This window comes from Malania oleifera, chromosome 9, assembly GCF_029873635.1.
Source record: "Malania oleifera isolate guangnan ecotype guangnan chromosome 9, ASM2987363v1, whole genome shotgun sequence".
Classification (NCBI taxonomy): domain Eukaryota; kingdom Viridiplantae; phylum Streptophyta; class Magnoliopsida; order Santalales; family Ximeniaceae; genus Malania; species Malania oleifera.
Window position 1 is genome coordinate 61,187,477 of NC_080425.1, and position 72,089 is coordinate 61,259,565.

The window sequence follows — 72,089 nt, forward strand, 5'->3', positions numbered from 1 at the left end:
TTCTTAACATGTGCAGTTTTATGAGAATAATTTTCCCTATCATGGTGACTATGTGCAAAATTAGCAGTCCAACATTGGCTACACTCAATTTTCCAATTGTTAGGATTATGTGTCTACTTCTTCTAATGTTGGTTCTTCTCATTCGTTTTTGAGTTCACCATGCTTGCCTTGACTGACTCTTCGCACTATCCTTAGATCCTTCCCTTGATCCTTAGGTTCCTTTTCATGTGGAATCCCTCTCGGATTCTACAGCTCTAGACTCACCTCTTCCCGCACCTTTGTCTTTGGTTCCTCATGTGACCACTTCCAACCACCCAATGATTACTATAGGTAAAGTATATTCAAACCACGGTTATATCATGCTATGACTGTCTTGTCTTCTTCTCAGTCTTTTCAAGCACTTCTTGCTCTCAAAGAGCCTAGGGGTTTTTAGTTTGCTGCAAAACACCCTGAATGTCTCTCGACTATGGATAATGAAATTCAAGCTTTGAATAAAAATGATATGTGGTTTCTTGTACCTTGTCCTCAAAATCATAATGTGGTTGGATGTCGTAGGATTTTCAAAACCAAACTTCGCTCTAATGGGTCTATTGAGCACCATAAGGCTCGTCCTGTCACTCAAGGATTTTCTTATTATAGATTCATGGTCTTGATTTTGATGACACTTTCAGCCCCGTTGTGCACCCTACTACGGTTAGAATTATTTTGTCCTTGGTCGTTACTTCTGGATGGCGTTTACATTAGTTAGATATTAAAAATGCCTTTCTCCATGGTTTTCTCAATGAAGAAGTGTACATGGAACAACCATCGGGCTACACGGATCCACAATTCCTTTGACATATGTGTCGCCTGAAGCGTGCTCTTTATGGCTTAAAACAAGCCCCTCGAGCTTGGTAGCTCTTTTCTACTTAAACTTGGATTTATTTCCAGTCAGGCAGATTCCTCATCGTTTGTCTATCACTCCTCACTTGGAAATGTTTATCTACTTCTTTATATTGATGAGATGGTCATAACTGGAAGTAATCCTTCTACGGTTCAAGCCCTTCTTACTTGGTTTTCCAAGGTATTCTCCATGAAGGATTTGGGTGATCTTCATTATTTTCTCAGTGTTGAAGTTCAATCTAATAAGAAAGGTTTGTTTCTCAATCAAAAAAAATATGCTCTTGGTCTTTTGCAGTGTGCTTCAATGATTGATGTAAAGCCTATTTCTACACCTTTTGTTGTCGAACAACACCTCTCAGTCGAAGGAAAGTTGTTCTCCAACCCTACTATTTTTAATTCTCTTGCCAGTGCTCTTCAGTACTTGACCATAACTAGGCCTGATCTGTCCTTTAGTGTGAATTCTATTTGCCAATTCATGCACACTCCCACCGAGGACCACTTTTGCACCCTCAAACGTAATTTGCATTATGTAAAAGGCACTCCTCACCATGGACTTTAACTCCATAAATAGGCTAGTCGTAATCTTCTTGCCTACTCTAATGCGGACTAGGCTGGATGTCTTGATATGCGCCACTCCACTACGGGCTATGCTATCTTTTTTGGCGCCAATTTAGCCTTTTGATCCTCTAAGAAACAAAGCACTGTCTGTCGTTCAAGTGCCGAAGCAGAATATCACTCCTTAGCTGTTGCAACTGCGAATATTGCCTAGATTACTCAATTGCTTTAGGACCTTCATGCTACACTCTCAGTGCCACTCAAAATTCTTTGTGACAATCAAATTTCAATTTTTATGGTAGTTAATCCGGTTACTCACCCCCGGTAAAAACATATTGCGATCGAATACCCTTTTGTTCATGAACTTGTTGCTAATGGCACTTTGAAAATTGATTTTGTCCCCTCACATTTGCAGCTTGCCGATTTATTGACCAAAGGTGTCACCAAGCCTTAGTTTTTAATCTTTCGAAGCAAGCTCAGCGTTATTTCTTCTATGACGCTCACCTTGCAAGGGGGTGATAAGGTAGAATCAAAGACATCTTGGCCAAAAATACAGTACATATACAAAACTTACATAAACTAAAACAATACTACGCTCCAAAGTCCCTCTAGAAATCTAGGACCGGTTTCCTATAGGACCTGAAACAAAAGTTGTATATTGGGGTGAGATACTTCTTAGTAAGGTAGATCATATTACATCAGTGTGTGACAACATGAGCTAATTTTAGTAGAAGTAGTTAAACTAAAACATTATCAATCCTATAATATAGGAGATATATATAATTCCCGGAATAGATAATTCAGCATCATTACAAACGAGAATTCCTGAGGTTAGGGTAGGGTATATGCCCATACATTGTACAATCCCTCCGCTTAGTACTTAACCCTATGACTTTGCCCATTTTTATTTTAAAATCATGTATATGTATATAGAACTCATCCCAGCTTTGATACATCATAACTAAGTCATCTAGTGCCCCCATGGCAAGGGTTGTGCGATAATAGAGCTCTGATCTAGGCCTGTTCGTGCAGACATTGTCAAGCATCATGTTCTCTCCAATCTGATTTGGCCATCACCACTCTGGCCCTTAAGTCGACCAGTGGCCCTTCGCACCAATCGACTATCTCGATACCCACACCAAAGAAACTGTCGTGTGGTTGCACTGTACCTTATATTCTAGCAACGGTACCACGCTTACTGATAATAACGAGCTTTTTAAGGCTCTCTGATAATAAGCTTATCTAAAGCTTTATTAGTAACAAGCTTTCTAAGGCGGTTCCAACATCATATATACAATTTATAATAAAAACATATTAACCTGTTTCATTCCATAAAGCATCTAAGCAATTCTAGTATTTTTCACAAATTCATTCATACATTCATTCTGTGGTATAAACCGGCACACACACTCTTAGTTTAACCCTTGCATACATAGCGCTAGATATCTAACCGACATGCCTTTTTCTATATTTCCTGATAATGATTTGGAACTCCAGTTCCCATATTTCATAAACATGCTTTTCATTTCAATACATTCCTATTTCATATCATATGCCACATTCATTTGGTTAAGTATACAATACATAGTAAAATGGTTCGTAAAATATCATTTAAACTGCAAACAAGGGTTTCAAGCATCTCCTACTTTAAGTCCAATGCAAACAAGGAGTTTTGAGAAGTTTGGAATCATACACCAAAACCCTAGTTTTTATCAAAACCGTAAAATCGTAAAAACGACCATTTTATTCCGTAGAATTTTCCAAATGAGCAGTCATAATGTACATATAAACATAAGTTACAGTTCTATCAGTTTAGCTTTCTAAATTAACTGATGTAAACAAATCCCCTTACCTATTTCCCGAAACGGATGAAAACCCGAAACCCTAGCTTTTTGAATCGGCCGAACAATGAGATCCAAGAGTTGAGAGAAGGGAAGGAGAACCGAGGAGCATTAGCGGAGAGTTCCTGCGGCTAGAGAGTAAAATAAAATTGAATCTTAAATTTTAGAGAGAGAGAGAGAGAGAGAGAGAGAGAGAGAGAGAGAGAGAGAGAGAGAGAGAGAGAGAGAGAGAGAGAGAAAGAGCTCCTCCAAGATATTTATATAAATATCTAAAAATATCTCCTCCAATATATATATATATATATATATATATATATCTAAAAATATCTCCTCCAATATATTTATTATTATTATTTTTTATTTTTTTTGGGTTACTAGAATGTCTCTGCATAAGAACCAAACATGAGAGTTGGTGGAACTTCTAGAGAGGAAGAGAGCGATAGGATGCAAATGAGTGTATAAGAAGAAAGAAGCAGTATTAGAAGAAGATGGAGAAAAATTAAAGGCTTGCCTAGTAGCAAAGGGTTACTTACAGAGGAAAGGGGTTGAATATGATGAGATCTTCTCCCCTACGGTCAGACACACTTCCATTAGGGCAATATTGGGTTTGATAGCACATTTTGATATGCATTTGGAGCAAATGAATTTAAAGATAGTTTTTCCTCATGGTGATTAGGATAAGTTGATTTACACGATACAATTAGAAGAGTTCAGTCAGCCTGTATAGGAACACTTGGTCTGTAAATTAAGCAAATCACTTTATGGGTTGAAGCAGTATCCAAGCCAGTAGTACAAGTGATTTGACTCTTATATGATCCAAATTGGCTACAAGAGATGTGAGTATGATTGTTGTGTTTATGTGAAAAGCCTTAATGATGATTCTTTTTTTTTTTCTATTACTTTATGTCGATGATATGTTGATTGTTGCAAAGAGTATGTGTGAGGTCAACAAGTTGAAAACTTTGTTGAGCAAAGAAATTGACATGAAGGATTTGGATACGACCAAGAAGATTTTTGGGATGGAGATTCGCAGGGATAGAGCTTCCAAGAGATTATGGTTATCTTAGCGTAGCTATGTTGAGAGGGTGTTGGAGAGGTTCGGTATGGATAATGCAAAACTAGTGAGTACTCCTTTGGAGAATCATTTTAGATTGTCTACCGCCTAGTGCCCAAAGATAGATAATAAAGTTCAATACATATCAAAGGTTCTATATGCTAGTGCAGTGGGGTGCTTGATGTATGTTATCGTTTGTACAAGACCGTATTTGGCACAAGTCGTTTGTGTGGTGAGCAAGTTTCTATCAAATTCGGGACAACAACATTGGGATGTAGTCAAGTGAATTTTTAGATACTTGAGGGGTTCTACAGACTATAGCATCATCTTTAGTAGACAACAGGTTGATCCTTTAGTTGTGGGATATGTGGATGCAGACTATGTAGGGGACTTGGATGACAAAAAGTCTACCATAGGGTATGTATTCACTCTTGTGGGGGGGGGGGGGGTGGGGGGGGCTTATTTGTTAACGGTCCATGGTTCAGTATTTAGTTGCACTATCTACTACTGAGTCAGAGTATATGGTAGTGGCTGAGGCTGCCAAGGAAGCTTTGTGGTTTACAGGCTTGGTCAAGGAGTTGGGTATTCAACAAGGTGGAGTTCATTTGCATTATGATAGTCAGAGTGTCATTTATATGGCAAAGAATTAGGTGTATCATGTGAAGACCAAGAACATAGATGTGAGGTTTCATAGGATCAGGGAATTGGTTTCTTTGAGAAAGTTCACACTTCTGAGAATGTAGCAAACATGTTGACAAAGTTTGTTACCACAAATAAGTTCAAACACTGCTTAGAATTGATTAACGTCTCCAGATGCTAAATGGGAGGCATTCCAACATATTGTCCCAGGTGGAGTACCAAGTTATGTTTTCTTATTCTCTTAAAGGGTGAATATTTGCCAAGGTGGAGATTGTTATAGCATGTGGCTAATATCGAGTGGGACACATGTACATAGAAAGCAAGTTGAAGAACAAGGAAGTTAGCATGAAGAAAATTTGTTGATGGTTTTCATGGGTACATCGATGGTGTTGGGAATGTGGCTCTTATTTTGAGTGGATACATGTACCGGGAAAGCATAATGAAGTATTGAACAAAGCATAGTGAAAGAAAATTTCATTATGCCTTAAACCGCCAATGGTTTCGTTGTAACCATCAACAGTTTGGTTGTAACCATCGATGGTTTGGTTTGACGCAAACATGGAAATTCAAATCGAAGATCGGTAAATTGGGAGAATTTGGGGGGATTTTCCATCGAGACTTGATCTAAAGCCTCTTGTGCGCGTAGGGCTGGTATAAAATACATATTATTGTAACCTTAATTGTAAGCATGAACAATCATATAGTGAAAATCGGTTGTTGCTCCCGTGGACGTAGGAAAAATTACCGAACCATGTAAATCTTGTGTCTCTTGTCCATCATTCTTCAATTATTGCATGTGTGATTGTGATTCATGCTTGCTTGATTCGTATATTCATTATTGTGTGTTTGCATCGATTTTTTCGAATCAATCCGAGTGTTCCAGATTGGTCTAAGATGTGTGTGCTTCCTCTGCATGTTCAACTCTAACAATTGGTATCATAGTCGTTGGTTCGCAATGGCTAGGATCTCTTCGACAAAGTTCGATGTTGGTAAGTTTGATGGAACAGGGAGATTCAGTGTAACGACCCATGAATAATGATATTTAAAATAATAAGAGGGAGGGAAATGGGAATAGAAATAGAAGGAGGTAGTAGACTTTGTCGACGAATGCGACATTGCATTTTGAATATGATAACCCAAGGAATTTTCTCATGGCCTTGTCGACAAACACAGGGGATTTATCGACGAGGGTACAAAAGGGTCTCGTCGACGAGGGCATATTTCGTCAATGAGAAAATACCGAGAGAATGTGTTGGGTGATCCTGAATTTCGTCTACGAAGGGGAGAGTTCGTCAGCGAATTTCCTATTAGACTCGTCGACGAGATGACGTGGCTTGTCAACGAAGGCCGCAGTATAAATAGCCCTAAACTTGGTTTAATCGCAGAAATTTGACGGAAAACTTCCCCTCTCTCTCTCCTACGGTCATTCCCTCTTCTTTCTTCGATTTCAGCCCCGTCAGACATTAGATCAACAATCTGAGGCCACCACGGCGCTCCTGGCGGAGTTCTCTTCAAGTTTGTTGGGGCGGATCATTGGTGGGATAGAGTTGAATTTCTTCCTAGAATCAGGGTAAGGCCTTTTATTCAGTTTTGGCCTTCTGGCAGTTGTAGGAAATGATGGAGACAAAAAAATAATGATATTCTGTTCTGGAGAATGTTGTTTTCAGGGTGTTGAATAGGAAGCCCTACGGGTGTTGGACCAGTATACCATAGGGGCTTTTCTAGTAGTCAGGTAAGGGGAACATGCTATGTTAGGAAACCTCATTATGATTTCAATACAAAATATAGGTTGTTATCAAATTATATATATATTTATAGTTTCCAGAACCTGATAATATTAATATTTATTTGTGTGGCTTGAGTTGATAACAGAACAGTACTATACATATAAAATTTGTGAATACCATGTTTATAGTTATTAACAGAAATACCATGATATTTGCATGATATAAAATGGCAAATTTTTCAGTGAACAATATACTCAGAAACATGTATTTTCAGTAATTATAGAATAACATGTTTATCAGTACCATAACGCCCCAATATACAGATATTCAGACAGCAGTTCAATTATATAGAAAATAGGTTTTCAGTCAGTTTATTTAGAATTTCAGATAAACTCTATAGGGTTATGGTTATTTTAAAAACCACAGTAAAAAAATAGTATGTTACAGATATCAGTTACCTATATAGTATCAGACCCTGATGGATCAGACAGCAAGGCACGGTACCATAACTACAAATATTCAGTTTAGAGTGCAACCTCTTTACTCAGATAGTAAGTGGTATGAGGTCGATTGTGCCCATGTCGAGACAGGCTCTCCATCAGATATGGACTGAGGGGGCCGATCAGACTGTCGAAGTTCAGTTGACTTACCCTGGTAAGCCAGCTAGGATAGGTGTAACGACCTGCTATTTAAATGAGGTTTTTTTTTTTTTTTCTATACTATGACATTTAACATGCTCTAATACCATACTGGATTAAACCCAATCATCAACCTGAGCAGCGAGAAGTAGAGATCAAATAAACATAATCATATGTAATTATATACAATACCAGTGTGCTAAAATGTTTCCCAAAATATACATATATGATTGTTTCCCAAATATCCTCACTGGTGAGGGCTATACAAAAATACTCCCAAAAATATACTCACTATCAACTGACAGGGCAGTACTAAGGCCCCTCTATCTGCGAGCTTGATCTACTCGCATACCTAAATCACCTAAAAAATGTTAAAGTAATTGGGATGAGCCAATGCTCAGTAAGACGAAATATGCTATTGCTAGTGTGTGGCAAATGAGTTATAATACTATAAAAATCTGTTGCTATAAAAATCATGTATAACTGAACCTGTAAATACAGTACAAGTAATAGAAACCACCCCCATTTTCATGTTGCTTAACATATCTGCATTTAAATTTTCTACTCAAAATACTTCTAATATAAATAAGTATACCTTTTGTCTCTGTAAATCTGTACATACATAATAATAACTGAAAACTTCCATGTGGATAACTGTGTGTTATGATTTAACCCCTCATGACAGGGTTGTGTGGCCCGTAGGCGGGGTCTACCCTGGCTAGCCGACCAGGATAAACCACTATACTCCCTCAGTCAAATTGACCACTCCTTAACCCATATCTGATGGGGAGCCTGCCCACATCTGGGCACGATCGACCTACTACCTCGTATTATCTAAATAGGTGGTTGCACTCTGAACTGAAATTTCTATAGCTACGGTACCGTACTCTATAACTGTATGGTCCAACAGGGTTTGATACTATATAATACATCTCTATACAAAACTATCTGATTTACCATGATTATGAAATAACTGTATTTACCATGACAATGAAATAAACTGTAACTGTGTCAACTGTGTTTCTAAACTGAACTGTAATCTGTAAGTCATGGTACTAGAAACTGTACAATCATGGTATCGAAAATTACATAATCATGGTACTAAAAACTATATAATCATGGTATTCTGCAATTACTATAAAACATAACCACTGGCTGTTTATTCTGTAAAATATATCCCGAAAATACTGTAAAACATGTTTCTTTACTCAAGCCACACAGTAATTTTAAGCATATTATACATAAATGATAAACTGTATAAATTTCTATCGTAAATAATCATCTGATAAAAACGTATAGTTTATACAGGAACGTAGTAAAATTGCCTCGCATAGCATATTTCCCTTACCTATTTCTTACTAAAAATCCCTTACTGTAATGGGTCCAACACTCGCAAGGTTCTTCACTTAACACCCTGAAAACCATAAATCTTAGAACAAAAAATTATTATTTTTATGTCTATTACATTTCTTACAACTGCTAAAAACCCAAATTCCAAATAAAAGACCTTACCTTGGATTTGGGATGAATTCCAACTTCGTCCCACTGATGATCCGCTCTGACAGACTTGAAGAGAACTCCGCCAGGAACGTCGTGGTGGCCTCAGATCATCGATCTGGCTACTGATGGGGCCGAAATCGAAGAGAGGAGAGGGGGAGGCCGTTGGAGAGAGAGAAGAGACTGCAGAAAATTGTTGTGATTAAAATCAGTTTAGGACTATTTATACTGCGGGCTTCGTCAACGAGGCATGTCATCTCGTTGACGAGTCCTTAAGTAATTTCGTCGACGAACCTTACCCTTCATCGATGAAATTCAGAGTAGCCCAAATTCTTCTCTCGGTATTTTCTCGTCGACGAGTCGTAGCTTCGTCGACGAGGTCCCCTTATGCACTCGTCGACAAACTCCCTGTGTTCGTCGACGAGATCCTGTGGAAACTCTTTTGGGTTATTCCATCCAAATGCAATGTTGTCGACGAAGTCGGCTGCCTCCTTCTGTCACTGTTTCCATTTCTCTCCCTCGTTATTATTTACACACTATTATTCTTTCGGTCACTACAATAGGTCCTGCCTTTGAGTCACACAACCCTGTCATGAGGGGTTAAATCATGACATACAGCCATCCAAGGAAATTTTCTTAGATATTATAAGTAGAAGTAGATTTCCACAAATAGTAGTAGTATTATGAAAAGTAAGTTTGTATAATTTTAATATATGTTACTTATACCAGTTTTTACAGTTCCAGTTATTTATGATATTATTTTTAAAACAGATTATTTATATAGAAATATAACTCAGTAGCCACACACTAGTAATAGCATGTTTCGTCTTACTGAGCGTTGGCTTATCCAAGTGTTGAATTATTTTTCAGGTGAACCAGGTAGGCGAATGGAGCAGGCTCGCAGGTAGAGGAGCTGTTGTACTGCCCTTTTTTAGAGTGAGTATTATTTTTGGGTGGCATGTTTTGGTAAACCCTTGGTATCTGTAAGGGTAGTTTTTGAGAGAATAATGATGTTTGTATATGGTAGGATGATTTGACACACTGGTATTGTATTATGTGTGGATTTATTTTATATGATTGAATTTCTACTATTTTGGTTAATGATTTGGTATTATAATAGGGGAAAAGATTTTATTTTATTAGCAGGTCGTTTCAATTTGGTATTCTAGAGTATAGGAAATGATTTGAGGTTTGTTCTGTGGTCTACGTATAGGATTTACCGTGGTGATTTTTATGTTTTTCCTAGGGTGATGATTTTAGGAAAATCATAGTAAACTATCGTCGGGTCGTGTGTCTAGGTTGCAGAACTAGATTTTGAGTTAAGATTGGGAAGAGTAGTTAATTATAAATATAGGATTTGAGTAGAATGAAATAGGTAGGGTCTGTACAGAAGATAAGGTTCTTAAGTGTTTTCTTGTCTTTTCAGGATAGATCTAGGAAGTAGTAGTACGAATGCTAGGAGGGATGGAGCAGGACCTTCTAGTATGGGAGGTGCCGATACTGATGTCGTTATGCGCAGCGTCACCCAGTAGGTGATGGCTGAGATGGCCAGGAGCTCTGGGGAGCGTGCCTGTTCGATTGAGCATTTTACGTGGATGAAGCCCCTATCTTTTGCTCGAGGAGATGACCCGATTGTAGCTGAGAATTGGGCCCAGGATATCGAAGAGACGCTGGCTGTGCTTCCATGTACGGATGAATAGAAGGTGGTATTTGTAGCGTTTAAACTGACAGAGGAGGTGAAGCACTGGTGGAGATCAGCGCGATTGATAGATGAGCAGAGGCCGGTTCCAGTGCCAGTGACTTGGGATCAATTCAAGGAGCTGTTCTTCAAGTGATATTTTCCTTCTATCGTTTGGAGCTTGAAGGAAGCAGAGTTTCTGCATCTGGTACAAGGGCAGATGACCGTATCCTAGTACGCAGTTCAGTTTATCGAGTTGTCACATTTTGCTCCACATCTAGCACCTGATGAAGAGAAAAAGGCCAAGAAGTTTAAAGAGGGATTGAAGTAGAACTTATTTGAGCAGGTGATTGGCTTTAGAGCTTAGACATTTACGGAGGTTGTAGACAGAACTGTGATCATTGAGAGTGGCATTCAGATGGGTTTAGCAGCTCAGAGTCAGAGGAAAAGGCCGGTGCCTCAGGGTTACCAGGCTGGCTCTAGTAGGGGTCCATGGAGAGGAGGTCGTGATAGAAGAGATCAGAGGCAGATGACAGGACCTCGGGAGTACCAGGGTATACAAAACTTTTCAGTGTGCTAGACATGTGGGAGACATCATTCGGGAGAGTGTTTGGCAGGGAGAGGTATATGTTATCATTATGGAAGACCCGACCACATGGCACGTGCATGCCCAGGACTGCAGGACCAGGTTCCAACTCCTAAGCCCTATCGTGGAGGACATCAGGCAACTCAGGGAGGATATCAGGTGCCTCGTGGAGGCTAGCAGAGAAACGTAGCCCCAGTGCGAGTTTACACTCTAACGCCGAGTGATGCTGAGGCTACTATGGATGTGGTGACAAGTACATTTACTATTTTATCATATCTAGTTATTATTCTATTTGACTCAGGTGCCACTCATTCCTTTGTCTATGCATCTTACATTAAATTATCTGGAAGTGAGACTCAATTGTTAGATATAGCATTGTCAGTAGCTACACCATCAGGGTCAGTAATGAGATGTTAAAAGGTACTTAGAAGCCATCCAAAGAAATTCAGGGGAGAGTGTTACCAGCGGATTTGATTGTAATGGATATGTGTGGGTTTAATGTAATACTGGGTATAAACTGGTTGACTACTAATCACGCCAGCATTGATTGTTGTTAGAAAGAAGTAATCTTCAGACTCCTTAGTGAGTAGGAATTCAGATTCGTTGGTTCACGAGTACGTACTCCGCCGCAGCTGGTGTCAGTTATACAGGCAAGCAGGTTACTCCGGGACAAAAATCAGGGATTTGTGGCTTTTATAAAGGAAGCATTAGAAAATGAATTGAAACTCGACAATACCTCAGTCGTGCGAGAATTTTCAGATGTTTTTCCAGAGGAACTACCAGGATTGCCTCCCGAACGCGAAGTGGATTTTCCTATAGATTTGCCTCCAGGGACAGCGACAATCTCTAAGGTTCCCTACCGTATGGCTCCAGCTGAATTAAGAGAATTAAAGGAGTAGTTGCAGGACTTGTTGAGCAAGGGGTTTATATAACCAAGTGTGTGGCCATAGGGAGCTCCAGTATTGTTTGTAAAGAAGAAAGATGGGTCTTTGAGGATGTGTATTGAATATAGAGAAATTAACAAGGCTACTATCAAGAATAAATATCCTCTACCCCGTATCGACGATCTGTTTTATTAGCTCCAGGGTACACAAATGTATTCTAAGATTGACCTTAGATCAGGGTATCATCAGGTGAGAGTAAAGGCAGAGGACGTAGTAAAGACAACTTTCAAGACCAGGTACGGGTACTATGAATTTCTTGTTATGCCTTTTGGTTTGATGAATGCCCTGGCTGTTTTCATAGACTTGACGAATAAGGTCTTTCACCAGTATCTCGATCAATTTGTGGTGGTTTTTATTGATGATATACTGGTATATTCGAAGAATTTCAAGAATCATGAGGTGCATTTAAGGCAAGTACTGCAGACACTTTGTAGAGACCCAACCCCGTATAAGCTGGGTTCGTCAACGAAGGGGTTGCATTCGTCGACGAAGTCCTTCAGAGCCTCATCGACGAAATTTAGAGACTCGTTGATGAGCAAATACCAAGCGGGTCAGAGAAATATTTAGAACTTGGACTTGGCGACGAAGGGATGGCCTCGTCGACGAGCCATATGGCGGATTCATCAACGAAGACGCCGCCTCGTCGATGAGTTGGAGTTAGTCATAGGCCCTATAAATATCCATTTTGGTTGCTTAGAAGCTAAGTTTCTTCCCAAAGCTCTCTCTCTCTCTCTCTAACCAGTAGAAACTCTCTCTCTCTCTCTCTCTCTCTCTCTAAACTAGCGGAAACTCTCTCTCTCTCTAAGATTCTTTGCTATTCGTTGTCCGTTTCTAAAAATGGAAGTTTCGGCAGGGATCAGAAGAAGAAGTTCTACAACTTTAGCAGATCTAATCATTATTTTGAGGATTTTTGGGTTTTCCCAAAAATCGAGGTAAGGATCTAATCTCAATTTTGATTGGATATTTGGATAGTAGTCGAAATTATAGTAAGGTTATGTTCTATGGTTTTAGGTTTTCAGGATCTCGGGTTTTCAGTTTGGATCGATTTCATACGAAGTTTCATTTCGAGTTTAAGGTAAGGGGAAATTGATTACAACAGTTATTTTTGAAAAACTAAACTGCTAAAAAGCTATTTTGTATTTATATGTATGATTTAACTGCTTATTTGCTAAATTCTACAGAGTAGAAATGCTGGTTTTACGATTTTACAATGTTTGGTAAAAACGAGGATTTTGTCGTATGATCTCCAAATCTTACGAAAATCACTTAATTGCATATATATATATATATATATATTGTAATAGGAGATGCTTGAATCCTTTACCTTTTCTTTTAAATGATATTTACTAGATTTATATCATTTAGAGAATTGTTTTTTGGACTAAACTCGTGTGATATATGTTGAAATGGAAATACATGAATTTTCTATACTATTGATATAGATTATGTGAACGGAGTTCCAATTTGTTATACTGAGTATGTGGAAAATAGAGGCCGGTGATGCACCAAGCTGTATTAGTAAACGAAAAGGGGTAAACTGAGTGGATAGGCACTGATTTGAACCCAATGTGATTATCTGAAATTGTGAAAATACTGGAATAGCACAGGTTACTATATTTTGCTATAAATTATTTATATGATACTGGAACCACAACTTGTGACCAAAAGAAGTTGAAAGAAACTTTAGTAAAAGGGGTTGAAAGATACTCCAGTTTGGGGGTTGAAATAAACTCCTAGGGCTAGGTACCGATGCTGGCAATACAGTGCAACCATACATGAGAAATCAGTATGGGTACGTTAGATGGTCAACCTGCGAGGAGTTAGTAAGCTGCTGGTAAAAATAAACCAGGGGTAGTCGGACTATAAAAGATGCTCGACTCTGTCTGCACGAACAGGACACTATCAAAGGCAATCAGTGCACAACCCGTGCCACGGGGTAAACAGGCAAATTTTCATATCAAGCTGGAGGTGTTCTAATAATCATATGCATGATTTAAATACTAGAATATGCAAATAAATTTTATATATTGCAGTATTGTAAAGAAATGTTTTACATATACAAACATGGGTTTTATTCAAATGTGCATATGTGGTCACACACTGTTGTCACTTTCTTCCTTACTGAGAGGTGTCTCACCCCATTATTCAACCTTTGTTTTCAGGTCCATCAGGACGTCGGTCTTAGTTGATTAAAGGACTTGGAGAATTGTTTTTGGGTTGTAGCATATGTAAGTAGTTTATGTGTATATTGAACTTAGTTGGAATATCCTTTTGGGGTTGTATTAAAAGAATATGTTCTAAGTCTGTATAAATGTATTTGAGGATACAACAGTAAACTCTATTATATGTATATTAGAAATCCCGATGAATGTTTATGTTTTTCCGCAACATTTACATTAATGTCATGTATGAGTTACACCTGACCCTGTTTAGGGCGGGTTGTCTATGCATCTTTAATAGATACAGGTATTTTGTATGAGTGAGTGACACCTAGGTCCGTACAAAGAGTCGGGTCGCTACACACTTAGAGAGGAAAAGCTTTACGCCAAGCTTAGTAAGTGTGAGTTCTGGCTTGAGCAAGTTGCATTTTTAGGCCATGTGATCTCAGGAGATGTTATATCAGTGGATCCTAGCAAGATTGATGCAGTGGTGAATTGGGCCAAGCCGAGGAATGTGTAGGAACTCAGGAGTTTATTGGGGCTCGCAGGTTATTACCGTCGATTCATTGAAGGGTTTTTAGCTTTATCAGGACCTCTCACATGTTTGACTAGGAAAATTGCCATATTTGTGTGGGATGAAGAATGCGAGTAGAGTTTCTAGGAATTAAAGCAGCGGCTCGTCACTGCACCAGTTCTAAGGATTCCTTTTGGAGGTGATGATTATGTTATCTACAGTGACGCGTCTTTGAAAGGGCTTGATTGTGTACTGATGTAGCATGGTAGGGTGGTAGCATATGCATCCAGATAGTTAAAAGAATATGAAAAGAACTACCCTATTCACGATCTAGAATTGGCTGCGGTTGTACATGCACTAAAGATATGGAGACATTACCTATATGGTGAGAAGTGTAATATATTTTCTGATCACAAGAGCCTAAAGTATTTCTTTACATGGAAAGAGTTGAATATGCGCCAGAGAAGGTGGTTAGAACTCATCAAGGATTACAATTGTACCATTAGTTATCACCCAGGTAAAGCAAATATGGTGGCTGATGCTTTAAACTGTAAATCAGAGGGTACAATGCAGTTAGCAGTAGCAATTCAGCACCTGATTCAAATGGACTTGGAAAGGCTTGGTGTAGAGTTAGTGGAAGATGATCCTCAGACGTTTATTGCCAGTCTGGTTGTACAGCCTACATTGTATGAAAGGATTAAAGCTACTCAAGGAAATTATCCTGAATTAGTGGAGGTGCTAGCCAGAGCTCAGGATGGTCAGGGAGAGGAATTCAACATTTCCAATGATAGAGCTTTAAGATTTTGTACCAGATTGTGTGTGCCTGCAAATGACAGTATCAGGAGGACGATTCTAGAAGAGGCACACAAATCTCTATACACTGTTCATCCTGGCAGTACGAAAATGTATAGGGATCTGCGGGAGTATTTCTAGTGGAGTGGCATGAAGAGGGAAATAACATAATTTGTGTAGTAGTGTTTGACGTGCCAACAAGTTAAAGATGAGTACTAGAGGCCGGCTGGTCAGTTGCACCCACTTTTTATTCCCGAGTGAAAATGGGACCACATATCCATGGACTTTGTTACTGGGCTACTGCCGGCGCCGCGTGGTCAGAATGCCATTTAGGTGATTGTTGATAGCCTGATGAAGACAACTCATTTTTTGCCTATTAAAGTTAGCTACCCTATGAGTAGATTAACAGAGATTTACATTCAGGAGATTGTTCAACCCCATGGAGTGCCGGTATCCATAGTCTTAGACTGTGATCTACGTTTTATATCGCGGTTCTTGAGGAGCTTGCAGGAGGCACTGGGGACTCAGCTAGCATTTAGCGCCACTTTCCATCCTCAGATAGACATCCAGACATAGAGAATGATTCAGATACTTGAGGATATGTTGCGAGCGAGTGTACTGAATTTTGGGGGTAGCTAGACTCAATTTTTACCGCTAGTTGAATTTGTTTATAATAACAGTTATCAGTCTAACATCGACATGACACCATATGAGGCATTATACGATAGAAGATGTCGATCCCCTCTTTTCTCGGATGAAGTCAGCAAGAGGTGAGTTGTGGGTCTAGAGATGGTTCAGCAGGCATGTGATAAAGTTCGACTCATTCGAGATAGAATCAGCGCAACACAGAGTTGACAAAAGAGCTACGCGGATACTCGCCGTCGAGAATTGGAATTTGAAGTGGGTGATCATGTATTTCTAGAAATAGTACCATTGAAAGGGATCATGAGGTTTGGGAAGAAGGGTAAATTGAGTCCTAAGTTCATTGGCCCCTTTGAGATACTTGAGAGAATTGGGTCAGTGGTTTATCGGCTAGCTTTACCGCCATCTCTATTCAGGATTCACGACGTGTTTCATGTCTCTATGTTAAGGAAATACGTCCCAGAACCTTCCCATATCATTAACTATGCAAAATTGGAACTCAGTGGTGATCTAGCATACAAAGAAGCTCCAGTGCGGATCCTAGATAGAAAAGAGTAGGTATTGCGTAGCAAAAGGATTCCGTTAGTGAAAATCTTGTGGATGAATCACGCGGTAGAAGAAGCCTCGTGGGAGCTTGAAGATGAGATCAGACAGAGATATTCTCACTTATTTAGTGAACACAACGGTGATGTATAAATTAGAGTAGTAGTAATTTTATTTTGTTTTGTATAATGTAATTGTGATGTGGAGTATATGATAGGTAGTGTTTTGGTTTTGGGAGATTTTTCTTTTTATAGTTGTAATCTCCTAGAACTACCCATGTAACCACGGTATTCCTTCTCTATAAGTGAGGATAGGTAATAAAATAAGTAGACCGTTTTGCCTTTTAAGAAAGAGGAATCATATGAATAGTAAATTTCGAGGACGAAATTTTATAAGGAGGGAAGAATGTAACGACCCGAAGAATAATGATATTTTTAAAATAATAAGAGGGAGGGAAATGGGAACAGAAACAGAAGGAGGCAGCAGACTTCATCAACGAACGCGACATTGCATTTTGAATATGATAACCCAAGGAATTTTCTCATGGCCTTGTCGATGAACACAGAGGATTCGTCGACGAGGGTACAAAAGGGTTTCGTCGATGAGGGCATATTTCGTCGATGAGAAAATACAGAGAGAATGTTTTGGGCGATCCTGAATTTTGTCGACGAAGGGGAGAGTTTGTCAACGAATTTCCTATTAGACTCGTCGACGAGATGACGTGGCTCATCAACGAAGGCCACAGTATAAATAGCCCTAAACTTGGTTTAATCGCAGAAAACTTCCCCTCTCTCTCTCTCCTACTGTCCTTCCCTCTTCTTTCTTCGATTTTGGCCTCGTCAGACGCCGGATCAACGATCTGAGGCCACCACAACGCTCCTGGAAGAGTTCTCTTCAAGTTTGCTGGGGCGGATCGTTGGTGGGATCGAGTTGAATTTCTTCCCAAAATCAGGGTAAGACCTTTTATTCAGTTTTGGCCTTCTAACAGTTGTAGGAAATGATGGAGACAAAGGAATAATGATATTCTGTTATGGCGAATGTTGTTTTTAAGGTGTTGAATAGGAAGCCCTGCGGGTGTTGGACCAGTATACCATAAGGGTTTTTCTAGTAGTTAGGTAAGGGGAACATGCTATGTTAGGAAACCTCATTATGATTTCAGTACAAAATATAGGTTGTTATCAAATTACTATTTAGATTTTATATATATATATATATATATATATATTTATAGTTTCCAGAACCTGATAATATTAATATTTATTTGTGTGGCTTGAGTTGATAACAGAACAGTATACTTATAGAATTTGTGAATACCATGTTTATAGTTATTAACAGAAATACCATGATATTTGCATGATATAGAATGACGAATTTTTCAGTGAACAGGATACTCAGAAATATACATTTTCAGTAATTCTAGAATAACATGTTTATCAGTACCATAACGCCCCAATATACAGATATTCAGACAGCAGTTTAGTTATACAGAAAATAGATTTTCAGTCAGTTTATTTAGAATTTCAAATAAACTCTACGAGATTTTGGTTATTTTAGAAACCACAGTAAAAAAAAACAGTATGTTACAGATATCAGTTACCTATATAGTATCAAGCCCTGATGGATCAGACAACAGAGTATGGTACCGTAGCTATAGATATTCAGTTCAGAGTGCAACCACTTTACTGAGATAGTAAGGCGTATGAGATCGATCGTGCCCACGTTAGGATAGGCTCTCCATCAGATATGGATTGAGGCGGCCGATCAGACTGTTGGAGTTCAGTTGACTTACCCTAGTAGGCCAGCCATGATAGGTCCCACCTTCGGGCCGCACAACCCTGTCATGAAGGGTTAAATCATGACAAACCATCTATCGAAATTTTCTCAGATATTATAAGTATAAGTAGATTTTCACAAATAGTAGTAGTATTATGAAAAGTAAGTTTGTATAATTTTAATATATATTACTTATACCAATTTTTACAATTCCAGTTATTCATGGTATTATTTTTAAAACAGATTATTCATACAGAAATATAATTCAGTAGCCATACACTAGTAATAACATATTTCATCTTACTGAGCGTTGACTCATTCCAGTGTTGAATTATTTTTCAGGTAAACCAGGTAGGTGAGCAGAGCAGGCGAGCAGGTAAAGGGGCTGTTGTATTGCCCTTTTTGAGAGTGAGTATTATTTTTGGGTGACATGTGTTGGTAAACCTTTGGTATCTGTAAGGGTAGTTTTTGAGAGAACAACGATGTTTATATATGGTGGGATGATTTGACACTCTGGTATTGTATTATGTGTGGATTTATTTTATATGATTGACTTTCCGCTATTTAAGTTAAAGATTTGATATTATAATAGGGGAAAAGATTTTATTTTATTAGCAAGTCGTTTCATTCAGACTTTGGCAAAGGAGGGTAAGGGACGTATTGGTGCAATAAGATATGGTGAAGGAGCTTTACGGAAGGAAACTGGATGACGTAAATTGGAAGGGAGTGGAAGCCAAAGTTTGTGGCTACTATCAGATTGTGTCTAGTTGATGACGTGATGTACCATATCATGAGCGAGGACTTGCCAGCGGCAGTTTGGCTGAAACTGGAGAGTCGATGCATGTTCAAGTCTTTATCAAACAAGTTGTGCCTTAAGCAACAACTTTACGGGCTTAAGATGGTAGATGGCTCGGATCTAAATCAATAGATCAATGTATTCAATCATATCATCAACGATCTGAAACAGGTTGATGTGAAGTTCTAGGATGAAGACAAAGCGCTGATGTTGTTAAATTCCCTGCCTATGTTTCCAATGTATGCGAACCTCGTTACGACGAGGATATCACGAGTGCCCTGTTGAGTTTCCATCAAAGGAGTAAGGTCAATGACAATAATATTCAAGGTGAAGGGCTCATGGTGGAGGAAAATCAAGATTGTGAGAGAAGCAAGTCTCAGGTTGGATCGAGCAGCCAAAGGGCTCGGTCCAAATCCAGGAAGATAAAGGATGTGCAGAGTTTTAAGTGCGGTCAAAAGGGGCCATAAAACTTGAGTGCCCGGAGAGGATGACGGGGAATGCTGAAAACAAATAAGGGTCATCAAACACAACGAATATAGTAAAAGAATGAGACTTTGGGAGCAGTGAAGGTGATATGCTTTCAGTTTCATCTGGGTCAGATGAGTTCGAGGATTCTTGCAAGTTATTTATTTATTATATGCTTAATAAAAAAGATCCATTGTGTGTGTCATCCTTGCATGGGTCATGCTAATATTTTTTGTATTGTTTTAATTTTACCAAATATCTCCAAAGCGACAATAAAGGATCCTTTGGAACATGTAGTCTTTTCTATATGGTTTTTTTTAGGGTAAAAATAATATGTTATTTGATAAAATGAAAGGAATACATTTAGAAAAAAATGGAAATCATTAATTTAATTGATGAAAATGCATGCCACATTTTTAATTAAATATTTGTGATCATTATACTTTGTTGAACCCTCAAAATTTCATGATTTGCTTATTATATTTTCCAATTGTTTATTTTATTCTCTAATTGAAAATTGGTTTATTATATATATTTATATATATGTGTGTGTGTGTGTGTGTGTGGGCGTGTGCGCGCGTATTTATTGTTAATTTTCACATGCAATGCACATTCAATAATTAATATCATTATAATTATGGTGTAGACTCTTCCCATGTGCGTCTTTAATATAGTGCAAGTCATTTCAAAGTTCTGTATAAAATTTGCTTGCTTTTTATACCAATTATTATTTTTTAATTCTCTAAGTGAATATTGATACACGTGTGTGTATTTATTGTTAATTTCATGTGTAATGTACATGCACCAACTAATATCATAATTTATAAAGTATAAATTTCCCTTTATGTGCATCTTTGAAATAGAATGTGTTGTTTTAAAGTTTTAAGGTGAACGCCATTTCAAAACTTTAACTTGTTATTACAGTAGGGAGTAGAGACATGAATAACAGTTACTAAGGTCTCTCCTTCAACACGATGTACTAAGAGACCTCCCTTCTCATTTGAGTGACCATGGGAACACAAAATGCATGCATGTGATTGTTAATGTCAAGGAGATCGAAAAAATGACTTGGCAAAAGAATGAAAGATATGTGTGTTAGGATCATCCATTAATTGTCGATATTGTTTCAATTCATACCAGTATTATAATCACTTCATCAAACATTTTAATAATTAGAGTTTGAAACTTATGTATTAAAAATCATCTTAGAGGGAGGTAAAATAGAGATAGTGGTTATGTCTTCTATTATTTGCTCCCAACAAGTCAGGATAAATATTGCCTTGCTCATAATGATGACTATGTTAAAACTTCCGCAGCCTGATTATTTCTTTTAATCATCTTCAGCCTCTAGTTTTTAGTTAACTAAGGGTTAATATCCCTTTTTCTTGAGCCAATGTTTTGGTCTCTTGAGCAATGTCTAGCTTGCTTTATATGAGTGATTTCACGCATCTAGAATGAGATTTGTCCTTTAAGCGATGCTTGGATTAGGTGACCTTGCTTATTTAGGGTGTTATTGATTCTGTAAGTATTGCGTGACTAGTTTGGTTTAGTAGAATAACTATGCATTAAAATAAGATGAAATATAGTTAAATTTTAGGAATCAAGTGAATAGTTATTCCTTATACATTTCTAATTATTTCATTCAACATATAATGATAAAGGAGTAGACATCTCATAATGAAATTTGGAAATGGTTATTTTTCATCTATTTCTTATTATAAACTCATAAAATGTTTCACAATGTTATTTACTTTATAGTAACAATATAATTTATTGTCGAGTTAGTTGTAACTAACATATTAAAACTAATTTATTCTTCATAATAAAAATTTCCCATATCAAACATAACATTTATTTATGCCCATCTCCTCAATATTTAGCTTGCTTTATATGGGTGACTTCACGCATCTAGAATGAGACTTGTCTTAGGTGACCTTGTTTATTTAGGGTGTTACTGATTTTGTAAGTATTGCACCACTTGTTTGGTTTAATGGAATAACTATGCATTAGAATAAGATGAAATATAGTTATTCCTTATATATTGCTAATTATTTCATTTAACATATAATGATAAAGGAATAAACATCTCATGATGAAATTTGGAAATGATTATTTTTCATCTATTTCTTATTATAAACTCATAAAATGTTTCATAATATTATTTACTTTATAGTAACAATATAATTTATTGTCAAGTTAGTTGTAAGTAACATGTTAAAACTAATTTATTCTTGAGAATAAGAATTTCACAAACCAAACATAACATTAGTTTATGCCCATCTCCCTAGGGTTTGGATTAAGAATTTTCATGTGGGAAAGGAAAGGAAAACAGGTTAGAAGTTTATTTTTCATTATATTTTCTCTTTATACCAAATAATACTAAAAATGAAGATTTATTCTAATATAATTAACAATGAAGAAAAATTAAATGTTAATGATGTTTAAAATTTAAATTTTGTTCATTGATTTGATATATATTTTATTTTCTTTCTTACTTTTCTTGATAACCAAAAATAAAAAAAGTAAATTCCTACCTATTTTCCTTTTCGTTCCCTCACATTTTCCAAGTTCCAAACATAAATTCAAGGACTTTGAAATATTAACTCGCAAATTGTTAATCATTTTTATATCATATTTTAAGGGGGTGTGCAAAGATTGGATAAGCTCAGTGGTAAGAAGGTTCCCTAGAAGACTGCTTACAATTGTGGATTATGTTAACTGTGGGCACAGCTGGTGTATGTGAGAGATTAGTTTGGCGCCCAAGCTGAGAAAACTTGATATATTCAAAAAAAAAACAAACAAAATACTAGTTGCCATCATACTTGACTCTATATCCATCAATTTGACTTATTTACTCATTATCAGTCGAAGAATAATTTAAATTGTCATAAATATAAAGTTGGGGGGACAAAAAATGGGATTTAATTACTTAATTTTGAATGGTGAACAAATGATTTAAAAAAAAATTAAAAGATTGGGAGCGTGAAAGTAATAATATATGTAGTTTTATTGAAAAATTGTATTATGTCAATTTAAAACTTCTAATTAGGTTTGACATAAAATAAAACTATAAAAAATAGAAATCGTTCAAAAGACACGTAAGAGGGATTCAGTCTCTTAATCAATTCGGGCCAACTGGATCATCGACGAAGGAAGGACTAGGTTGTCCCCGGTGAACCACTCTCGGGAACAACCTCTCCAACCTGTAACTACGAATCTGACTCTTACCACTCACCTCCGCCTTGCTTCTTCTTCTTCTTCTTCTTCTTCCACGAAATAGAGAAACTGTAGATTTGAAGAGGGCAGAGAGGGAACGATCTGGGAGGTGAAATAGCCGCCGCCGTCGCCGCCAACTGCAATTTACCCACCTGAAGCCGACCTACATCCCTCTCTTCTTCTTTGTCTCAATTTTCTTTTTTACCCTTTCCAATTTTTGTTTTAAGCGCACAAAATAGAGCAATAGTGTTTTCCCCCCTTTTAAATTTCTTTTTTCATGTTGTTAAGTGGACGTTAAACTCCGTCACGTTGCGCCAGCATTGGAGTTGCCTCATTTTGTGTTTAAAAATCGCCCCTTTCTCATCTCTTCTTCGTAATCTCCGAAGATTGGAAAACAGAAAAAAGCCTGTGGCTTCTCGTTCCCATTTTGTTTTCTCAAATCAATTCATTGTTACACTTTGCCCAGTGATAATCGTCCCATTGTCCCTTTCATCTCCTCATTAGCCTCTGTATGCTTAATTCACATTCTCGTTCTTTCATTGGTGTAAGCGAGATATCTTCTGGCATTTGATTCTCAATCTCTGTATAGACAGATTCCTCCCTTCTCTCTACATATATAGGTAGTAGTTCTATTGATGGCCAATGCATCTGGGTTTTTTTCTCCTTCAGCCCCGAGTTTCAGAGGGAGGATTCAGCCCTCTGTGGGCGTTCGATCTGGGTTTTGCTGCTATGAGAGAATCACCAAAAGGGTATTTTGTTCCAGCGCCATTGAAGGTGCAGCAAAGCAGGCTTCTGGAGTTTCCCTGTCAGAATCTCGGGTACCTAGGTAAGTTTTCCCTCAGATTTTTTTTTTATAATCCTTTGGAGATTAATTATGTAGGGCGGGTGCATACGTGATTTCTTGTTTAATTTCTGGGCTAATTGGCTCTGGATAATTCAGAAGTCATTTGATTCAATGGAATAGGACCGACTCAAAAAATAACATTCTAATAGAATCATTCTGGTCGACAGGCTCGTCGGTAAAGGTTGCAAACTAGTTGGATGTGGTTCAGCAGTTCCAAACCTTCGAGTTTCCAATGATGATCTTGCAAAAATTGTTGAAACTTCTGATGAATGGATATCTGTTCGCACTGGGATTCGTAATAGAAGAGTTATTTCTGGTCAGTTGTTCCAGACTATATGGCTAGCTTTGAAAGTATAAACTTCTTTTTGATAACTTCATCACAGTTTTGCACATTTTTAATAGCTTCTGTTTGACCTGCACCGTCACAGGCAACGACAGCTTGACCTCTTTATCTGTTGAGGCAGCAAAGAAAGCTCTTCATATGGCACAAGTTGATCCTGATGATGTTGACCTAATCTTAATGTGTACATCTACACCGGAGGATCTTTTTGGTACTGCTCCTCAGGTAAAGGGCCATATGATTATATCTATCCCAAAATTGGGAAAAGAAGCCAGTCTTATAAAATTTGTACTTGAGGTTGCATAGCATGTATATCTTCTTTGTTTGGGAGCTGAATGGTTCTGTCCATTTAAAGCAATATAATATTTATCTGGTCGTTGGAGGCAGAATTTTATATGTGTTTAGGAGTTTATCCTGGCAGCTGAAATAAGTGGGTTTTAAAGATTACCATTAGAAGGAATCTGTTTTCTTGTGTGTTTAGAAACTTTGAAAATATGTGATTCTATGGCTATCCGTACAATGTTTTTGATGGGGGTCACTCAACATTTGGACCCATCTAAAATGTTAGGATCTTAAATAAAGCCCTTGTTTCAAAATCCCAAGTGGATAAGTTCATTGACACATGACTATGGCATTTAAAATAAACTTGTAAAAGAAAATTTCATAGCCAGACTATAATACTAGACTCTAATAATAAGAGCATGTGGTGTTCAGAGTTCTTTCAACACCAATAACAATAGTAATCATACTTGTTAAAGGTGAAACTCAAGCAAATCCTAACCAGAATTATAGTAATAGAGTAACAAAAACAACTGCACAATCAAAATAAGGATGTTGATGGAAAGGTAGAAACTAAACTTTTGAATGATCCTGGCCTGAATATAGAGGAAGAGATTAAACAAATCACAAGGCACGTGCATGCATGAGAGAGTGAGAGCAAGCAGCCCATATTTTGTAAATAAAATAAAATAAAGATAATTTTGTGACATTCCATATTTTATTAATGTTTGCAATTCTTAAAATAACTTCAAAACAAGTTAATTTTATAAATGAATGGGTTGGGGTGCTGCTCGCAATCCTAGTTGATTATAAAGATGCCATGTCCTGGTCCCTTCTCAAGCTTGAAATGTTGCTTGCTTTGGATTATGTTACTACAGTTCCATAACACTGACCACATGTGTTCATAAGCGTACTTTAGCTGAGCCTCGTGTTGGCTTTAGCTTCCTGGTTAAACAATCAAGCTTGAAAAGCAAAAACCTGAGCATGTGTAATTAATAAGTGTAACCAGGGGAATAAGCTTGAACAATATTCTCATTCAACCGATTGTTAGCTGCACAATGTTTGATGTTATGTTACTTTTTGATGGTTCTTTGACGTTCTTCTTTTCATATTTTATTTCATATATCAGATCCAAAAGGCACTTGGCTGCAGAAGAAATCCTTTGGCTTATGACATTACAGCTGCATGTAGTGGGTTTTTGTTGGGTCTAGTCTCAGCTGCTTGTCACGTTAGGGGTAATGAATTTGTTCACTTTGATGTTGTGATGTTTTTGTTACTTTGTCCATTGTTAATTTTATAAAACCCCACAAAATATGTTGCAGGCGGTGGTTTCCAGAATGTCCTAGTGATTGGGGCTGATGCTCTTTCTCGTTATGTTGATTGGTCGGATAGAGGGACTTGTATCCTTTTCGGGGATGCTGCTGGTGCTGTTCTAGTGCAGGTAATGGGCTTTATTTTATCTGTTAATATTTTTCCTCACTTTTAAAGTTGGTAGTTCCTTGTACTTTGGCACTAGCAAAGAGAAAAGATCAATGAATGTGTGTGGGGACTGGGTGCGTGCGCAGGGTGGTGGACCCACATATAGATGAGTGGAGGCAATTACCCCCACTGAACTCATCAAAATTCCCTATGCTGTTATAGGTATTTATATACATTTTCAATATAATTCGAATCTTTGTTCATAATGCCCCCTCTTGAACATTAATTTTGGGATAATTTAAAAGTATAATAAGATTTTGAACTAAAAATCAAAAGAATTTATAGTATTTTATTATTATTATTATTATTTTTTATAAACAATCTTATAATTTATTTATATTTTTTTGGACATAGTTTTAACCCTTCTACATGATGTCCCCTCAGATATTTGTTACATGATCAAGTTTAGAAAATATATAATTTTTTAATATTAGAAAATGATAAACCTTTTTACTCAAATAGACCAAATTAGGGAACATGCCAATGGTATCAACAATGGACGTCCATGTTGGATCCAACAACCCTATGGAAGCAGTGGGGATGGGTTTGGGATGGGGGATGGGCTTCCCCTGTGGCTAATGGGCCTTTCAATGGACCAAAAAAAAAAGAAAAAAAATCCAAATTAATGAAAAGAGTAAAATTAATTAAAGAATTTTATATAGGTAGAAAAACTTGATAGAGAAAGGAAAAGATATCAAGAGGAAAGGGAAAGGATAGCAAAGTTGCTATTTAAAAAAATATTGACAATTTTTTTACAATATTTAATGGCATTGATTGCATCGTTGAATAAGTGATTATTGGAAGAATGATTACATAGTCATGTATATTGAAGAGGTGTTGATTGCATTGGCAATGTTGTGCATGAAAATCTTGTTTTAACAACTGTAGACATACTTGTCTTAGTATGATTGCTAACCTAATATTTTATTTAAGTATGGTGATACTGTAATAGCTTTTTAGTTTTAGAAGGAGATACAAAAGAAAGATAGCGAATTATTTTATTAAGCTATTTGATGAAAAGCAACTTGAAGGCTTAAATTTAGAATTGACAAAGGAGGAAAATGCTAATAACTTGAGATTTATGTGCAAAATTTGAGGCAATATACTTAAAGAAAATGAAGAAAGGAAAAGCTCTAGGACCAGATGACATCCAACTTGAAGTTTGGAAATGTGTAGTTAATAATGGAATAATATGGCTAACTAATTAATTTTAAAAAATTACAAGGACAAAGAAAATGTTACTTGAACGGATGAGAAGTGCTTTAATACCTATATACCAAAATAGTGAAGATATTCAAAATTGCAATAAGTAATAATTATTGTGAGATCAAACTTATAAGTTGCAATGTTACTTTGGTAAAGAGTAATTGGACAAAGATTGAGGTTGGAAATGGGAGTTGCAGAAAATTATTTTGGTTTTGTGCCCTGGTGATCAATTATAGAAGCTTTATATCTATTAAGAAGATTAATAGAAAGGTTGAGGAAAAAGGAGGTTGCCTTGCACATTATTTTTTATAGACCTAGAGAAAGCCTATGATAGGGGAGCAAAGGAAGTTCTATGGTGAGTTATAGGAGGAAATGGAGTATGTAGTAGATATATGGATGTCATAATGACGATTGGTGAAGAATCTAGGAAATTTCTAGACTTCAATTAGGTGTACATCAAGCCAAATTTTACAGCTGCATGGCTGCCAGCACCTACTTTCTGAAATTCTTCTTCACTTATCCATGAATTTTCTGTGTTTGGTTTCCCTTTCCACCTGACAAAGAAAGCAGTATATTTCCTTCCTTGGTCTTGACTTTTCTAACCTCAATACTCTCTCAACTCTCCTTCTGTATGCACCATTTCCTTCCTCTTCAAGTCTCCCAAATCTTGGATATCACCATTGTAAGTGTTAACATTTAAGATCAGAGATTTCAACACCATTGGAGGCTCCATACCATAAGCATTTGCACCAAATTTGTGCAAAATTCTGCGTTGTCCAATCTTCTTGGACTTTAGTTTGTGAAATGAACCAGTAAGAAGTCTCTCTATTCTAAGGAACAGCATCACCAAGTCTTCCTCTTGATACTTTTTGCGTCGTTGCTAACAGTTAGGCGCTTCTTTGTAATTTTGGTTCATTTCTCTTTCAGATGTTGATGAACCTCATTTGAATTGACTAAGATTTTCAGTTTATGTAGTTGCATCATCACTCACATGGGGCTGATAGGTAAAATCTTCCAAGTCCACAGCTTGATTTGGCTCCAACCGTACAGTATTGGGAAATGAATCTTTCCTGTTGATCTGTTCAGAGTGTTGTAAACTAATTCAGATTGCAATAGGAGTAAATCCCACTGCCCGGCGTTGTTTAGGGCAGGACACCTCAACAGATAGCCCAAATTTGGTTCCACTTCTGTCTGTCCATTAGTTTGGGGATGGTAGCCACTGCTGTACTGCAGCTTATTTGTCAGCAGTCTCCAAAGAGGTATCCTACAGTGGCTGAGGACTTTTGAATCTCTATCCGATGTTATTGTCTTGGGCAAGCCATGTGACTCACAATCTCTTGGAAAAATAGATATGCCACAGGGGTGGCTTCAGATGTCTTTTTGCATGCTATGACCTCAAATTCAGGATCAATAACTCCTGCTATTTTGGCAATCCAACAAAAATAAAAAAAAAATAAAAATCCATACTTACCTCAACCCATGTAGAAAAGTTGTGTAGAAACCAATATTTTGCTGCTGACCTTTTTCAATTTGACATGTTCAGCATCTTTCCACATACTTGCAGACATTTTGACATAACATAGGCCAAACATAGCTTTCAACCACCACATTCAGTGTCTTATCCTGACCAACATGCAGAATATCATGTAATTCAGCAATTAGAAACTCTTTAAGAACCACTTAGAATGCACAGCTATCTTCCTTGAATAAATATCCATCTTGCAGGACAAATTCAGCAAGCACCTTCTAGGGGTCTTCCATGTATTTCTTTTTGTTAGCTTTCATCCCATTGACACTGTTAGACATGGTTACCAGCAAATATACTCTTCTACTTGGCGCATCAGTCACCTTGTTCTGTGAACCAGCCTTGTAGTGCAATATGATAGTATATTCTTGCGAGGCCAATGCCTATGATTCAGTTTCTTTTGAGTGTTTAAATAATCTGAAGGTGTCGTGATTTGAATGTAAATAAATTCTCTCTGAATCATGTAATGGTGCCAAAATTTTAGGGCTTGGACAATAGCATCAAATTCCATATCATGGGTGCTGTAATTCTGCTATGTCCAATTAAGTTTCTTGCTGAGGTAAAAATTGGATGCCCTCTTGACTCAACAACTCCAGTTCCTACTTCAGGTGCATTACAATCCCCTTCAGGAATCTTTTTAAAGTCTGATAGAGCTAAGATGGAAGCTTGTGTTCAGATGAAAGATCTCTTATGCCTCAGGAATCCAGCAATAGATCTTGCTTTCAATACACTGTAATTGGTGCCATGATGGTACTAAAATTGTTGATCAATCCTCTGTAAAAGGTTGCGAATTCATGGAAGCTTCTAATTTCAGTCCATGTCTTTGGATAAGCCAGTCCACAATTAGTTGGACATTGGGATTCAGTTGGATCGATTTCTATGCCATAAGCGCAGACCACAAATCCAAGAAATTTCAATCCGAAGCATGAATATTTTCTTCTTATCTGCATATGGCTGATCTTGCTTTAGAACTTGCAAAACAGCCCTCAGTGTCCAGTGTGGGCCTTGGGATCCTTGGGATAAATTAGAATATCATCAAAGTAGACATCCACAAACACTCAAATAAATGATCGAAGGATCTGGTTCATAAACCTCATTGAAGTGTAATGTGCATTAGAAAGCCTGAATGGCATTACAAGTAATCCATAAAGTTCATGCTTTGTTTTGAGAATTCATCCCCCTCTGGAATCCAAATTTGGTGGTACCTACTCTTCAAATCCAATTCAGAGAACACCTTTGCACCGCATAACATATCTAGCATATCATTAAGTCTAGGTATAGGGAACCTGTACTTTGTTGATTGCGCTGCTAACCCTGCACATTTGCCGTGTTACATCCCTCTTTGGTGCAAGTAAAGAAAGAAATTTGCATGAAGCCACGGACTTAAAATTTATTGAACAAAGCCTTTTCTCAACACTTAACAGGTCTGAAATTGGTTTATTGAACTCTTCATGTTCTTTTGAACTCATTCAGTGGTGTGGTAAGTTTGGCAAAATTGCTCCTTGGACTTGGTCAATGTGGTGCTGTGTTTGCCTCAATGGCAGTAATTTTTTAGGCAACTCAACCGGTATAACATGAATAAGCATCTTGCTCACACATTCTGTAATTAAATGATAATGGTTTTTTCTGATTTCTGAGCAGCGTATAAACATCTGCAGTCCTTGCTTTCTTCACTCTTCAGTTAAACCCTGCATCCCCAAAAGCAAACATCCGGCTTGATTTTTGATCACATCTACTTTCATTGGTCTTAGCAACATCCTTTTACCATTGAAACAGAAAGAATATCTGTTCACATCACCATGATGAGCAGTCTATCGAACATATTTCCATGGCCGATCAAGTAGGATGTGGCAAGTATCCATTGACACAACATCACACCAAATCGAGTCTTTGAATGGATTTCCAATGAAAAACTTACCTAACATCTCGAAGACACAAGCACCTCATTTCCTTTGTTGAACCAAAGGATGCAATAGAGTTGTGATTGTTTTTCAGTCTGGAGTTTCTATTCGTCCATCATTTCTTGCACCACTAGATTCTTGTCTGTCACTATTAATTATTAAATTGCAAAGTTTCCCTCATGATGTGCAATGTGTGCGAAAAAGTGTTCTTACATAACCAATCTTCACCATTTGTGGCTGTAGGAGCAAGCATGTATCTTAGAACAACCAGCTAGCATTTCACCTACTTCATCACCTTCAATCCCCTCTTCATCACCTGTAGCACTTAATGGCTTTCTGACCTTGTGGTTATGAAACTGATTTCCGTGACTAACATTATTATATCTGTAAACTGTTAGTGCTGCCTTTGTATTCCCGTTTGAGGTGCGGATGTAAGAAACTCGCGCCCATGGATCACGCCTAATTGAAGACCATCTCTTACTTTGAAAGGTCACTGCAGGCTTACTTGATCTTGGATTGCCAAGATCATTGGTGAATCAGCTTGCCTTCTGAGGTTCTGTTTCGGCAAGATTATTACTCAATGTCAGTTGATCATACTCCTGTATATACTCTTTCAAGATGTTTTTCAATCTGGAGACACAAGTACCTCATTTCCTTTGTTGAACCAAAGGATGCGAATTGCGATAGTGTCATGAGTGTTTCAACCTGAAGTTTCAATTTTTCCACCATTTCTTGTGCCACTAGATTCTTGATGTTGCTACTATCAACTATTAAATTGCTAAGTTTCCCTCATGATGTGCAGCATGTGTTAAAAATGTTTCTTATGAAACCAATCTTTGCTGTTTGCGGTCAGAGGAAACAAGCATGAATCTTTGAACGACCAGCATTTCGCCTCATCACCTTCGATCCCTTCTTCCAAGTTAGCTTCATGACCGTTTCCTAGTCTCACATGCACCAATGCCTTCTGGTTTTCCTTCCTGTCATGCTAGGCTTCCTTTTTAGCATTCATTTGATTGATGACTAAGTTCTGAACACCTGTAGCACTTAATAATGGCATTCTGGCCCTGTTGGTTATAAAGCTGATTTCTGTGACTGACATTGCTATATGTGCCAACTGCTGGTGCTGCCTCTGTTTCCTGTTTGAGGTGTAGCTGGAAGAAACTCCCACCTCTAGATCATCCCCTAACTTCTTCATTGTAATCTGTGTCAATTAGGCTTCAGCATTCAAGACAAGCTGATGAGCATCTCTTACTTTGAAGGGTCACTGCAAGCTTATTTGAGCTTGAATTGCCAGCCGAAGACCATTGTTGAATTGGCTTACCTTTGGAAATTCTTGTTTCAGCAAGATTGTTACTGAGTGTCAATTGATGAAACTCTTGCATCTGCTCTTTCCACAGTTTTAAAAATCATTGTGTATTGGCTATTCTGGATGTTACATAATTGGTTCGATGGCTTCTGAGACCATTATGGGGCGATATCTCAGAGGTACTCGATTCACAACCGTAACAGCTTGTTTTGGTCCTTAACGGGCCATTACAGATCGTCTGGGCCATTACAGGCCATTACATGTGTTCATATTCTAAGCTATTTTTTGTCTTTCTTACACCTAGTTTGGAGACTAAAATACGTTCTGTTGTATGCTTTTTTTCACTTGTTTAACATTTGAACACTATTTTATTTTTTGGATAACAAAAATTCAACTAATGACTACAAGAGTTCAAAAGATGCATTCTATATTTTATATTTCTTTATATTTATGGTATCTTAGTTTGAATTTCACTTATAATCAACAAAGGAGCGAAAAGTAGCGAATTCATACTTCTTCTTGCCAATTGCAGCTAAAGCAGCCAAGGTGACATCCAATATTTGTAGTATATGTTATGTTTAAAGTGATTAAAATTTACTAAAAATAATTGAAATCATTAGTATATAGGATTTTGGGATCAAGACGTGAATCTATATGTTTTTAAGAAGTTTTCTAATGCAAAAAATGAATTCACAGACGTGATGTCCGTTACCCATTACGTAATGTCTGCGATGGCTGCAGTCGTTATACTGCGACTGTTACTGTTATGCGGACTCCACATTCATGCCGTGTTGCCTCAACCACTGCACTTTTTGGTACAAACTTTAACTTTGCTCACAGTCATGCTGCAGGAACTGTGTCTTAAGCTTCTCCTTCATTTTATTTTCCACTGTCCGACTTTCCATTTGCTTTGAGGTTCATGATAATTTTGGTAATTCCTCCATCAAGTAGAAGCAGCTCCTCTCAAATTTTGCGGTCACCAGCTTGAGGCATATCTTTATACTTTTAGCTCTCTATACTGTCCATCCAATTCAGGAATCCATCAAGTTCATGTTATCTTCAAATTCTGCAATTTGGACCTGAGCACCATATTCTTTAGAATTCTGAAGGGCTTGTACAATCTGATCCTCCCAGCATTCTCGCCTTTCATTTTGCTGAGCATGCCTTCTAACTCCGAAACTGCTGTCATTGCTGGAATCATCTCATCTAGCCTCAGACAACTAATTTTATTCATCTTCAACTTCTGTTACTTGCTCATGATTCTGCCTCCTTCCATTTCCTCAGTTATTTGTGTGAAGAAACAACTCCGAAAGGTTTTGAATTTGCGCTTGTAATTCATAGGATATCTCAATGGTTGTATAAGTCCTGCCTCGTCAGTCACAGTTTCCTCTTCTGTCCCTTGCAACCATTCTATAAATATCCAAAGGAGAACTTGCTCAGTAAAAATTTGATGCAGTGTGCATGGTGGAAATAGATTGCAGGATTAGAAATCTGATAACTAGGATTAATTGTAGGGATAATTAATGGCAAGAAGAGATCCTCTTTCCCTAAAAATGCTGCGGTGGAGGCTATGAAAGGTGCCCTTGGGTGAATTTTCAATCCACACTTCTAGATCTAGGAAAATTCTGAGCAAATCAGAATTGATAAGGGAAAAATGAAAGGGGAAAATTCTATACTGACTCTTCATTATTTTGACCAAGATAAATATAAGTACATGACAGCCTTGGGCATTAAATGTGCCTAGGAAAATGACTAGGCTTGAGTTCTCTAGACTCAAAGACCTCATAACTATACTTTAGAACTAGAAACCAAAATAATGGCAACATATTATAGCAACCAACAATATTAACCATGCTTCATTGGTGTAGCAGCACTGCATCAAAGGGAAACATTTGAACATGTGGAAATGTGCATTATTCTATTTAGGCGGCCATATTACTCTACAAAGATCGTGAGGATTATGAGAGATTTTCTTTGGTCAGGACTTAGGAGTAGGTGAGAAGGGATCACTTGATGGAAAGGTTGTGTGTAGGTCAAAGGAGTGGGGATTGGGTCTTGGAAATTTGGTTGTCTGAAAGCACTACTCATTTGGATAAATGTTTGTCGCAGTTTCCCTTAGAGGTGACTCTCTTTGGCTTGGAGTTGTAAGAAGTAAATTTGGTTTGCATGGTAGTGGGTAGGATGCTAATATGGGTCTTAGATGTTCTTTTGAGAGTCCTTGAAGGTTCATTTTGCAAATTTATCCTTCATTATTCCTTTGACAAAGTTTAAACCGGGCAATGGTGTTCATTTTTGGGAGGATGTATAGGCGGGCGAATTCACTTTGATGCTTCATTTGCTTGTTTATATCATCTTTCTTTGCCTCATAATTCTTTTTTTTCTTCATTTTAAAATCTAGATGGTTATTCTTTTCTTGGACTTATTGTTTTAGAAAGGATTTGAATGACAGGGACTTGGAGGAGCTTTCTTTGCTTCTTGTGTTGGCAAGTTTCCATATCTCTAACAGGAGGGATGTGAGGGTTTAAGTTTTGGATTCTCTGGGTGATTACTCTTGTAAGCCTTTTTTTAACCTATCAGGAGTAATGTGCTAACGTGTCTTTTCCCCTACATCGCCTATGGGAGGCTAAAGTCTCTTCTAAGTGGCCTGTAATAGAGTTAACCCCAGCAAGCTGCTGCAGCATAGGAGGCCTTCAAAGGATGTTTCCTCAAATGTGTGCTTTATGTGCTGTAGCAGTTCAGAGATTGTTTCCCTTTTTGGAACTGATCAGTTGCTTGGGATATGTGAAGTAAAGAGTTTTTGGTTTATTTGGGGAGGCTTGGGTGTATCTGAATTCAGAGGAGGATTTTAAGCATGATTAGAAGGCTTTATTGAGCTGATTGTGTTTCTTTTTATAGTTTTCTGCTTGGTTTCATAATCCTCTTAATTGTGCATTTCCCTTTCTGTTCTAATAATATTCTTTTTCTATCCCCCCCACAAAAAAAACCTTCTGGATTAAGATTTCTTCCTCTCTCTCTGGAACAAGAAGTTATTAACAAAAAATTGTAGATATAAGGTGAAATTTTCACTTAATAAATCACAGGTTACATAAATGTTACAATAGCAACGCTAATGCATGGGAACTACAAGTAGTTAATAATCAAATGATTCAGTTCAAGTATGCCCCACTTTATTGTGTAATTAAATATTACATAAATCAAAAGGAGTGATTCACAAGTGGAGACAACTATTGCAGTTAATGGTGAAAAGGACCAAGAAAGGGGATGTCACAAAATTAGCATTACATACATTGTGCAAAAGCCATCTAAGTACACACTTATGATAAGAGTAAAAACATTAATGCTGCATTTGGGAGCATAGATTTCAAATTTTGGATTTGGATTTGCATAGATTTGGACAAATTTTAATACCGTTTATACTTTTTGTCCAAATCTACACAAATCCAAATCCAACACGTTTCGGAAACATAGGGTTAGGGAAAATTGGAGAACTTGTAACCTCTAAACTAAGTCCAAAATCACAATTTTTTCTCTTATTTTTTACAGACTTTTGACACAACAAAAAGCTCAGGAAGCTGTAGGGTATAATGAATAAGGCAGGAATCCTCTTCTTTCATTGCAAGAGTTGGGAATACTCACCCTCAACACTGTTTAAATGCACACAAATAACAAAACCATATGAATGCTTATTGATAAGTTTACAATTATATTAAAAAACAATAACATATCAAATCAGAGTTAATCCTCAGAACAAATTTGTCAATGACAACATTTATAGTCTATAAGGTTATTAATTAAGCAAAGCTATTTATAATTTTTATTTATTTTTTCTATAACAAAGCTATTCTTTATAATATACTTTATCTAACTTATTGCAGTCATAGTACAATTTTGTTAAATAATGTAACTTAAATTTATCATATAATAAAGCAAACTAATTTGAAACATGAACAAGTACCTTTAACATGCGAATGAATAGGACTTAATCTAAGTTCTGCACAAAAAAAAAAAAAAAAAAAAAAAAAAAAGAACTTACAAAAATTAAACTAGGCTAGAAGTATGTCGCTATTACTTGTATTTCCACTTCTACTATTAATGTGGATATATTATTATAACCTTGCATTTGGGAGCATGGATTTCGGGGATTAGATTTGAATTTATGGGGATTTGAAAGAAACTCAATACAATTTTGTATTACATTTTTGTCTAAATTCATACAAATCTAAATCCAAGTCTTGAAATCCATGCCCCCAAACACTAGGTGAGAGAACTTCAAAACTTGCAATTTATTTAGTCTTGAGTGACTATACAACAAATAACAACTTTTTTAGTTATGCTAACCTTAACCGATTCTTGTAAAATTTATTTATATTTTTTAACTTGCGTCAATGGATATTTACGAAAGAGTATGTCATACAAAATCCAATATTCCCATAGACAAGCTTTTATCTAGTTTTTCCATAAGTATCATCTTAATGCACCATATTAACTGTGTGCATGCGTGTTTAGATGGGCCTTTAAGAATTTTAGGGGCTGTTTGGTATGACTATTAAAAATTAGAGAAATGAAAACTAGAACCAAAAACCAAAAACATAAACTAAAAATGTTAAAATCCCAATCCCAAGTATCGTTGTAAATAATACATAAATTAGGAAAGTGGGTAAATATGGGGGATTTGATATTATTCAGTAAGGGAATTGTTTCCTTGTTTAGAATAGGTAATCGTATTATATATTGGGATGTACATATGAACAAATTAATGCAGAAAAGATTCACAGCTTCTGCTTACATGGTATCAGAGCTAGGGTTTCTCAACCTTAGCTAACTATTGCCAGCGGCACCGTCAACAGCAGAGGGTTGACCTCTTATGCAAATATCGACGGTGACTCAGAGGCCACATCTGTTGGGGGTTCGAGTGGGCTAGATAACATAGCCTTTCCACTCTCATTGGAGAAATTAGACGGAAAAAATTTCTGTGAGTGGGCTCAATCCATAAAATTGGTGATTGAAGGAAAAGGGAGACTAGGTTATCTTACTGGTGAACGGAGGAAACCAGACCCTACCGACGTTGTAGCCTTGCAAAAATGGAGGTCCGAAAACTCATGGTCACGACTTGGCTCGTCAACTCGATGCAGCCGTGAATCGGAAAAGTCTACTTGTTCTTGCCAACGGCGAAGGACGTCTGAGAAGCCGTTCATGAGACATACTCTGATGTCGAGAGTTACTCGCAAATCTTCGAAATCAAGACCCGATTGTGGCAGATGAGGCAAGGTGAGAGAGGCGTTACCGAGTATTTCATGGAGATGACCCATCTCTGGTAGGAGCTCGACTTGAGCATCGACGAGGAGTGGGAGTGCTCCGGCGACAGTACACGATACCGTAGGAGGCTCGAAAACAAAAGGGTCTTCGAGTTCCTTGCCGGCTTGAACTGAGAGCTTGACGACGTGAGGGGACGGATTCTTGGCCAGCGACCTCTTCCTTCAACCTGAGAGGTCTTCGCAGAGGTTAGGAGGGAGGAGAACAGGAGGCATGTGATGTTGAGGCCCCAAAATGATCGTGTTGGGCTGGATCTCCCCGTACCTATATCCTCTCGAAAAATAGATGGGCACACTAATGGGTCTGATGTTTCGGCCCTTGTATCAAAAGGCCTAGGGGGACCTAGCCAACGACCACAAAAAGGTAAATTATGGTGCGAACATTGCCGAAAAACAGGTCATTTAAAAAATACCTGCTAGGAGATTCATGGAAAACTGGCAGATTGGAAGCTGAGACAATATCAAAAAAATTGTGGGTACCAAGCTAGCATTGACGGGTCAACTAAAAGATTACAAGGAGAAAACACCAATACCTATTCAAGTAGTGCATTCAGTCCTGAACAGTTGGATCAACTGTATAAAATGATTTTGTCAATTCAAACATCGGGTCAGTCTTCCTCTGGTTCCTTGGCTCACCGAGGTAATTATCTGTCAGCTTTAAATATTACATCTTGTAACAAATCTCCATGGATAATTGACTCGGGTGCATCTGATCACATGACTGGGTCTTATCAATGTTTTTCATCCTACTCACCATATGTTGGCAATTTGAGAGTAAAAATTACAGATGGCTCTCTCTCACCAGTTGCTGGAAAAGGAAGTATTTGCATATCTGCTTCTATAACTTTACAATCTGTCCTACATGTTCCCAAGTTATCTTGCAACCAGTTATCCATCAGTCAGTTAACAAAAGACTCAAATTGTTCTGCTAAATTTGTTTCCTCTCATTGTGTTTTTTGGGACCTATCATCGAGGAAGACGATTGACACTTCTAAGGCGTATGAGGGACTCTACTACTTTGAGGAGGCAAGTTTGAGTGAACTATGTAATATTGCAATTTGTGATTCTGCATCTATTTCTAGAAATAGTGAACTTTTGTTATGACATTCAAGGATGGGTCATCCCAATTTCCAATATTTAAAACATTTGTTTCCTTCTATTTGTTCAAATAAAATGTCTTCTGAGTTTCAATGTGAAGTGTGTGAGCTTGCAAAACATCGTCCCATCATCCATATACAAACCATCTCGCCCATTTACCATGTTTCACAATGATTTGTGGGGTTCCTCACGTTCCCTCAATCGCACCAATACAAAATGGTTTGTTACCTTTATTGATGACCATACTCGTCTTTGTTAGGCCTATTTACTGAAGGACAAAACTGAAGTCCGCTCCATTTTCATTAGTTTTCATTCCATGATTCATACACAGTTCCAGACTCATATTCAAATTTTACGTACTGATAATGGTATGAAATATTTTAATACTATTTTGGGAACTTATCTTCAAAAAAATGGGATTGTTCATCAGAATTCTTGTGTGGATACCTCTCAACAAAATGTGGTTGCTGAACGAAAAAATAGAAATGTACTTGAAGTAGCTCTGGCATTAATGTTTACTACTAATATGAAACACTATTTTTGGGGCGATGCCATCTTAACAGCCGCACATCTCATTAATCGAATGCTGAGTCAAGCACTTTCCTTTGTCACCCCTCTTCAGAAATTCCAGGAACACTTTCCTACCTCTCGACTCCCCTCCAGTCTCCCGCTGAAAATCTTTGGTTGTACTGCCTTTGTTCATGTTCATGCACACCACCGAGATAAATTGGATCCTCATGCCATTAAATGTATCTTCCTTGGTTATTCTCCTACCCAGAAAGGCTACAAATGTTATGATCCGGTCTCAAAAAGACTGTTTGTTAGTCTTGATGTTACTTTCTTTGAAACCACTCCTTATTTCCCAAAACCCTCTCTTCAGGGGGAGAAATGGAGTGAAGATCAGTTCTTTGGCCTCTTTACTACTGAATCTGCATCATTTGAACCAGTACCACCTATTGAGTCTCCTATCCCTTCATTCCCTCCTATTGCTTCATTCCCTGACCCATCTATCGAGTCTTCCATTGCATTACTTCTTGACTTGCCAAACACAACAAAACACTTAACCTCAGGGGGAGATATAGGAGAGCAACAACGCAGACATACTTGTTTACTCAAGAAAGCCGAAAACAAAGAATAGGGAGAATCTCATACCTGAGGCACCAAGAGCGTTGGAACCGGTGATGGCTCTGAATAACCATGAGCCCACTCCCAATCCCGATCTGTTAATTGAGTCTTCTTCTGATAATCATGTACCTGATGATATCAATTTACCTATTGCAATCAGAAAAGAAACCAGGTCATGTACTCAATACCCTTGGTTTAAATACATGTCTTATAAAAGCTTGTCTATAGGATATCGTGCGTTTATCTCTAACCTTGACACGATGAAAATGCCAAAGAACATTCAGGAAGCTCTAGAAATACTTAAATGGAGAGAGGAAATCATGGAAGAAATGCGAGCCTTAGAAAAAAATGGAACTTGGGAGTTGACAAATCTACTGAAAAGGAAGAAGCCAGTGGATTGTAAATGGATCTTCACAGTGAAATATAAATGTGATGGAACAGTTGAAAGACATAAAGTCAGACTTGTTGCAAAAGGTTTTATACAGACTTACAACATTGACTGTACGGAGACATTTGCACCAGTGACAAACTTAAATACAATTCGGGTTCTCTTGTCCTTGGCAGCCAACTTAGATTGGCCACTACAACCACTTGATATTAAAAATGTTTTTTTAAATGGAGAGTTAAAAGAGGAAATATACATGACTATACCACCAGGATTCAGTGGGAAAGGTGAAGAAAACAGAGTGTGTAAACTCAAGAAGTCCTTGTATGGCCTCAAACAATCTCCCAGATCATGGTTCGACAGATTCGCAAAAGTAATAAAGAATCAAGGTTATCGACAAGGGAATCAGACCATACACTGTTCTTCTAACAGTATGAAAGAGGTAAGAGAACAATTCTAATAGTGTATGTTGATGATATAATCCTTACTGGTAATGATACTATAGAGATGGAGAGATTGAAGAAAGTTCTAGCTGCTAAATTTGAAGTTAAAGACTTGGGACAAATACAGTATTTTTTGGGCATGGAAGTGGCGAGAACGAAAAAGGGAATTAGTGTTTCTCAGTGAAATTATATTACTGATCTCCTAATTGAAACTGGCATGCTGGGATGTAAACCCAGCGAAAGCCCGATGGAAGTGGTAAAGAGGGTTGAAGACTGTGGAATACCAGTAGAAAAGGAGAGGTATCAGAGATTGATTGACAAGCTAATCTACCTATCACATGCTAGACCAGATATTGCATTTGTAGTCAGTGTAGTAAGTTAATACATGCATTCACCAAAAGAAGCTCACTTAGATGCTGTGTACAAGATCCTTAGATATCTCAAGGGATCCCTAGGAAGAGGACTCTTCTTTAAAAAATGTGAAAGCAAGGTAGTAGAGATCTTTGCAAATGCAGATTGGGTAGGATCAGTGGAAGATAGAAGGTCCACCATAGGTTATTGTACATTCGTCTGGGGAAATCTGGTTACTTGGAGAAGTAAAAAGCAGAATGTGGTGGTTCGTAGTAGTGTTGAAGCTGAATTTAGGGCAGTCGCTCAAGGGATATGTGAAGAACTATGGTTATGGAAACTCTTGGAAGAATTATAGGTCTCGGTGAACTTTCCTATCAAACTCTATAGTGACAGTAAGGCAGCAATCAACATCTCTCTCATTCCAATTCAACACGACAGGACTAAATATGTGAAAGTGGACAGACACTTCATCAAAGAGAAAATTGAAGAATGAATTATCTGTACGACTTATGTACCTACCAAGGAACAAACTGCAGATATCTTCACTAAAGGGTTGGGACGACAGAACTTTGATGATCTAATTAGCAAGTTGGAGATGATTAATATTTATGATCCAATTTGAGGGAGAGTGTTAAAATCCCAATCCCAAGTATCATTGTAAATAATACACAAATTAGGAAAGTGGGTAAATATGGGGGATTTGATATTATTCAGTAAGGGAATTGTTTCCTTGTTTAGAATAGGTAATCGTATTATATATTGAGATGTACATATGTACAAATTAATGCAGAAAAGATTCACAGCTTCTGCTTACAAAAAACTATGAACCAGCAACCAGCTTGGTTAATATTTAGGGAACTATTACAAATTTAAAACTTAATTTAAAAAATCCTCATTTTCATCTTTAAATCAAATAATGTTATGAAAAAGTGATTAAAATAATAAAATTACAAATAGTACACATTAAAAAATTTCTATAATAAAAATAAAATTTATTATTTTACTTTAATTATTTTGCTTTCAAATTTTATTTTACAATAAAAATTTTATTGGACATGACAATTGAAAAATAGTAAAAGTATATTGTAATTGGCTTTATTACTATTTTTTGAAATTTATGTATATTATTATTTTAATTATATTTAAATTTATATGATCATTTAATTTTGATTTTTATTTAAAAGTATATAAAATGAATAATTTAATCCAATAAAACTAATTATGGATATTAAAATTTTTGGCAACAGGTTGTCAAAACAACTGAAAACCATAAAATGTGATTTCAATTTTTTGGCAAACAACTGAAAATCGGCAACAAAAATAGAAAACTAACAAAATAAACAAACACGTTTTTGTAATCTGTTTATTTACTGTAGAGAAACAGAAACAGAAACAGAAAACATAATACAGAAAACAATAACGATACCAAACACTCCCTTAGATATTTGCATTTTTTTAATCAATTAACTGATGAAGTATCTGAATTGTTAAGCTGTCTTTGTTCCAATGCTCATTGATCAACTGATCCAAGCGTCACCTCTTCTAGGGCACTAAGTTTGATCTCTTTAGTGTTGTTATTTGAGAATGCTACTCAATTTTCACTTGGGTGCAATACTCATAATGCGCCTCTCGCACAAGTGTGTGCATATACATGTTCTTGCCCTGCAACAAGGTCTGATTGCTGGGTGATGAGATGAATTCTTTTAATTGCACGCATGCATCCTTGCACCTTAACTACATTTTTTATGGCAGGGTATGAATTCTTACAGCTATTCTTAAATTTCAATTACTCCACAGGCTTGTGATAGTGAGGAGGATGGTTTATTTGGTTTTGACTTGCATAGTGATGGTGGAGGTCAAAGGTATTTTTCTCATATCTGAGTAAGCAAACAGCACATGCCTCTGTGATTAATTACACTTAGCACTCACTGCTCCCAATGCAGGCACTTGAATGCCACCATTATGGAGTATGAAACAGATCATGCATTGGGTTCTAATGGTTCAGTGTTAGGCTTCACTCCAAAACGATCCTCATATTCCTGCATACAAATGAATGGTAAAGAGGTCTTCCGATTTGCTGTCCGGTGTGTGCCTCAGTCGATTGAGTCTGCTCTTGAAAAATCTGGTCTCACTGGGTCTAGCATTGATTGGTTACTGCTCCATCAGGTATGAGATAATTTATATAAAAATCAATAGACAAGTTTTCAGATTTTGACCTAGAATACCCATGGCAATCATATTGTGTAGAGAGATCCACCAACTTGATCGCTTTGTCTTCTAGGAGTTATACTTGCAAGAACTTTGTTGATGAAAACTATAGCAATAATTAGCTTATCCTTTCACATCTTATCTCCTATTGGCATGATGAACATTAACAATTGAACAAAACTGCAAGTTGTCCCAAGAAAGAGTAAAGTTGAATGGTCAGATCAGTATAATGCTTAAGGCAGGTCCTTGAGGGGGTGTATGTGGTGGCAGGAGTTTTGGAATGCTTGGTAACAGGTAGAATCATCATGGAAGAATTGACTTTTGATAGGTCATTAGATTGATAATGATTTCTGATGATTGCTGGACTGCTATAATCCTGTTTCCAGGGCAATAAGGGCAAAACTGAGAACATGGTGTTAATCCTGTGCTGTTTTTTAGTTATCCTGGAAAGTGGTGATGGTTATGTTTTGTTTTCTGACTTGCATGAGTGATGAAGGTGTTTGGAGGCCTTGATCCAGAAGTCTATAAATTGGTGCAGAGCCTAATAGCAATGTCATTCTTCCTTGAAGCACCTTTAATTTTGTCGTGTGAGATCAATCTTGTATACATCTATAGTGATAAGACATTGATGCAGCTCGGGGTGATTTGCAGGCAAACCAGAGGATCCTTGATGCAGTTGCAACCCGTTTACAAGTCCCACCAGAACGGGTTATATCGAATTTGGCAAACTATGGTAACACGAGCGCCGCATCCATCCCACTGGCTTTGGATGAAGCTGTTCGAAGTGGGAAAGTGCAGTCAGGCCATACCATTGCAGCTGCAGGCTTTGGAGCGGGTCTTACATGGGCTTCTGCCATTATTAGATGGGGATGAAAACCAACAATTTCTTCCAACAATCAGCAGAGGAAAATAGATGAAATCTATTATTAGCTGCTGTTTTCCAAATTTTGTTCTCTCTTCCATGTATGCATTGCGTGTTTGGCAAAGGATCAAAATTTAGGGAGATGGCAAATTACAGTCTCTGCCAGTGATGGTACAATTTGTTTGCATGAGTCCTTTCTGTTCACTTGTTAGTCTGAATTTAAATCTTTAGAACCTCCCAATAATAAATTTTTATTATTTTTTGTTCATCTCATTCCATCTGATTTTATCTTCATAATCACCATGACCGCAGTTTTGAGTAATAAACGTGCAGTAATCCTTGGGCAAAGAAGGCAGGCCATTTCACATTGCATCATTATATATCAGTATTTCTGTCACTGGCAAATAATGCCATAACCTGAACAAACAGAGTCCTCAAATGGGAAAGTAGGAACCGAGAATGCAGTGCTATAACACAGCAGAATTGAATGAAGTATTACAAAACAAAATACAAACATCTCTCACTCTGCATCTTTCAGTGAATAATTATGAAGGAAAAAGAAAAAAACAGAAATAAGAGTACAAATAATTACAAGAAGAACCAAAGGAACAAGAGTTTCAACGTCATTGATCTGAAACTTCATTAATCCTAGATTTGATCCTCTGTAGTGCACCTTCCACTGCCACATCAAATGCATCTTTCTTAGCTCTCAAACCCAGCGAGCTCCCATGCTTTCTGTACATGATCCTGGGCAGAAACTCCAACACTTTCTCCCTCATTCTTCTCACTTCGCCTCTGGGTATTCCCATTAACACATCCAAAATCTTCATCCCTTTGAACACCACATCTTCCTTGGGAATGAAAACGGAGAACTCCCCGTACTCCTCCTCTGGCAAATGCCACCCGTACTGCGCCCTCGCTGACTGCTCCTCGAAGAAAACCGGTATGCACCCGGCCAGGATCCCATCGAACGTCGACCGCCGCGTCGGCGTGTCCCCCGGCGGTTGCAAGCAAAAGCTCGATTCCAGCATCGGCCTCATGTACCGAATTGGGTCGTGCTCACAAACTCCATTAGAGCAATCGACAATCTCACATAGTGTGGAAAATCCATTAGCGCTGGTACCGTTCGTCGCGGTATTGTTCTCGCACTCGTCGCGGATGCTTCGCCGGATGTTCGGCGACGCGGACACGCCGCCGCCGCCGGAGAACAGAGCGAGCGTGGTGCGTCGGGACCGCCGCACCCGGCGTAGCCACGACTCGAAGAGCGCAAGGTTGGGAGGGTGGAATGACGTCGGATAGGGGATTGCTTGTTCCTGCCAAGGCCAGGCACGAGACTCCAGAGTCAGGGCGGTGACATTGTAGAATTGGGGGATTTCGAGGAAGGAAGTGCCCCAAACAGGCGGATCGTACGACGGCGGCTGAGAAAAGTCCCAAGCGGGGCGAGCCATGACCAGGAAGTGGTCGTGGCCGTGGTGTCGCCGCCATATGCGGGGAGAGTCTCGCCGCAGAAAGCGGTACAGGGCGAGGCCGTGTTCGGCGCTGGAATTGACGTCGGGGCCGTAGAGGTAGCGGAGGGCGTCGATGGCGGCGTAGTATGGGAGGAAGACGGCGTCGGCGGAGGCGGGATCTGGGGTGAGGCAGGGGTACTCGAGGATCCGACGGTGGAAAAGGAGTTCGAGCATGAGGGGATCGGTGCGGTACCAGCTGCTGGAGCGGTTGTGGGTGAACTGTCCGAGGCCATGGTTGGCCAAGTACGGGCAGAAGTCGTCGAATATAGGGTATTGGGAGCAGTTGGAGAGGAGATCCAGATTGAAGCGCGGCGGGAGCCGCCTGATGTAGATTCGGCGGTTATCGCATTCTGGGTCGAGATTATTGGATTGGGAAAATGCCAAATTTGCAAAGAAGACGAAGAAGATGGCGGAGGCGGTGAAGATAGAGTTACCAGCCATCAGCGGGGGGCGGGGGAGGCGGAGACGGGGGCGGAGGCGGAGGCGGCGTTGGGTTTAAGGGAGGAGATGGGAAGTGAGAGACTGTTTGTGAGTGAAGAGAGTTTCTCCATGACTGTGTCAACGCGTACCTTTTTGTGGCCCAGAGGGATGTGCTTTGTGTGGTTAACGTTGTGTTCAGAGACGAGGCTGAGGTAATTGTTCACATATTAGGATTCCCCATTGTCGCGCTGTTATTATTTATTATTTTTTAGGAAAAAGAGCAGAGGAGAGAGCAAGAGAATGGAGATGAATAATGAAAGGGTGCAGTGCCGGTGGGAGGTGGGGCTATGGTTTTGCGGGTGGGGTTTGTATATTTATATATATTTATATTTTTGGCAATAGAAAGTGAGGAGCAACCCAAGTTACCCGTGGTTGTGGTCCCCAGGATTGTTGGCCATGGGCAGCAATGGCTCCCGCTCATTTGATTCTCACCGCCACCCTACCTCCGCCTATTCCTCCCCTAGCAAATTTACACCCATAAAATATGCTCTTCCTTCCTTCACCCACCGCCCAATCTATCTGTCAAATTTATTAAAGCAAGAGTTATGAAGTTGTTAATAATCTTCCAAATAGAGATTAAACATCATGTTCTTTTGACTTTTTTTTTTTTTTTTCCCTTAAAAGCAATTTATTGCCTTTTTATTTTTTTTATTTTTTTTCGTGTTTGACTCATCTTGTCCAATTGGAAAAAATAAAAATAAAGTAAATAGTAAGATTTTGTTTTGTAAGTTAGAGGCCGTGGATTCATAGATTTATGGGCCGGACTGATTTTTATATTATTTACAATTAATATAATTGAAATTTGACCCAGATTAAGTGGGTTTTGATAGTTTAATTTTCAAAATGTTGTAAAGTTAGTAAAATATATAGATGATAATTAATTTCCACTACTATTTATAGCTCCATAAAAATTATATGCAATTGAATCATTTAATTGATTGATACAATTTATCTACCCAAATAATATCTCTTAAATGAAAAGAGTGGGGGGGTTTCAACACCTATGGTCCTATGAATATTAATGTTCTATAGATCAAATGTTATAACCATGCATCCCCTTATATGCATTGAGATGAAAATAAAAATGTTAAATCACTAATCTCTTCCTCTCAGGGGTACATAGTATTCCTTATTTTATTGATGGGGCATCAATTTTTTATTATTATTATTTGACTTTGATCCCTTTATATGTGGTTTTTTTTGCGCATTAGTTTTAAGGATTTTACACAATTGATTATTCTTCCATGGTATGTGAGGGACGGACGAGAGACTACTGCCAATGGTCTTCGTCCTCATCGTTGGCCGCTTAATGAACATAAACTAATACATTGCAGCTCTACATGATTGCACTAATGGGGAGCAACAATCTTGCAGCCTTGGATGAGGAGGATGGAGGCGATCTTGGAAATTGGAAAGTGGAAAATTGGTCTTTGACCCCTAATTCAAATTGGATTGTGCACTAAATCTACGTCCTGATCTATGCATTCGATTTATATAGAAATTCAATCTATCACCCTACCTACGCATTTTATTTTTGAGAATCACAACAATTCTTTATAGACAATTTGGTTTGAGTTGGATAATTATTTGAATAAACACATTTATTAGCCTTAGTGGAAGTATCCCAATCTAGTTAATTTTGATGATAACAACCCATTCGTGACCCTCAGCACTAACCAACCTGTAGAGACCCGAGAAATAATAATAATAAAATAAAAGAGAAATTTGGTGTAGGACCAAACCGCCAATGGTTTGAGGGAGTCTCAAGAAAACCGTCGACAGTTTTAGCAAGCTCAGGAAAACCATTGACGACTTTGAGTTACTAAGAGTAGATAAAGTAAAAACGCGGTAAAACAATTTGGTTAAAGACCAAACCGTTGACAGTTTTGCTTGAGGACAACAACCTATAAATAGATCCTAAGGTTATTTTTTTTAGAAAAATTTCTTCACTCTCTCTCTCTTCAATTTTCTCCCCTAAACTTAGTTAGATTGATAAATAAACACCATTTCAGAGTCCTGACTACAATTCTTAGTTGATTAACTGGGGTGAATTTGTAGTCCAAGGATCCTAGGCACCACTCTAGGGTCGAGGTAAAGGAACAAATTATATCAGTATTTTCAGAAAATTTACCAGATTGAATGCAGTATATGATTTTTTGAATATTTAGGCAATTATGATATTATGGATTATTATATGTATGTTTTTGGAAAAAAAATCAAATATTTTGAGTTGGGTAAACCCTAGAAAAATTATTATATGTTATTTCCTTAACTAAATTATATTTTTCCCAGATAGGTATTATATTATATTTTACTAAAATTGTGTGGCATGAGTAAGATTTTATACTGGTTTCACAAAAGGTTTTAAATATTGTGAAATCATGAGATGACAGTTTTATAAAGATTTATGTTATCACAATATTCAAACATATATATATATATATATATATATATATATATATATATGATATAGAAGTTTCAAACAGAAATATGATACAACAGTTTAGCCGGCTTTATGCCGTGACAGTTCAGCTGGTCTAGTGCCATGACAATTCAGCCGATCTAGTGCCGTGATAGTTTAGTCGACTTAATGCCGTGACAGTTCAGTAATGAAATGACAGGTTTACAAAGAAATATAAATATGACAGACGTTATACAGATGTATGAAAAATGAAATTAGGTTACAATTATATTATATGTAATGTACCATATGTAGTAGAACTCTGAAGGATAAGTTCAAATTCAGAGCATGGTACTGTAGCTATTACGTTAGATCAGTGCCACCACACTTCTTAGATAAAGTGTTGGTGTATGGTAGTCGATTGGGCCATTGAAGAGTAGGATATCCCTTCTGACAGTCCATACTAGGTTGGGGTGAACAATCGTACTTATAGATGCGTTATGTTTGACTTAGCGTGGTAGGCCAGCTATTGCTAAGTCCTGTCTTTGGGCCGCACAACCCAATCATGTGGGGGTAATACACGATATCAACTAACTATCTATTTAGGAAAAAATTTTAGTATTATATAGATATATCAAATGATTTACATATACAACACGACTTATTATGATGAAGTATGCTTATATTGAAAAATATATATTTATCAGACTTATATATGTATGAGTACAAATTTACATGATTTACCAGTTAAAGTTAATTATTTACAGAATATATTTATAATACACTAGAACTTAGGTTGCCAAACACTGATAATAACCTATTCCTTCTTACTGAGAGGTGTCTCACCCTAATAACTTTAACATTTTAGGAAATCCAGGCAGCCGGGTTTAGCAAGCTTTGAGAGAGAGACGGTTTCGATACTATAGTAGTAGGGTAAGTATTTGGGAGACAGGAATATGTTTTGTATATCATGGGATGTTTTTTCAAGTTTGGGGATATACATATATAATTATGGAAACATTAGAACTATGGTATTGTATTTGAGGATCATGTATATTATGCTTCCACTATATTGTTAGTATGTATTTATGGACAGGTGTATCCCCGGTACCCCACCTTGGGTTTGGGTTGATACTGATATTATTGTATCAGGGCATATTATTATAGATATAATAATATAAAATTTTTGGGTCTTTATAGTTTGGTATCAGAGCCTAGGTTGTTAGGTTCTGTAGACTTCAGTGGATAACAATACCAGAGTATAGGAATGGATCTTGATGAGGGTAGGAAATGGGTAGATCAGGATTTTAGTAAGTTATTATTGGAGGTTACAGAAGAATTTAGGATTATGTCTTGCAGCTTGGAGGCCAAAATTTCGTGACGATTTCTATGATTTTCCTGAGACGACGGTTTCAGGATAGTCATGGTAAACTATCGTCGGTTCTTGTTTCCGAGTGGTAATACTGAATCTTAAATTTAGAATAAAGATGTTGATTGGTAATATGGGGAAATCTTATGGTTTCTTAGTTAGATAAATGCACTGATCACATTAAGGTAGTAGGATTCTAAGACTATTTTTGTTTTATTTTCAGGATGGACCCTAAGAGTAGCAATGCAAATGCTAGTGGTGGTAATGATGCAGGGCCTTCCAACATGGGCCTTCCAACATGGGCGGTAAAGATTCTAATATGGTGTTGCATAGTATAGCCCAGGAGGTTATGGCTAAGATAGCAAAAAACTTAGGGGAACAGAACCACCCACGAGCTCATCAGGGCTACACGATAGACTAGTTCACTCGTATGAGTCCCCTATCATTTTTAGGAGGAGCTAACCCATTCGCGGCAGAGATCTGGGTCCAATAAATTGAAGAAATACTAGCAGTCCTTCCTTGCACTAAGGAACAGAAAGTTTTGTTCACCACTTTTAATATGACTGGGGAGGCAAAACGCTCGTGGAGATCAGTGAGACTGTTAGAGGAGCAGAGGTTGGTACCTATAGCTTTGACTTGGAGTCGCTTTAAGGAAATCTTCTTTGATCGGTATTTTCCTGCTACTACTAGGAATACAAAAGCGAAGGAATTTCTAAATCTGACCCAGGGACACATGATAGTCCAACAGTATGCAACTAAATTTGTTGAGTTGTCCCATTTTTCCCCATATATTGTACTAGATGAGGAGAAAAAGACACGAAGATTTGAGAGAGGCTTAAGGCAGGGTATTTATGAATAGGTAGTGGCTTTCCAAGTCCATAACTTTTCAGAGTTAGTGGATAAAGCCATAGTGATAGAAACACGTTAGTGGATAAAGCCACGGTGATAGAAACGAGTTTATAGAGGAGCATAGGGGTGCAGAGTCAGAGAAAGAGGCCCACACCGCTTGAATTCCAAGCAAGTACTAGGCGAGGCCCACGGAGGAGAGATAGAAATAGAGGAGGCCAGAGACAGGAGATGGGGAGCTGAGGGTATCAGGGTGATCAGTCCTATCCTACTTTCCTTAGATGTAACAGGGGACACGTGGGAGAATGCCGCAATGGAATGAATGTTTGTTATCAATGTGGTAGACTTGGTCACATGGCACGAGATTGTCGTGTGTTGCCTAGTAATGCACCCACTCCTAGACAATTTCAAAGAAATAATCAAGTACCCCGAGGTAGCCGGCAGAGGAACACCGCTCAGATGCATGTTAGGATTATAAGCTTAAATGACCATAGGAAAATCATTGACCATAGAAGGTCGACCAACACCAGGTTTTTAGGCTAAATTAAAAAGCCTAGGCTGTAGACTGACCATAGGTCCCTACACAGCACATGACAAATCCCTTATACTTATATGATCAGGGGTAAACTCTAGTAAGAATTAGGACCTAAAATAATATTTGAAAGGGTCTCAGTCGACCGAACTCAGCTAGTTATATTCAGCTTAGTCAACCAAACCATTTAGAGGTCAACAGTTTGACCAAGGCTTAGTCGACCAAACATTTTTGAATGTATCTTCCTCAATCAACCAAACCTTGACGTGACTGATCCCCTAACGGTTAGCTGACCAAATGTTTAGTTCATTTTGGACTTAGTTGACCGAACCTGATAAGTAGCTGACCAAACTTAGCCTTAATCGATTGAACCTTGAAGGGTTCGTAATCGCTTTAATTCAGTTGACTATATTTGTAGTTCAAGAGTGCCTCGGTCGACCGTACTTATCAATATAGTTAACCAAACCTATTTTTAAGTTGACCTAAAACTCTCGGGTTGGACATTTTTACCGCAAGTTAAATGAGGTTAATTTTAATTAACCTTCATTAATCTTTTCTAAAATTCCATCTATGTCCCCCAATGGTTATAATTTTGAGTATGTCTATATATAGACTCCTTCATTTGGAAATATTAAGCATGGTTTAGGAAAATTATTAACTAAAAATTTCTTTGAAATTTCTTGTTTTCTTGTGCCTTTCATTTCCATACAAGCCTATATACTCCACCCATTCTCATTCTTTTGCTAAAACATCTTTGGTGAGAGTATTGTTAGATACCCTATATTGTTTATACGTGCTTATAATCTCAAATACGTGAATTGACTGTTGATTTTTGTAGAGTAAGCCAAGAGGTCTTCCTCAGTGATTTAATTCATAAATTCATTTTTGGGGAAACCTTCTTAAGCTTGCGAGTCTTTGCATCTTTATTGCAAGACTCTTGAACTTGTCTTGTGTTTTGTAAAAAATATTTTTAACAAGCTTGTTTGCTAAATATCTCTCGTGCTTAAAATTTTGGAAATCCTTTTTGAGATGCTTGATTATACTCTTGAAAATCTTTGAAACCTTATTTGTGGTTGATATATTTATATATATTGTTTCAAAGAAACTTTGCTAAACTTACTCTCACACTTTTATTGCATATTGACATTATATTGAGAGTAGTTTCATATATCTTCACTGAACTTATATTTCCTATCATATAGAAGTACATTGGTTATTACTTGTGCGTATCTGTACAAATTTGTTTGTATTAGAAGCATCTTTATTGGTACGCAAATTTTATATTCGTTGTTGTATTCCAGGCATGGCCTGAGGGGGTGTTGATCTAGCCCGCAAGGATCGGTTGTAAGGGCATTCTCCGCCCCGTAAGGAGAGTATGTAAAGGTTAAGGCCAGCCCTGGTAATTTGACCTGTTTGTAACCGGTGCCGCTCCACTCGTTAAGTGAGCATTAGTGGAATCCTCAGGCTTGTGAGTTGAGGCGGTGACGTAGGTAGTATTGGCCGAACCCCGATGACATATTGTGTGTGCACTTTATATTTCCGCAATTGATTTACTGCACATGTATGTTATTTTCAATAGACAGTGAATGTTGTGCATGATTTAATTTCCACACTTTATATTTATTTGCGCATTTGGGATCGCATAGACATACCTTAGGTTGTGTACTACTGATATCTTGTTTAATCTAGGAAGAAGTTTTAAAATTCCAATTCACCCCCCTTTTGGGAATACACCAATTCCAACATATGACCATTATGTTTTCTTGGTTATGCCTTTCAGTCTTACCAATGCTCCTATAGCATTTATGGATCTAATGAATAGGATTTTTCATGAATATTTGGACCAGTTCGTGGTGGTTTTCATTGATGGCATCTTGCTTTATTCAAAGAGTCCTAAGGAGCATGTAAATCATTTGAGGATGGTGCTATAGGTGTTGAAGGAAAGGAAGTTGTATGTTATGTTGGAATTGATGTATTCCCAAGAGGGAGGGTGAATTGGGTATTTAAAATTTTGTCCTAGGTTTAACTAATCTAACAACAGTATTACTCAACATAGGGTCTATCTATGCAATTATAAACCTAATCATCCATAATAGTAAAATATAAACATTCATGTGCTGGAATTTAAAATGCGAAAATTAAAAGCAGACATAAGAAATGTTATCGGGGTTCGGCCAACTGTGCCTACGTCCCCGCATCTAGCTCGCAAGCCTGAGGATTCCACTAATGCTCACTTAATGGGTGGAGCGGCACCATACAACTAGGTCAATTCATGAGGCTGATCTCAACCTACACCTTACTAGGATGGTGCACCTAACTTTGCTAACTAGATCTAAGCCAATCTGGGACTATTCAACAGGGATAGTCTCCCTCTTTAGGCCCACACCTGTAATACAATAACTATATAAAAATTTACGTACACGGAAATGCTTCTTACACTAAGCAGGTATGTACTACAATATGCACAGTATAATCAATGCACTACCGAAAGATAGGATTTGATATGCGTAGTGTTGTCTTAATGTCTACTCTCAAAGATTAATGCAAATATGATAATCAATTCATGAGAGTGTATGCGAAAAGATCTTTGTGTCAAAATAACAGTATCAATCACAATGCAACAACAAAGATCTCAAGCACACTTTAAATATCCTCAACAAATATTTTTCTCACAATAAATCACAAGAGATATTTGAAGTTGATTTGTAAAATAGTATTTATCTTTAAGCACACTTTCAAATACCTTCAACAAATATTTTTCTCAAAATAAACCACACAAGATATTTGAAATCGGTTTGTAAAATAGTATTTCACAAACAAAACGCAATATGAACTCTTGAGTATTGCAATAAATATGTAAAACTCAAAAGCTCTAAGAAGTTTTCCTACAGAAGGCTTGATTAATAGGGAAACAATCATAACATAAGCAATATGACATAACACTTCCTCTAAATTCAATACATTCAGTTTTGTTATCAAATTTGCTTTCATCATCCTATATTTCAAAACATTGATTCACATTATGTATCAAATATCAATATTATTCCAATATCCTCAATATCATACCATGCTCACAAATATAATCATACTTGTCATGCTAAAAAAAATTGATCTTTTAGATTTTGATACCAAGTGAGCTTTTTAAAATTGTGATACCAATTGAAATTTTTAAATGTGATACCAAAAATATTCATGGATACCAAAGACTTTATAGATACCAAAGTCATTTTCACATTATACACAGCTCATAAATATCAATATAAAAAACAGTAAGTCTATCTATGTAGTTCATTAATAGCATGCATGATTAAGAATTAATCTCATATCAAAATTCATGCTTATACTCAATAATCTCATGCTCAAATTTTCAACATAGTGAGCCATAAATTTTCAATATCAGTCAAGCATATCATGCAGCATATCATATAGGCATGTAAGCATATAGCATCTCATATAGTCATTCATTCTCAAACTTATCTTAAACTCATCTTTAAGTTTTTCTATTTTAACTAGTTTGTTTGTTGATCATGAATTAAGTAACTTTCTCAATTTTTAAAAGGGAATGACTTAATCCATGGAGTTTTTCACTTATGAACTAGTCTTTCATCTTGGTACCCATACTTTCCTGGTTCCGGTTGGTTTAACAAGGGATGATTCCTTAATTCTCCATACTTGTTTAATTTTCACACCCTTTCTCTTAAATAGACATTCAACATAGGGTCTATCTATGCAATTATAAACCCAATCATTCATAATAGTAAAATATAAACATTTATGTGCTGGAATTTAAAATGCGAAAATTAAAAGCAGACACAAGAAATGTTATCGGGGTTCAGCCAACTGTGCCTACATCCCCGCATCTAGCTCACAAGCCTGGGGATTCCACTTATGCTCACTTAACGGGTGGAGTGGCACCGTACAACCAGGTCAATTCACGAGCCTAATCTCAACCTACACCTTACCAGGATGGTGCACCTAACTTTCCTAACTGGGTCTAAGCTAATCCGGGACTATTCAATAGGAATAGTCTCCCTCTTTAGGCTCACACCTGGAATACAAAAACTGTATAAAAATTTACATGGAAATGCTTTTTACACTAAGCAGGTATGTACTACAATATGCATAGTATAATCAATGCACTACCGAAAGATAGGATTTGATATGCGTAGTGTCGTCTTAATGTCTACTCTCAAAGATTAATGCAAATATGATAATCAATTCATGAGAGTGTATGTGAAAAGATCTTTGTGTCAAAATAACAGTATCAATCACAATGCAGCAACAAAGATTTCAAGCACACTTCAAATATCCTCAACAAATATTTTTCTCACAATAAATCACAAGAGATATTTGAAGTTGATTTGTAAAATAGTATTTATCCTTAAGCACACTTTCAAATACCTTCAACAAATATTTTTCACAAAACAAACCACACAAGATATTTGAAATCGGTTTGTAAAATAGTATTTCACAAACAAAACGCAATATGAACTCTTGAGTATTGCAATAAATATGTAAAACTCAGAAGCTCTAAGAAGTTTTCCTATAGAAGACTTATTTATGAAGCCCCCTAGAAAAACTAGAAGTTTACTCTCAAAGAAAAATTAATCTCAATCAAAACGAGCAAATGAGAGTTTAAGCTTGGTGAGATGAACACAACAGCACTCTTACTAAGTGGTATTTGCAATATGGATGAGTAAGAATGAGAGTATGAAGTTTGAATATGAAAAATAGACTTTTGAAATTCAAAGGATATTTACTAATTATATTTTTTAATCTCACACTAATTTTTGCAAATGAGGGGAAATATATATATATATATATAGAATACCCCAAAATTATAATCGTCCAGGACATATATGTCATTTTTAGAAAAGTTAAAATAAGGTTTGTAAAAATAATGAAGTTTTTAACCTCAGTAAATATTGCCAACCTAAGAGCACCGGTCGACCAAACTTAAGGTTCGGTTGACCGAGTGTTTGGGTTCGGTCTACCGGGAGTATTTTAAACTAGAAGGATGGTCGACCATACATGAGGTGTTCAAAGGCGATTTTCCAAATCCACCTAGTTCGGTTGATCGGGTCAATTTGAACTAGGTGGTTCGGTTAACCGGGTGGTTGGGGATTCTCTCAAGGATGTTCGGTCGACCAGGGCGTTGCCTATATAATCTTGTTTGATCGACTAAGCGATCAACTTATTGACCCAGGGAGGTTCGGTCGATTAGGGCTTGCCTATATGTTTCTGGTCGGTCGATCGAGAGTCAACATGTTGACCTAGTGAGCGTTCGGTCGACCGAAGATCTTAGTATAACTGAGTTCAGTCGACCGAACATGCCAATTTAGGCATTTCAGTCTTCTTCTTCTTATAAAGTTACCTATATTCACATGTTAATCAAAACTAAGATTATGAGGAGGTCGATCTAAGGCCTTTGAGTATATACCCCTAAAAATCTAGCGTTGGTCGACCGAAGGGTGATCTTTAAGGTCCATCTATGGTCTTGAGCTTATCTATCCTACCATGCAGGTAAGACATTAATTATTATAGACCATTGAACTTAAATTATTATAAAAACAATAAAACTCAATTAAATTACAACAAATAAAAGGTTTGGGTCTTTATCCTCTTCAAGCACATATGCGTGCACCATATGATACTTCCAATTGATCATGCACACAAACTCATTAACCATTAAATACAAGGAGTATTTGTCATTATCAAAACTGGGAATGACCTATAAGGTCAACATGCTAAATTCCGAAAATGTGAATTTTGTCTGGGGAAAGTTACATTCCTTGGACATATGATATCCGGGGATGGTATTTCTATAGATCCGAGTAAGATAGAGGCAGTAGTAAATTGGGCGAGACCTAAGAATGCTCAGGAGATCAAAAGTTTCTTGGGTTTGGCAGGGTACTACCAGCGGTTTGTGGAAGGATTTTCTAGACTATCGGGTCCTCTCACACGGTTGACAAGGAAGAATGTGAAATTCAAGTGGATCGATGATTGTGAATGAGGTTTTTAGAAATTAAAGAACATCTCATCACCGCCCCATTTTTGACCATTCCATTAGGAGAGGGTGAATTTGTGATTTATAGTGACGCATCTTAGAAAGGGCTGGGGTGTGTTATGATGCAATAGGGAAAAGTTGTAGCATACGTTTCTCAGCAATTTAAGGAATACGAGAAAAACTACCCTACCCATGATTTGGAGTTGGCTACTGTGGTATATGCATTGAAAATTTGGAGACACTATTTGTGTAGAAACCCGGTGAATTATATTAATTAAATAATAGGAGGAGGTGAGAAAAGGGAATTGTAAATTTGGAATTTAACAGGGTCTCGTCCTCGAACATGCTTGATGGGATCATTGACATGGACACTCATATCATCGATGAGAAGTTACTGAGGGGCTATTTTCAGTTCTAAATTTCGTCGATGAGGAATAAGCGTTCGTTGACGAACTCCCTTCGTGGCCTTGTTGACGAGATGACGTGTCTCCTCGATGAGTGTAGGTGCATAAATAGCCTAAACTCAGTTTCACCACAAAATTCACGCGAAGAACATCTCTCTCTCTCTCTCCTCTTTGGTTCTCCTTCCTTATCTCTAAGATTTTGGATCCGTTCTTTACAAGATTGATGATCTGAAGCCGCCACGCTACTCCTAGGGAAGTTCTCTTCAAGTTTGCTGGAGTAGATTATTGGTGGGGCTAATTTGAACTCCATCCCAGGTTCAGGGGAAGACTTTTTATTGAATATTTGGCATTCCTACAATTGTAGAAAAGGTAGCATTTGGAGGAATATTGAAGTTTTGTTTGGGGCAATGTTGTTTTCAGGGTGTTAAGCGAGGAACCTTGCGGGTGCAGAACTAGTCGTTTTAGGGGCTTTCTAGTAGTCAGGTAAGGGAATATACTAAAGTAGTAATTTTTCATGAAAATTATTATTAATTAATAGCAGATTAATTTTTAGAAAGCATGTATTATGTATGAGTATATTTGGGAAAATACTGCTATTACACAGGAATATTTATTTTTAGTGTAAATGTCAGAAAATGTAATTCTAGAACACATTTTATGTTTTTATTCGGGTTGTGTGACATGAATATTATTTCACGTATATTGTATTATGTTAAGTCAGGTTTACAGAAAAAGGCATGTTTACAGTTATTTTCAGGAATAACATGGACAATACAAGAAATTATGGTTTCAGAATATATGATAAACAATACATATGCTCAGTTCAGTATCTATGGTATGTTTAGTGCAATGTCGTGATTGATAGTCGGCGCAAGGCCGCAGTTATGTATGTTATCCAGTGCAAGGCCATGATTATTTATATTAAGACACAATTTAATTTAGAAAATGCTATCAATATGTTTATGTTAAAATAGTATATGATCATGTACTATATATTATTAGAACCCAGGTGATAGTTTAGTTCAATTTTCAGGAGCACGGTACTAGCTATACAGTTCAGTTTAGTTCAGACTTGTGCTAACCACCCCTTCTAGAAGAGGGGGTAGGAGATGAATAGTCGATGTGGCTTTCTGTGTAGAGTTGTAAACATCCACTTGGCAGTTTGGACCAGGATGTGGTGGGCCCATCGTACTTACAGACATTTTAACTCGGCAGTGGTAGGCCAGCTATTGTCGGGTCCTACCTTCGGGCTGCACAACCTGTCATAGAGGGTAATACATGACATTAGCTAGCTATTCATCCTAGGTATATTTCATTATTACTAGTATAGAAGATGATTTTATGAGCATTGAAATACAATATGATTTAGTATAACTATGAAATTATATATATTTATTCAGTTAGATATTATCAGTGTTTTCAGGCATATGATATGTACTGTATATTTATTTTAGCATGTAAATATTCATGTTGCTACACGACTGTATTTAGTTTATCTCCCTTACTAAGAGGTGTCTCACCCTAACTCTAAACCATTTTAGGAAACCTAGAAAGATAGGCGGACTGAGCTCTGTGCTGTTGAGGCAGTTGTTCTACCCTACTTGAAGGGTGAGTTTTGAACTAGGGTCAATAGGTTTTTGATGTAAGGTCCTAGTTTTATCTTTTGGTGTTTTTAAGGATTGTATATATACATCTACAGAAATATGGTGGAATGTAAGTAACTTTGGTATTGTATTCTATGGTTGGATGGATGAAAATTTATATTTACTGCTACTTAGGTGTTTGCTGTGTATGATAGGTGTGTTCCCGTTACCCACGGGGTCGGGTTGACTTTGTTATGTTATAAGTTAATGGTATCAGGGTATTTAATGTGGTTGATTATATAGTAAGATAAGCCGGATGTTACAGTTCGGTATCAGAGCCTAGGATGCTAGGTTCTGTAAACTCTAGAATGCAGTGGTAAGAATACTAAAGTATAGGATAAGGGAATTTGAGGACTGGTTTTGTAGTTTGGATGTAGGACTTCCGGTGATGGTTTATGTGTCTTTCCTGGGGTGATGATTTCAGGAAAGCCATAGTAAACTATTGATGGGTTAAGTATTTAGGTTGCAGGATTGAACCTTGAATTAAGATCATGGATGATAAATCAGTTAAGGATATAATATACTAGTTAGATGATATGTTATGGTAATAGGGTTCTAAGCTAAGTTTATTATCTTTTTAGGATGGACCCTGAAGGTAGTAGCTCCCATGCTAGTGGTAATAAGGATGCCGGGCCCTCAGGCACTACTGGTGGTGATTTAGATGCAGTATTGTACAACGTGGCTCAGAATGTCATGACTGAAATTGCTAGGAACTCCAGAGAGTAGGGTGGTCCATCTGCAGGCCACAGTAGTTCGATTGAGAAGTTTATTAAGATGAATCCTCTGGCTTTCTCTGGAGGAATTGATCCTGCATCCACTAAAAACTGGATGTAGGAGATTGAAAAAGTGTTTGTAGTGCTACAATGTACTGAGGAGCAGAGGGTGCTGTTCGCTACATATAAACTGAATGGAGAGGCCGAAAGATGGTGGACGACAGTGAAACTTTTGGAGTAGTAGAGGGCAATGCTTATGGAGATGACTTGGGAACGATTTAAGGAGATTTTTTTGACAGATACTTCCCAGCCTCATCCAAAGAAGCCAAGATAGAGGAGTTCTTGAATCCGAAGCAGGGACAATAGACAGTGTAGTAGTACGTGGCGAGGTTTATTGAATCATCTCACTTCGCCCTCACATTATTCCAGATGAGACGAAGAAGGTAAGACAGTTTGAAAAAGGTCCGAAGAGAGAATTATATAAACAAGTGTCGATACTGAAATTGCAAGATTTTGCTGAGCTGGTAGACAGAGCAGCTATGGCAGAAGCTGGGGAGCATTTGGAGGCTAAGGAGTAAAGACAGAGAAAGAGATCCACGCCTTTTGGTTCCCAGCAGGGGTCTAGTCAAGGTTTGTTGAAGAAAGGTGATTACTATAGGGATTGGAGGCAGAAGTCAGGGAATCGTGGGTTTTAGGGTATGTAGTCTTTTCTAGCTTGTCCAACTTGTAGGAAGGGACACCTGGGAGAGTGTCGTGTCGGGCGAGGTATCTGCTACCAATGTGGGAGCCAGGGCATATGATGAGGGATTACCAGGCTCATATTGGAGCTACTCCCGCTTCTAAACCTACTCGGGGAGGCTATCTGGAGCCTTGTGGAGGTCAGCAAAGGAATACAGCTCCAGCAAGAGTTTATACCTTGACACCTAGTGATGCTGAGACAGCCAGTGATGTGGTGATAGGTATGGTTAGCATGCTCTCATTTAAAGTTATTGTATTATTTGATTCATGAGCCACACACTCGTTCGTGTCTATGGGGTGTATTAAATTATGTGGGGTAGAAACACAGTCATTAGGCACTGAATTGTTAGTGACTACACTGACTGGGTCAGTAATGAGGTGTAGTAGAGTGCTCCGAGGCTGTCTAGTTGATATCTAGGGGAAAGTCTTGCCTGATGATTTGATAGTGTTGGGCATGCACGGGTTCGATGTAATATTCGACATAGATTGGTTGGAAACTAACTTTGCTAGTATAGATTGTCGGTTGAAAGAGGTGATTTTCATACCTCTAGAAATACCATAATTCAGGTTCATAGGGTCACGAGTGCAATCCCCACCTTAGTTAGTTTCAACTATTCAGATGAGGAGATTGCTCCTGAGTGGTTGTTAGGGATTCGTGACCTTTGTGAAGGAAATGTCAGGGAATGAATTGAAGCTCACTAGTATGCCAATGGTAAAGGAGTTTATAGATATTTTTCCAGATAAGCTACCTGGCTTACCACCTAATCATGAGGTAGATTTTCCTATTGATTTGCTTCCAGGTATAACGCCGATCTCGAAAGCACCTTACTGAATGGTGCCAGCAGAGTTGGTAGAATTAAAGAACTAGTTGCAAGATTTTCTTGATAAGGGTTTATACAACCCAGTGTATCTTCGTGGGGAGCTCTAGTGTTATTTGTGAAGAAGAAAGTTAGGTCCATGAGGATGTGCATAGATTATAGGGAAATTAATAAGGTGACAATCAAGAATAAGTATCCTCTACCCCGTATAAATGATTTATTTGATCAGCTCTAGGGTACACGAGTTTATTCTAAGACTGACCTCAGATTAGGCTACCATCAAGTGAAGGTTAGGGCGAAAGACATCTTGAAGACAGCCTTTGGAATGAAGTATGGGCATTATGAATTTCTTGTTATGTCTTTTGGTTTAACGAATGCTCCTGCAGTATTCATGGATTTGATGAATAGAATCTTCCACCAATATTTATACCAGTTTGTTGTTGTTTTTATTGATGATATACTGGTCTATTCATGGAGCTATGAGGAGCATGAGACGCATTTGAGGCAGGTCTTACAAATGCTCAGGGAAAAGAAGTTGTACGCCAAGTTTAGCAAATGTGAATTCTGGCTCAAAAAGATTGCGGTTCTGGGGCATGTCATATTAGGGTATGGAATTTCTATAGATCTTAGTAAAATTTATGCGATAGTGAATTGGGTTAGACCGAGGAACATCTAGGAGATCAGGGGTTTCTTGGGGTTGGTTGGTTATTATTGTTGTTTTGTTGAGGGTTCTCAACGTTATCAGGGCCTCTATTGCGACTGACTAGGAAGAAAGTTAGATTAGAATGGGATGACATCTGTGAGCAGAGCTTCTAGGAATTGAAGCAAAGGCTTGTTACGACACTGGTGTTGATAATCCCGTCAGGAGGTAAGGGTTATGTTATCTGCAGTGATGCGTCTTTAAAGGGACTTGGTTGTGTATTGATGCAGCATGATAGGGTGGTAGCGTATGCTTCCAGACAGTTGAAAGAGTATGACAAGAACTATCCTACCCATGATCTTGAATTGGCTGTAGTAGTACATGCATTGAATATTTGGAGGCATTATTTGTATGGCGAGCAATGCGAAATCTTCTCCGACCATAAGAGCTTAAAGTACTTTTTCACTCAGAAGGAACTAAACATGAGATAGAGAAGGTGGTTGGATCTTATTATATATTTTGAATACACTATCAGTTACGATCTAGGAAAAGCAAACGTGGTAGCTGATGCACTGAGCAGGAAGTCCGTGGGACCAGCGTTAGAAACTATAGAGATTCAGTATCTGATCATGATGGATATGGAGAGACTCGGCATAGAGTTGGTCAATAGTGATCCTCAAGCATGTATTGCCAGCTTAGTGGTGCAACCTACTCTACAAAAAAGGATTAAAGCTGCTCAAAAAGAGGATCCAGAATTAATAGAGGTAATGGTCAGAGTACAGGATGGTCAGGGAGAGGAGTTTTGTATTACAAATGATGGGGCTTTGCAGTTTCGTTCTAGATTATGTGTTCCTGATGATGCTGATATCAGAAGGACCATCCTAGAAGAGGCTTACAAATCTCTATACATAGTTCATCCCGGCAGCACGAAAATGTATAGGGATCTGTGAGAGTCTTATTGGTGGAGGGGTATGAGGAAGGAGATTGCCGAGCATGTAGTACAGTGTTTGACGTGCCAGCAGGTAAAGGTTGAGCACCAAAGGCCAGTAGGCTAGTTGCAGCCACTTTTTATCCCAGAGTGGAAATGGGATCACATATCTATGGATTTTGTTTCAGGGCTATTGTTAGCATTGCATGGCCAGAATGCAATTTGGATGATTGTAGATCGTTTGACCAAGACCGCCCATTTCCTTCCCATCAAGTTCAGCTACTCCATTAATAGACTGGCAGAGATTATATTCAGGAGATAGTCCGTTCTCATGGTGTACCAGTGTGTATAGTGTCAGATCAAGACCCAAGTTTTATGTCACAATTTTGGAGAAGCTTACAGGAGGCTCTAGGGTCTCAGTTATCTTTCAGCACGACGTTCCATCCTCAGTAAGACGGGCAGAGTGAGAGGACGATTCAGATATTATAAGATATGTTTTGAGCATGCGTGCTGGATTTTGGGGGTAGTTGGACCCAATTTATGCTGTTGGTGGAATTTGCATACAAGAACAGTTATTAAACCAGCATTGACATGACACCGTTTGAGGTGCTCTACGGTAGAAGGTGTCGTTCTCCTCTATATTGAGATGAAATGGGAGAACGGTGAGTTTTGGGATCAGAATTAGTACAACAAGCGTATGATAAGGTTCGACTCTTCAGAGATAGAATCAGTGCAACTCAGAGTCGACAAAAGAGCTACGCCGATACCCGCCACAAGAAATTGGAGTTTGATATTGGTGATTATGTGTTTTTGAAAATAACTCTGTTAAAAGGGGTTATGAGATTTGGAAGGAAAGGTAAACTTAACCTTAGGTTCATTAGCCCATTCAAGATTCTAGAGAAAGTGGGGCCGGTTGCCTATAGGCTAGCTTTACCACCTGTGTTGTCCAGGATACACGACGTATTCCATGTCTCCATGTTGAGAAAATACATCCTGGACCCTTTTCACGTAATTAGTTATGTTGAATTAGAGCTCATTGATTTACTAGTTTATGAGGAGGCACCAGTACAGATTCTGGACAAGAAAGAATAGGAATTGCGTAATAAGGAGATTCCTCTAGTAAAAGTCCTGTGGAGAAATCACGCAATAGAAGATGCTTCTTGGGAGCTTGAGGAATAGATAAGGCAGAAATATCCGTATTCATTTAGTGGGGTTCAGTTATAATTAGAAACGTGTAAGTGGTTATGAAATGTTTTTGAAGGTCAGTCAGTACATATAGTAGTTTAGTTAGTAAGTAGTATTTTAATTTTGGGAGAATTTTATTTTATATATATAATCTCTGAGAAATCTGAATGTAACCACGGTATTCCTCCGTCACAAGTGAGGGTATGTAATAAAATAAGTAGACTGTTTGTCTTTAGGGGATGGTGAACCATATGGATAGTATATTTCAAGGATGAAATTTTTATAAGGAGGGGAGAATGTAGAGACCCAGTGAATTATATTAATTAATAATAAGAGGAGGAGAGAAAAGGGAATTGTAAATTTGGAATTCAATAGGGTCTCGTCGTCGAACGCAGCGCGTTTGTCAACGAACAGGTTTGATGGGATCGTCGACGTGGACACGCGTCTCGTTGATGAGAAGTTACTGAGGGGCTATTTTCAGTTCTGAATTTCATCAACGAGCAAAGGGAGTTCATTGATGAACTCCCTTTGTGGTCTCGTCGATGAGTGTAGGTGTATAAATAGCCTGAACTCGGTTTTCACCGTAGAATTCAGGAGAAGAACTCTCTCTCTCTCTCTCTCTCTCCTCTTCGGTTCTCCTTCCTTCTCTCTAAGATTTTGGGTTTGTTCTTTGTCAGATTGACAATCTGAAGCCGCCACGCTACTCCCGGGGAAATTCTCTTCAAGTCTGTTGGAGTAGATTGTTGGTGGGGCTAACTTGGACTCCATCCTAGGTTCAGGGTAAGACTTTTTATTGAGTATTTGACATTCCTAAATTGTAGAAAAGGTAGCATTTGGAGAAATATTGAAGTTTTGTTTGGGGCAATGTTGTTTTTAGGGTGTTGATCGGGGAACCCTGCAGGTGTAGGACTAGTCTTTTTAGGGGCTTTCCAATAGTCAGGTAAGGGAATAAAATAAAGCAGTAATTTTTCTTGAAAATTATTATTAATTATGAGCATATTAATTTTCAAAAAGCATGTATTATGTATGAGTATATTTGGGAAAATACTGCTGTTACACAGGAATATATTTTTAGTGTAAATGTCAGAAAATGTAATTCTAGAACGGATTTTATGTTTTTATTCGGGCTGTGTGGCATGAATATTATTTCACGTATATTGTATTATGTTAAGTTAGGCTTACAGAAAAGACATGTTTATAGTTATTTTCGGGAATAACATGGACAATATAGGAAATTATGGTTTCAGAATATAAGATAAACAATACATATGCTCAGTTCAGTATCTATAATATGTTCAGTGCAAGGCCGTGATTGATAGCCGGCGCAAGGTCGAAATTATGTATGTTATCCGGCGCAAGGCCATGATTATTTATGTTAAGACAGAATTCAAAAAATGCTATCAATCTATTTATGTTAAAACAGTATATGATCATGTACTATATGTTATTAGAACCCGGATAATAGTTCAGATCAGTTTTCAGGAGCACAATACCGTAACTATACAGTTCAGTTAAGTTTAGACTCATGCTAACCACCCCTTCTAGTAGAGGGGGTGGGAGATGGATAGTCAATGTGACTTTCAGTATAGAGTTGTAGACATCCACCTGACAGTTTGGACCAGGGTGTGGTGGACCCATTGTACTTCAGATATTTTGACTTAGTAGTGGTCGGCTAGTCATTGTCGGGTATCGCCTTTGGGCTGCACAACCCGTCATGGGGGGTAATACATGACACCAGCTAGCTATTCATCCTGGGTATAATTCAATATTACTAGTATAGCAGATGATTTTATGAACATTGAGATACAGTATGATTTAGTATAACTATGAAATTATATGTTTATTCAGTTATGATATGATTTAGTATAACTATGAAATTATATGTTTATTCAGTTATGATATTATCGGTGTTTTCAGGCAAGTGATATGTACTGTATATTTATTTTAGCATATAAATATTCATGTTGCCACACAACTGTATTTAGTTTATCCCCCTTACTGAGAGGTGTCTCACCCTAACTCTAAACCATTTTCAGAGAACCTAGAAAGACAGGAAGACTGAGCTCCGCACCGTTGAGGCAGTTGTTCTACCTTGCTAGAAGGGTGAGTTTTGAACCAGGGTCGGTAGGTTTTTGATGTAAGATCCTAGTTTTATCTTTTAGTGTTTTTGAAGATTGTATATATACATCTACAGAAATATGGTGGAATGTAAGTAACTCTGGTATTGTATTTTATGGTTGGATGGATGAAAATTTATATTTACCGCTGCTTAGGTGTCCGCTGTGTATGACAGGTGTGTCCCCGTTACCCACGGGTTCAGGTTGACTTAATTATGTTATAAGTTAATGGTATCAGGGTATTTAATGTGGTTGATTATATAGTAAGCTAAGCAGGATGTTACAATTTGTACAACAGAAAATGTGAGCTCTTTATGGACCATAAGAGTTTGAAGTATTTCTTTACGCAGAAGGAGTTAATTTGAGGAAGAGGAGGTGGCTGGAATTGATTAAGGATTATGACTGTACCATCAGTTACCACTTAGGGAAGGTTAATGTTGTAGCCGATGCCTTGAGTCAAAAATTAGGGAATGCCTCAGTATCAGCAGTGATAGCTCAACACCAGATTAGGATGGATCTAGAAAGGCTTGGTGTAGAGCCGGTGGAGGGAAATCATCAGGCATTTATTGCTAATTTGGTAGTTCAGCAAACTTTACTAGAAAGGATTAAGACTACTCAGATGAAGGACGCAGAATTAGTAAAGATTATGGATAAAGTGCAGAGTGGACTAGGAGCAAATTTTAATTTCTCAAATGATGAAACTTTGAGGTTTCATATTAGGTTATGTGTACTTGATGGTATTGAGATTAAAAAAGCTATTTTGGAAGATTCGCATTGTTCCCTATATACGGTGCATCCAGGAAGCACTAAAATGTCCAGAGATCTGCGGGAATCTTTCTGGTGGAGTAATAAGGAAAGAGAAATTACCCGATACATAGAGTAGTGTTTGATATGTCAGTAGGTAAAGGCTGAGCATTAGAAGCTAGTAGAACCATTGCAGCTACTTCATATTCTAGAATGGAAATGGGAGCATATCTCCATGGACTTTGTCACGAGATTGCCACTAGCATAACATGGGAAAAATTCCATATAGGTAGTAGTAAATCAACTGACCAAAACTACCTATTTTCTTTCAATAAGGGCTAACTACTCCATGAATAGGTTAGCCGAGTTGTACATTCAGGAGATTGTTAGGTTTCATGACATACCATTGTCCATCGTATCAGACTGGGACGCACGGTTCAAATATCAGTTCTAGAAGAGCTTACAAAGAGCCTTGGGATCCCATTTAACTTTTAGCACGACATTTCACTCCCAAACCGATGGACAGGCAAAGAGGACCATTCAGATACTAGAAGATATGTTGCGGGCTTGTGTTATGGACTTTGGGGGCATCTAGATTCAAAATTTGCCACTGGTAGAGTTTGCGTATAATAATAGCTACCAAACCAGTATTGAAATGGCACCGTATAAAGCATTATATGGTTGGAGGTGCCGAACTCCACTATATTGGGATGAAGTGGGTGAAAAGCAGATTTTAGGGCCGAAGATTGTACAACATACTTATGAGAAAATCAGACTCATCCAAGAAAGAATTAAAATAACTCAGAGTCGATAGAAAAGCTATAAAGATACTCGTTGGCGAAAATTGCATCGATGAAAGGAGTGATGAGATTCAGGAAAAAGGGTAAATTAAGCCCTAGGTATAGTGGACCGTTCGAAATACTGGAAAGATTTGGTCCAGTTGCCTATAGGTTAGCACTACCCCTAGCATTATCTAAGATCCACGACGTATTTCATGTGTCTATGTTGAAGAAGTACGTCCTAAATCCATCACATGTAATAAGTTATGAGGCGTTGGAACTTAGAGATACTCTATCTTATGATGAAGTGTGACGACTTCAAAAATAGTTATACAAGGTTAGTGGAATGATCCTTAAAAAAATTATCATTATTATATTAAATTAATTAATTAAAAAAATAAAATGAATAGTATTAAAAAAAATTGAATTAACTAAATAAATAATATGATGGGTATATGTATATATATATATATATATATATATATATATATATGCATATAATAATAGTATCATATTAGATATATATGTATATACATCCCGAAGGTTCTAGAACCTTCAAGAATTCAATTAAATTCCAAACAACAAAGAACGCCCCCTAGCTCATTTCACGCTCTCTCTCTCTCCTCCACCCATCCCTTTCTTTCTCTATTTCTCCTCGTTTAGTAGCCAAAGCGGAAAATGAACACCACCATGGGGTCTTAACTTCGATCCTCATCATTTTAATTGAAGCATATTTTTGATTTGGGAATCTTAGGCACCACTCCAGGGCTAAGGTAAGGAGTACAAATTATGTTTGTTGTTTTTAAAAATTAACCCATTAAATTGGAGAATATGTGTATAAGGATATTAAGTTGGTTGTTATTTTAGAATTTGACCTGTTAATTGGAGTACGTGGGCCTAGGAAATGTTAAAATAATTATAATTTTGGGGTTGAGTTAATTAAACTTAGGCATGTGAATATAGGTTTTTGCGCGAATGCCGTGGACGTCAGTTTAGGATCCTTGCAGACACGTTCTTAGTAAACAGGTAAGGGGAATAGGTCATATCAAGAATTTTTAGAAATATTATATAAATGTTTTTCTAATTATATATGCATGTGGAATATGATATTTCAGCAAAATCTATATTTTTTTTGGGAAGATAACATGTTATAATTTATTAGATAAAATTTGTGTGGCATGAGGATAATTTTTATGGCTTGGTTGTATATGATGATTTTACTAGAGATCATATGATGGCTATAATGCCGAGTATGATATATTGATTTATATTGGAATTGAAAATGATTGTTTTATTCCGAGATGTGTTTTAACTGGTTGTTGATTTATATTGAACCTAAGAATGATGGTTTTATACGAGATGTGATTTGACTAGCTATTTACAGATTTATGAAAATGAGATTTTGATACTGTTGTTATGAAAATCACAATATAACATTGGCAAGATATGAGGAGTTCGTTATATTTTCTGATTTATGAATTTTATGGAAACTGAAATATAACATTGGCAGGATATGAGGAGTTTGTTATACTGTTAGTTATGAATTTGTAATATAACGTCGGTAGGTAATGAGGAGTTTGTTATATTTTTCATTATATATATACCAATATAATGTTGGCAGGATATGAGGAGTTCATTATAGTGTCTGATTTTATGAATTTTATGGAAACTGAAATATAACGTTGGCAGGATATGAAAAGTTTGTTATACTGTTGGTTATGAATTTGTAATATAACGTTGGCAGGTAATGAGGAGTTTGTTATATTGTTCGTTATATATATACCAATATAACGTTGGCAGGATATAAGGAGTTCGTTATATTGATATTATATAACACTATGTAAATTGCAATATATATATATATATATATGAATTAAGAACCCTGGTGGACTAATGATGTATAGAGCACGGTACCGTAGCTACAAAATTAAAGGAATGAGTGCAACCAAACTAATCTGGTGTGGTAATGTTGGTGATTGACAGTCGATTGGGCTTACGGAGGGATGTTGACCACCCTGGGTTCAGACCAGTTGTGGTAGGCCAATCATACCATAGACATATATTGAAGTTGACTTAGCTTGGTGGTGGCTAGCCTTGGTTAAGTCCAACCTTCAGGTCGCACAACCCTATCATTGGGGGGGGGGGGGGGAAGCATGATGTTAGCCAAGAAAACCCTATTGGGAAGTTCTTTTTGAATATATGTTGGTTTATTTACATGGAGGCATTTTATTGAAATTGAACATGTTTTGAGAAAAGTAAGTGTTATCAATATATATATATATATATATATATATATATGCGTGAGTACAATTTTATGCATTTTCTCAGTTGAAACTAATGATTAAGTGGACGTATTTTATTATATTAAAACTCATGTTGCCACACACTGATAATAACCTATCCCATCTTACAGAGAGGTGTCTCACCTCGATATTTATTCCCATATTTCAGGTCCTCGGGAGGATCGAGCTTAGCGCTCAAGGGCAGGGTGTATTTAGTATATTGAAAGTAAGTGCCAGTGAGATTTATTTTATATGTAGAGATGTTCTATACACCTGGGATTGTGGTAACATTTTGGAGAGTGACTTATGTATATATGATAGTACTAGAACTCTAGTATTGTATTCCAGATTCGATGTTTATGATTCCATTGCATATATATATTAAATGGATTGTGAAGTTATGGTATCAGGAAAAGAAAAGTAGAAATTTTAGGTCGTGACAAAGTTTGGTATTAGAGCCTAGGTTGTTAGGTTCTACAGACTTAAACAGATACAATACCAGAGTATAGGAATGGATCTTAATAAGGATAGGAAATGAGTGGATCAGGCGTATAAATATTGTTTTGGAGGTTAAAGTGGAATTTGGGCTTTTGTCTCACGGCTTGGAGGCAAGAAATTTCGTGGTGGTTTCTGTGTTTTTTTTGGGGTGACAATTTTCGGAAAGCCATGGTAGACTATCACTGGTTCTTGTTTCTGAGTGGTGTGACGAAATCTTAAATTAGGGATAAGGACGTTAGGTTGATTAGGTGTAGGAGGATATCTTAAGGTTCTTACTTAGATAGTAGTACATTCATGTCAAGGTAATGAAATTCTAAGATTGTTTTTGTCCTATTTTCAAGATAGACCCCAAAAATAATAACATGAGTGCTGGGGGCAGTAGTCATGTGGGGGCATCCAGTTTGGGTACCAGTGACTCAGGTTAGGTCCTGTATAGCGTTGTTCAGGAGGTTATGGTTGAGATAGTTTGGAGTTCTAGGGAGCAGGGTTGTTTACCGGTAGATTAGGGTTGCACGATTGAGCAGTTCATTCGAATGAATCCCCTAGTTTTTCTTGGGAGTGCTGATCCGATTATGGAAGAAAATTGGCTGTAAGAGATTGAGAAAATCTTGACAGTACTACATTGCACCGACAAACAAAAAGTGTTGTATGCCACTTTTAAGTTGATAGGGGAGGCAGAACGATGGTGTGGTCATCGGTAAAGCTCTTGGAGGAGTAGAGACCAGTAACTGTAGTGTTGATTTGGGGATGATTTAAGGAGATCTTTTACGACCGCTACTTTCCTGCATCTATTAGAGATGCCAAAATGGAGGAGTTCCAGAATCTGACCTAGGGTCATCTGACAGTGCTATAGTATGCTGCTAAATTCATGGAACCATCACATTTTGCCCCATTTATGATCCCGAATGAATTCAAAAAGGCACAGAGGTTCGAGAGAGGGCCGAGACAGGAAATATATTAGTAGGTGACAGTGTTGCAAGTATAAGATTTTTTAGAACTGGTGGACAAGGCCACCGTAGCAAAAATCAATCGATAGAGGGGTACAATTGGCAGAGTCAGAGAAATAGGCCTACGCCTCTTGGATTCTAGGCTAGTACCAATTAGGGGTAGTGGAGGAGATATGATGGGGGCTTGCGACAAGTAGTGGGACACTGAGTCCCTCAGGCTAATCCAGCACCCCCTACTTGCCCGAGGTGCAATAAGAGACATCCAGATGAATGCCGAGCAAGGGTGATTGTCTGCCATCAGTGTGGTAGACCGAGCCATGCTGTATGAGACTACTATATGCCTTTGAATCAGGCACCCATCCCAAATCGCTATCGGGGAAACAATCAAGCACCATGAGGCAATCAATAGAGTAATACCGCCCCAGAGCGGGTTTATGCTTTGACCCCGAGAGATGTAGAGGCGGCCAGCGATGTGGTGACAAGTATCATTTATATTCTATCATATAAAGCTATTGTTATCATATAAAGCTATTGTCTTGTTTGATTCAGGGGCGACTCACTCCTTTATAGCTCGAGAATTTATCAAGACATGCAAAATAGAAGTTCAACCATTGGATATTAGATTATCAGTGGTTACACCAACTGGGACTGTAGTGTTATGTAGGAGGGTACTCAAAGATTGTCTAATCAATATTCAGGGAAAATCTTTTCCAGCTAACTTGGTAGTCCTAGACATGCATGGTTTCGGGGTAATTCTGGGAATTGACTAGCTAACTGCCAATTATGCCAGTATCGACTGCCATAAGAAAGAAGTAGTATTCAAACCTCCAGGTGAGTAGGAGTACCGATTTGTAGGGACATGTGTGCGCTCTCCACCGCATATATTATTAGCTGTTAAGGCAAGG

General features: G+C 37.7%; 2 protein-coding genes and 1 pseudogene across 2 annotated transcripts; 1 reads left to right on the forward strand and 2 right to left on the reverse strand.

Moving 5' to 3' along the window:
- Positions 1 to 19,904: 19,904 nt before the first annotated feature.
- Positions 19,905 to 19,996, reverse strand: LOC131165173 (U6 spliceosomal RNA; annotated as a pseudogene).
- Positions 19,997 to 22,778: 2,782 nt separating this feature from the next.
- On the forward strand, positions 22,779 to 43,873 carry LOC131163785 (beta-ketoacyl-[acyl-carrier-protein] synthase III, chloroplastic). Its single transcript, XM_058120531.1, has 8 exons — positions 22,779 to 23,767; positions 23,953 to 24,101; positions 24,214 to 24,350; positions 25,534 to 25,639; positions 25,727 to 25,845; positions 42,333 to 42,397; positions 42,479 to 42,701; positions 43,395 to 43,873. The coding sequence occupies exons 1-8, from the start codon at positions 23,577 to 23,579 to the stop codon at positions 43,614 to 43,616; spliced, it is 1,212 nt and encodes a 403-aa protein (XP_057976514.1). The 5' UTR covers positions 22,779 to 23,576; the 3' UTR covers positions 43,617 to 43,873.
- Positions 43,874 to 43,944: 71 nt separating this feature from the next.
- On the reverse strand, positions 43,945 to 46,235 carry LOC131163784 (probable xyloglucan galactosyltransferase GT19). Its single transcript, XM_058120530.1, has one exon. The coding sequence runs from the start codon at positions 45,552 to 45,554 to the stop codon at positions 44,229 to 44,231; it is 1,326 nt and encodes a 441-aa protein (XP_057976513.1). The 5' UTR covers positions 45,555 to 46,235; the 3' UTR covers positions 43,945 to 44,228.
- Positions 46,236 to 72,089: the final 25,854 nt, after the last annotated feature.

What these genes read in the sequence shown, in the direction of transcription:
- LOC131163785 (XM_058120531.1), top strand. Translation starts at nt 23,577, where the DNA reads ATGGCCAATGCATCTGGGTTTTTTTCTCCTTCAGCCCCGAGTTTCAGA. An exon ending in TAATAGAAGAGTTATTTCTG is followed by an intron (nt 24,102 to 24,213) that starts GTCAGTTGTTCC and finishes GCACCGTCACAG; the next exon opens with GCAACGACAGCTTGACCTCT. An exon ending in AGCTGCTTGTCACGTTAGGG is followed by an intron (nt 25,640 to 25,726) that starts GTAATGAATTTG and finishes AATATGTTGCAG; the next exon opens with GCGGTGGTTTCCAGAATGTC.
- LOC131163784 (XM_058120530.1), bottom strand. Translation starts at nt 45,554, where the DNA reads ATGGCTGGTAACTCTATCTTCACCGCCTCCGCCATCTTCTTCGTCTTC.